At 35.6% G+C, this 72,089-nt stretch overlaps 1 long non-coding RNA gene across 2 annotated transcripts; it reads left to right on the top strand.

The window, feature by feature from the left end:
• The first annotated feature begins 16,270 nt into the window (after window positions 1-16,270).
• On the top strand, window positions 16,271-44,265 carry LOC144378969 (uncharacterized). Of its 2 annotated transcripts, none has more exons than XR_013440920.1 (2): window positions 16,271-16,720; window positions 43,767-44,265. It is a non-coding gene; the product is annotated as an uncharacterized LOC144378969 (long non-coding RNA). The 2 variants fall into 2 exon arrangements; XR_013440921.1 differs by lacking the exon at window positions 43,767-44,265 and adding an exon at window positions 25,292-25,500.
• The last annotated feature ends 27,824 nt before the right edge of the window (window positions 44,266-72,089 follow it).

The following is a 72,089-nucleotide window of genomic DNA, read 5'->3' as shown; positions in this document are numbered from 1 at the left end:
ATAAGATGGTAGAAGTGATTTAATATGAAAGGTTTTGATATAGGAAATATTGCATCAGATATATGTAAGTAATGCAAACTAATGTAGCAAAGATAAAACAACTCTTTTTTTTTTTTTAAAGATTTTATTTATTTATTTGACAGAGAGAGAGAAAGCAAGCACAAGCAGCGGGGAGCGGCAAGCAGATGGAGAGGGAGAGGGAGAAGCAGGCTCCCCATGGAGCAGGGAGCCCGACATGGGGCTCGATCCCAGGACTCCAGGATCATGACCTGAGCCGAAGGCAGATGCTTAACCAACTGAGCCACCCAGGAGCCCCAAAGATAAAACAACTCTTAATGAATATGTTCTATCATTGTGAAATGAGTAAACTAACTTCAGGCTAAGAAATGAAAACAACAAAAAATACAAAACTTTCTAAACTTTATACTATCGCCACACTTGGGAAAACACACACACATACACATGCACGCACGTTCGCATGTGTATCTCAATACATAAAAAAGAACTGCAAATAAGTGGGTAAGTTAATATTAGCTTCAGGAAATATTTACTGTCATGCTATAAAACTTAGAAAATAGGATTTTATAATGAAGTGCTAACTTTAATTATAGCAAAGAGATTAGCAGCATAATAATTAACATGTAAAGCATATGCAAATGGGCCATTATTATGTAAAAGTCAAGCTGAGGTTCAGCGTGAAAAATCTGCATGTTTAGTGAAAACAAATACAAAATTATGATTAAGTCGCTGTAGCCACAGAGTAGCTTCAGAGAATATTCTAGAGGATCATAGAAATGGAGGAAAAGGAATAGGCTTGATGATTTTAGTAATAGGAATAATTCTAGCTTCTGGATACAACATGTAAAACTGACCCAAGAAATAAAAAAAATGACTTCCCCAATTGATTAAACCCTTAAGCTGGGATCAATCTTCTAACTACATCATTATTTCTGGTTGATAAACGTTAGCCAATTGCATGAGAGAGTTTCCTGCCTATTTATTAAATTTGCTTTATTCCAAGTGACTTAGAAATTATTTGTGCTGAAAAGAAAAGGAAAATGTTAGGGGTCCCCAACCTGGGCCCTGCAGTGAGCCCTGGTCTTGGTACCATCTGAGGCTCTAGAGAAACCAACACCCAAGTCCAAACTGATGTGAGAGAGATGTGTGTTACCTATCTTGCTGTTCATTGAACAGTGTTCTGTCCGCACTTGCCAAAATATATGTGGGTGCCTGAGCAGGATTGATTTTTCTTTCCTGGATCTGAGATCAAGGTGCTATTTAGAGTGAAGTGCAAGTTAGTCAAAGAAAGCATTCAGAACAATTCTGATTCCTTTCATCCCTTGGGTCACTCTCTCTTTGGTCTCTATTATTGGTTTGGTTGCTATTTGAAGTAGGACAGTTTTCCTTCTTTTTTCTTTTTTTTTTCTTTTCTCTTCTTTCTCTCCTGTTCTTTCTTTCCTATTCTTTCTCTCCTGTTGTTTCTTTCTTTCTTTCTTTCTTTCTTTCTTTCTTTCTTTCTTTCTTTCTTTCTATCTTTCTTTCTTTCTTTCTGTCTGTCTGTCTCTCTAGTCAGGAATTCTTATTTATAATCTTTTCCAAACCCCATGTTAGGGAAACTTCCTGAGTCATTTCTATGGTCTGAATATTTGTGCCCCACCCACCCACCCACCCAAATTCATATGTTAAAAACCTAAAGCCCCAAAATAATGGCTTTAGGAAGTGGGGACACTGGGAGTTGCTTGGTCATGCAGGTAGAGCCCTCATGAACGGGATGGCATTCATATAAAAGAGTCCTCGGGGAGCTCCCTTGCCCTTTCCACCAAAGGAAGGCACAACAAGAAGTCTGTAATCTGGAAGAGGGCCCTCACCTGATCATGCTGGCACTAAATTTCTGTTGGTCAGCCCAAACTGACTAAGACAGTCATCATAATAGTGGTGATTATGATTAGATAGTAACAAGTCTGTTACTAGTCTCTTATTAGTGCCAGGCACTGAGCTTTGGGCATTATATGTATGGTGGAATTATATCCTGAAGTATTAATTAATAGAACTATTTTCCCTACTTCTCTACCCTTTTCTTTCACACTTGTAACCCAGGGGCTATTTTCCTTGTATCTTACACTAAAGGGAAAAGAAAGATTAAAAGGAATTGCCAATCTAAGGGGAAAAACATGGTTTTCTTTTCAGAAACAGGCTTCTTAGATGAAACAGCCTGTGGAAATGAGAGGGAAAAAATGATGTGACATCTATAACCTAAAGGAGAGACTGGATGGTTTGGAGAGACCTCTAAGATGGAACTGTAGTGGGGCATGAATCTCCCCTACTGCTACCAATCTATTAATGGTAAAAAACCTGATCTTCCATAGGTTGGATGCTTGTAAGCTCTCTCTTAAAGAGATGGTAGGAAATTCAAACATCCTGATGGAAACAGGCTGAGGAAAGAACCTCATCCCTGACCAAAGGCACACTAGATTAAACCAGCATATATCCCTGTGAGCATAGGTAACATTAGACTCATTATAATGTATGTAATTAACATACTATATTCATTAGGAAACTGAGATTAAATAACTTGTGCAAGATCAACTATTCAGTCATTTTTGGAACTGGGATACAAGCCCATGTACTCTGGCCTCAGAGCTTTCATTTATCATAATGTTCTACTGCTTCTAAACATCCACTGCGAAATAGTTCAGAATAAGGATTTATCAATATAGTGACACTCCCCTGCCTCTAAAAAGTATCCATCTTCTCAGAGGATAATTCTGGGCTTCATTTTTTTTCCCTATTACATACTTATTTTCCTCATAGAGAGATCTGGAAAAAGGGCATTTCTGACAATGAAAAATAACTCACCCATCCTTATGCAGCCGGGGCTTTAGAATGTCAATATCACTTGCAGGTGTTCACATTTCAGATTTGTGGGAAACCTAATATAATTTAGATAAATGGGCTTTTAATTAACAAAAGCTAAATTCCAACCTAAGGGAGAGTACTTGAACCTTAGAATTAGCTCTATAATAAATCTAGTTTTTAAAATGTCAGCCATGCCCACCCGCCTGCATTTCTGATAACTGTGTTATGGTTTCCAAAGAGTTGTCTATCAATCTGACCTCCTGGTATCAATTGCTGAAGTAAGATTTGCACAAGAACAAAGTAACTTTAGTTTATATAATCAAGTCAAGCTACTTTGTCTTTTCTTTACTATAAAACAATTTATAGGATTGAGCCTCAAACATGGCAACTAAGGATATAAGAGTATGCCATGTACAACCCACCACTTCCTTCTACCCTTCTTTTCCATGATACATTCTTAAAAATTCAACCTAAGATTTCAGGAGCCCTCAAGTTCACCCAAGACTCAGAGAAGATCTGCACCCAGAAACATGGAACATGAATAACAGACTAGAACTCTAGGGTCCCATAGCACCAAGGTGGAGCTTGGTCTTGGCAGCCAACAGAGCTATCACATCAAGGAAATATGTTGCCAGAGTTCTGGCCTATATAATTGAGGCCAGACCACTCCCAAAGACAACTTTTCTTTAATCCAGCTCAGTCCCTGGTGGCTGAGCAATTGACAAAAATGTCTTGGAATAGAAGATTCATCTTAACGAAAGTAACAAAAAAACCAAAAAGATATTTTAATTGATGTATATCTTACATAAAAAATGTATATCCCAAATGTAAAATGAAAAATTATAAAACTCCTAGAAGAAAATATATGAGAAAATCTAGGTGACCTTAAATCTGGTGATTAGTTTTTGATGCAACACTAAAAGCATAATCTATAAAAGACAAAACATGTAAGCTGGTCTTTAATAAAATGAAAAACTTTTTGCAAAAGATACTATTAAGAGAATGAAAGACAAGCCACAGACTAGGAGAGAATATTTGCAAAACACATGATAAAGAACATATCAAAAATATACAAAGAACTCTTTAAACACAAAAATAAGTTAAATCAGTAAATAAAGAGCATAAGAGCAGAACAAATACCTCATCAAAGAAGATATAGTGATAGCAAATGAGCACCTGCAAAGATGCTAAACATTTTATGTCATTAAGGCAATACAAACTAAAACTATAATGACCCATACCCCTATGCGTGTATTAGAATGGCTAAAATCCAAACAGCTGACATTTCCAAATGCTGGTGAGGATACCCAGCAACAGAAACCCTCATTCATTCCTGGAAGGAATGCAAGATGGTACAGCCACTTTGGAAGACACTTTGGCAGTTTCTCTCAAAGCCTAACATAAACTTAACTTGTGATTCAGCAATCGAACTCTTAGATTTTTCCCCAAATAATTTAAAAATGTATATCCACAAAAAACCCACACACAATTTTTTATAGCAGATTCTTTCATAATCACCAAAGACTGGAAGCACCAAGATGTTCTTCAATAGGTAAATTGATAAACAAGCTGTTTTATATCCATACAATGGAATACTACTCGGCAATAAAAAGGAACAAAGTATCAAGCCACACAAACACATGAATGGATCTAAAATGTATATTACTAAAGAAAAGAAGTCAGTCTCAAAGGCTACATATGTATACTTTCAGTTATATAACATTCTGGAAAGGGCAAAATTGTAAAGACAATAAGCAGATCAGTGGCTTCTAGGGGCTCAGTGGTTGTGAGGGAAGGATGAAAAATGGGATGGGAATTTAGGGGGAGGCAAAACTGTTCAGTATGATACTGTAATGAAGGATATACAAAACTGTGTATTTGTAATAACTCACAGAACTTTATAGCAAAAAGAATGAACCTTTATGTCTGTAAATTTTTCAAGTCATTTGAAATATTTAAAAAGATACCATATGACAGAGTGCAGAGTAAATGTATGAAACAACTTCACTGAAAGGGATGGAGTGAAAGGTGCTGACTGAAGTAATTTTGGAAATGTGTGGAGTCTGTGAGACTAAAGGCAAAAGAAACTGCATTTAAGTACTGTACCCTAGTTGATAAAACTGTTTCACACAGCATATCTGATTAACAATTCTGATAATGTTTCACATGTATACTGCAACTGACCAATTAAATTAATGGCTTGCATACAGTGGGAGCTAGGTTTCTTATTATTGGAGTGGGAGGTTACATACAGGAAAGTAAGAACAAGAGCTAGAAGACTTCATGAAGTAATGGAATAGAGTTTGCTTATATTTAATTTATATTCAGCTTATGTAGTTGATGAATTAATATGAATTGAGAAATTAATGAATTAGTTGATGTAGTTGTAGTTGAATTAATATAGAAATATTTAAGGATATTTAAACCTACGTTAGCTAGTATATACACACATATTTTCTTGATCTGTCAGCTGAGAAGGATTAGAATCAACAACATCCTAGTGACAGTGATCACACTTAGCACTCAGATCTTGGTTTTATCATTCTCCAATAAAAGAACCAGTTGCTCCTTGAAGAAATGGCTGATTCTAAGCCTGAAGCAGGGAATACAGAGGAGGAGCCTGGAGCATTTTGTAGTGCCAGGAAGGAAGGAATTGCTTACCAAAACAAATAAACAAACAAATACAACAAAAACAAAACAAAAAAGGCACAGTATGTGGATATATCAAAAGGGCACAGGAACCAACTAAAATGGTTCCCAGTGACTAAAGTTTGAGCAAATAATAAAGTAATATTAATTCAATCCAAAGTATAATATAAATATTTATGAGTTCATATTGATATAACAGATAGAATAAACAAATAAACAGGAGAAAATAGATAAAGCTCCTGTGCAGAAGAATTCCAAATAATTTATGTAGGTATCTTAACCTCAAGTAGTTAGAGCATAACTTCCCACTGACTGAGTGTGGGCTACACACAGTGATTTCCATCCATAGAGCACAGTATAGAAAGGGAAGAGAAAAAGGGACTTTGTAGTGGAGAAATCTGACAATAACTACCTTAGGCAGGTGATGAATGTTAATATCAATAGTGGTAAGTCATGTTGATAGTATGTACTCTTGATATGATGTGATGAGAATGGCACTTCCTCCCCCCAAAAACCCATAACCCCAATCTATAATGAGAAAAATATCAGACAAATCCTAATTGAGGGATAAAAATACCTGACCATATTCTCAAAATTGTCAAGGTCATCAAAACTAAACAAACAAACAAACAAACAAACAAAAAAACTTTGATAAATTGTAACAGGTAATGAGACATGATGTCTAAATGCAGTGTGAAATTCTGGATAGAATCCTGGAACAGAAAATCTGAATAAAGTATGACAAATGTAAGATGTTAATAATAGGGGAAATTGGGTGTGAGGTATATGGAAATTCTCAGTACTATCTTTACAATCTTTTTGTAAATCTAAAAGGATTCTAAAACAAAAAAAAAGTTATTTTATCTTACTTTATTTTACAAAAAGTTATTTTAAAAAGTACAGGTCCTATGTATATAGCTCAGTGTTTTTAAACCCTTGTGTATCTAGCTCCCAGATCATGAAGTAGAATATCACCAGCACCATCAAAACCTCCTCATTCTCCCCAAAACCTCCACCCCCAGTCCCTACCACCCCTTCGCCCAAGGGCAACCACAATCCTGACCTCTAACAGCCATAGATTAGTTTTGCCTGTCACTGAATGTAAAATACGGATGGAATCACACAATGGAAAGAAGATTCTTTTTTAAATGACAAATTGGCTCAAGTCACTTGAGGCTCCAGGGGGAACATATTTGCCCTTGATTATGCCCATTCATAGGTATAAAATTAAGGTACCTGTCAGCAGTTGGCACACCTTGTGTTTGACTTCAGGTATAATTTAAGCTATTTGGAAACGAAATAATTAGGAAAGGTAGAAGAATAAAATAATGAAATTTTGTCTTCATTTCTTTGTAAGATTTCATTTCCCTAAACTTTTTTAATTATACAGAGTTTGCATTCTCTAAAGTATTTCAACTTTTTCTGGTTATCCGTAAATACATCCAATATTAGTTATGACGTTTTTAAATTGTGAGCAGATGACATTTGTGTTTTCAGTGATTTACTCCCCTCTTTTCATACTATCTAAAATCTGGGCTTGTTATTCCCTTGTGGAATAAGCCCTGTGAAAGTGCCTTCTTAGTTTATTGGAACAACCAGTTTAACAAATCTTTAGTTTAGTCCTCATGCAGCCTGTCATATGATTGGTCATCTAAAGAGGGTTTTTTAAAACAGATTTCCAGGCCTGCCCCATCTTACTGAATCAGACTCTTCCGAAGTGAAGACTGCACATCTGTAGTTGTCCAACACCACCATGCAATTCTTTTGCCCATTCAAGTTTGAGGACCTTTTCCTTAGTGTCAGATATAGCATAATTGGTGAGATTTTTCATAGTATATTTTAAAAATATTCAAAATGAGTGTACATGTGTGCATCTGGAATTTCAAAATGTATACATTATAACTCAAATTCATAAAATCTGTAATCTTATTTCCTATTACTGATTTCATCTTGCTATCTAACTCTAGTTTCAAAAGACTGAAATAAAGAACAAAAAGCAAACTAAGTTTAGCTTATCCATTGTTTCTGGTTCAAAATAGTGTTTTTCATCTGTACACAGTCCCTTTTGGAAAATTATTCCATCTTTTCATGAGTTGATCTTAGGAAATGCTAGCATTTACCCACCTTGACCTTTCTTTCTGAGAATCTTTCATGTCATTATGTGTGGTACTCCATGAAGAACCATCACTACCTCCTAGACATTTTTCTTAGCTGTCTCTAAGTCACCCCATGATTGTGGCCAGTTTTTTTCAGGGGTCTTGCTGTTGGAAAAGTTTTAAATTTTCCCTTTCTGCATGAAGGGAACAAAGAATACCCACCACCACTCTCCTTTCCTCCAATTACTAGTATTCCTAATTTGAAAATGAGTGGTGGAGATACAGGCAGTTTCCATCTCTTTAAAGAAGGCCATGTTGCTCCCCACCCTGACAAATCTAATGTTCATCGAGTGCTTTTTATGCTGAGCTGTGTTCTAGGCATTTATTCTTCACAATAATGTTGGATTGTTTTTTCATCATTTCTATTTTACTGAGACATCATGAGACCAAGTAAATTGCTCATGGTGCATAGCTAGTGGACAGTGGGGCTGATATTCAAAACCAGGCAGCCTGACTCTAAGGCCCCATGCTCTTCCTACCATGCTATATATTGTTTCTCATTCATTCATTCAACAGAGAATTATTGAATACCACCTGCTGTGGGAAGATCACTGGGGATACAGCAAAAGACAAGGTCCCTGCTTTAATGGATCTGATGGAGGTAGAGAGAGACAAGGAAAACTGATAATAAACAAATAAACATGTAATTTAATGTTGGATTGTAAAAGGTGCTGTGAAAAAAATGGTTGAGTATGGTTTAATTAGATATGATTATTAGGGGAAAATTATCTTAAGAAGGTAACATTGAACTGATACTGAAGGACAGTAAGACGTGCAAAAAGATAGAAGAGCACTCCAGATAGAGGGAAGTAGGGTGAAGACCCCAACATGAGAAAAAAATTGGCATGTTACAGAATATTGGACTGTATGCCTGGCACCATAATCAAGAGTGAGAATGGTATGAAAGGTGGGAGAGACAAGTAAGAGTCTGATGATATAGGGCTACGTAATTCAAGGTAAGAGGTGGATTTTTCCTAAGATCCCCTGTCTTAAGCAGGATGATGACATGATCTGATAGGCGTTTTCAAAAATTTTTTGGCTGCTGTGTGTGGGAAATTAATTTTAAAAAAGTCAAATGGGAACAGGGAGAACAGTTATTCCTTATAACCCTTTAGAATGAAAGATGTTGACTTTGTGAAGATTTGAGAAAAAGATGAACCAAAATATAAGAAGGATATTTTGCTAGAAGTGTCCTTCATCACTGCAGAACATTATGAAATAAAGGCAAAGAGAAATGATAGGGCTGGTTTCTATGTTAATATAATGTTTTTCATTCTTATATTAATCTGGCTATTCTCTAAGCTATTTTCTTTTTTCTGATGTCATATAACACGCCTCAGATGATCCTCCTAAGATGCTTGGGCTTTATTAAGTCCTTAAAATCTCTGAAAGTTCCCCATAAATCTATAGCTATAATTTGCTAGAAGAGATGCCTTCCAAAATCCAAATTGCCAGAGTTTGCATCTGTTTTAAGAATATAAACAAGTTGAAATTGATATGTCTCACTGACTAAATGTTATAGTGCACATTTTACAAAGAAGTTTCTTATCTGGTTTTGTGGACAACATGCATATGTATTCACTATGTCACTTACTTTTAAGGAATTTAAAAGTTACGTTTTCATTCAAGAAGTGATTGAAAACCTATGATGTGAAAAACACTGGGATGGGCATCATGGCTGTGAAGATAAATAGCACACTGTTATCACTTTAAAAAATGTTACAGCCAAGTACAGGGAGGCATAACATAGAAGACCTACTGTGATAGAGAAGGAAGAAGTGATTGCTTTTCATTATCACCAAGTAGATTGTCTGCCTCAAGCTATAGACCTAGAAACAGAAGTAGAGAATAGGCAGGTAGTTTATTTTCAGAAATAGTTGCAGGGAAGAGGAGTGGCAGACCAGGCTGAGGGAAATAGGGAAGGAGGGAAAGCCAACTCCAGAGTACATTCTTGAATTGGTCACTACTGATAGCAACCTGGCTTGATTCTCTCTTGACATTCTGTGGAGCCCATGAAGGGTGTGACCCAGCATTGCCTGTCTGAAGGACAAAAGAGGACAGAACTTAGTAACAATGATTCTTTCTCTATTCAATCAATAGTGGCCCATTGGGACATTAATGCTCTCATATTCCCAGGTTGCACATAAGTGTCCAGATTGGTTCCCAAAGGTGTCCTGTGTCAGAGAAGCTTGGGACAGAAAGTAAAAGATCACTGGTACAGCCCATGGAAGGTGTTGTCAGGTCATATCTGTGTGAAGCTGGTTGCTATGCAACGGCTGAAGACTGAGAGAATTTAACAGGATGGGAAGGGCGGGTAAGATATTTTTTATACAGAAAACCTTAACATGAGGTAGCATTTGAGCTAGAATTCAGAGATATATTAAGATTTTATACAGAAAGATTAAGAATATATAAGATGAGGAAATTATTTAGAAATGTATTTCAGGCAGGAATCTGGTGGACAAATATATAGATTTGGGAGAGCAGAGAGTATGTTGGTAAGGGGATTATGATAGGTAAGTGTAGATAGATCTCTTGGGTTGAAGAGTGAAAGATCTTTAGTAGTATGCTCTGGAATGTACTATCATTGTCCATTGGATGGAAGTCGTTGGCCTGATCTGGTTACATGCTAACTCCTGGGTCCAGGAGAGCACTATGAAAGGCAGATGCATTATTATGGAAGAAAAGTAGTTCTCTGTAGGAGGGTGTTGTGGTTTCAAAATATATTCACAAATTATCTGATGCTCCTTCTTTTGAGAGGTAAAGCTTAATTCCCCTTTCCTTAAATTTGGGCTGGATTTAATCACTTGATTCTAAAAAATAGAATATGGTGAATGGAAAAGTCACAGCCAGTCACAGTTGTGAGACTAGATCATAAAAGGTATGCAGCTTTCTCCATGTCATGAGAACACTAGAGCTTTCCTGTGGCCCCTATGGAGGAATGGAGGCATCTGGCTAGCAGTCAGCAAGGAACTAAGGCTTCTTGCCAACAGCCATGTGAGTGAGATTGCAAGTACATCTTTCAGCTTCAGCAAATCCTCCAGATGACTGCAGCCTAGCTGGAATCTTGACGGCAACCTCATGAGAAACTCTGAGCCAGAAGCACTCCTAAGGGCTCCCGAGTTCTTGATACACAGAGTGGTATGACAATAAATCCCTTTTGTTTTAAGAACTAAATTGTTAATTTGTTAAGAACTAAATCGGTAATTTGTTATTCATCTATTGAAAACTAATACAGAAATGATGCCGAATGGACAAAAAAGATGTTTGATCAGTGCAGGTTATTAAGACCAAATTTAGGGTGAAGGTGATGGACAAAGAAAGAAATGAAGCCATATGAGAGATGAATGAAGGCTAGGTTTCTGTGAGAACAGTAACAAAGTCAGGTAGATAATTAATAGACATTAATAGAATCCTACCACACATGAAAAAATGGAGTATTAACATTTCGTTTTTTCATCAGGTAGTTAGTGGATAATCCCAGATTTACAGGTTCTCAAGGATAACGCATGTTACGTAAGGAGGTCAATTTCCGATTTGGCCTGAGGAATGCATAGATAATAAGGAAATGATAAAATATGAGCCCTACTTGCTTGGTTCTCTCAATTCAAAAGAAGTTAGTGGAAAGTCTGGAGGAAATTGGTAGATAATAGATTCCAAATTCAAATCAATTCCACCCTAAGTCTACAGTTTCCCTTTTAAGTGTAGTGGATCTGATATTTTGAAATATATTAAGGCACCATTTTTTTTTTTTTTTTCTGTAATGGGTTTGTGATTGTCTCACTAGTCTGTCAGAAGCAAGCACCCTTTTCAGTTTATATGTGAAGAGTAACAGTTGATGCAGTAGGAATTCAAAGGATTAACATTGATGCAGCAGGAATGCAAAGGATTAAAGAGTTAATGCTGTACTCGGTTTATAATATTCAAAATAGTATTTTGGTGATAAACCATTATCTAGATATCTAAGCTTTTCCATAGAGACATGATTTTCTAAATTTTTTTAGTATATGAAGCAATAAGCCTAATAAACTCTATTCATAGAGTTTCTTTCATATTGCAGAGAAGATATTCCCATCTGCTTATGATGATTGGGTCATAAGTCTTGCTCTCGTAAGGGAGAGTAGGTAGTTTCAAGGTCAAAACTCCTTTCTTCTTTATCACTCAGTACCAAAACTTAAAGGTGAGGGTTTTTTAAAAATCCATTCTTTTAGGTTAGATTTTGGAAACATTGTAGCAAGTGCATAATTCCATAGGGATTGTGATGGCAGCTGCAGATCCCTGATAAAATGCTCTGGATCCACCGTGTCAATGTGGTATGAAAGTACTGGCTAAATGGGGATGGCCAGAGGCATGTCAGTAGGCTTGAAGAGGTGCATGCACATGTTCTTCTAGGCCTTTATTTGTTGTACTAAGGCTCTGGGCCGTCAGACGCACCTTGAGAAGAAAAGCAGCTGTGCAAAGGGGGACAGATGTCCTGTCAAACTTGCGGTTTCATGACAGAGCTAGTACAGACTGGAAATTAGAGGCATAGGACAAGTATCTGTAGCCGGAAGTGGGTGCCAGCACAACACGCGTAGAGTGCTATATAATCGATTAGTCGTACTTCACTAGACCAGAGAGTTGACCAGTCATACTTCACTGGACCACAGCCAAGATCATAGAGGAGGCATGGGACATTGTTAGAAGGTGGAGAAGGGACAATAAAACATCCTCCAGACTGTGAAGTCACTTTGAGACCAAAAAACGAATCAAGCTACTCCATACCATTTACACAGAATTTTGTTCAGGGTAACTTACGGATGGGAGGTTGGGTGGATAACGATCAGGGCAATACACGGCTATTCTCCACAAAGTCTGGACCTAAATACCCAGATTGCATAGAGCAAGGGGCATTATGGTGAAGTGAAAGGGTAGTTATCTAAGGAGGCACCATCTGTGTGCCGGAGGGGAAGAAACCATGTTTCTCTACTAGTTATCCAAACTTTAGGGAAGATCAGAACAAGCCTTCCTGAACTCTGGTACAAGCATGCATTAACCTCCAGGGGGCCTGGAACACTTAGCCCCGAGGGAGATCATCACTGGGACATGAACAAGATGGAGTCGGTATTGTCAACACTCCTACATATAACATGTGGGTTCACAGCCTGAGTCTCTTCTGACATGAGAGTGCATAAATGGCCACCTTCTCTCAAAAGGAGAGACAGTCATCTGAAAGAAAACCTTTTTATCCAAAGAAATGGAATTACTTAGAGAGTCGTTTGACATTATTGATTTAAACTAAGATGACTGGACTAGGTAAATTTAGTTTTCTTTCTTTCAGCTGCCCAGTGCGGGTGGAGGCTTCTGAGGAAGAACAGATCAGATAGAAAGAATAAAAGGTCTATGCAACTCTTTTTCCCTTTGAACTGCAATGGAAGTGAATATGTTACCCTGCCAAATTTATCCCTTGTGAGTGTGATTATGTACCAAATTTTTCTGATCCTAGGAAACCATAGATAAAAAATCTGCTCATCTACTTCTGTTTTAGTTACATTATTTTGTACTAGAATGAGAACAGGCAACATGGGCATGATAGAATTTTTGAACCCGGATCCTAGTACTATATTTATGTAGATATGACCTCATGAGTTTTCAGACTTGCTGACTGTGTTGTGATTTTATACCATTTACTGTGTCTATATTATAAGAACATAAGAGACTTTCTTAATGGGAGATGTCTGTAATTTTTTCCAGTTTAAATGTGTTCTTATGAGTGAATAGCATTATTTACCACTTTCTGAATGCATATCCACTGAGATAATTTATTTTTATGACAACAATTTCCATGCATTGAGGCATGTTGTGTTTTCAGTTAGCTTGCATTTTCTGAGACATAGATAAATCAACTTTAATCCTTTTTTTAAGGCCTGTTTTTTTTCTTAGTTTTTGTAATAGCTATTAAAGAATTCCTTAGAAACAAATTAGCTTTCCTAAGGCTGTGTATATTCAGCCTATTAAAATTTGCAACAAAAGTTTATAATGAAAACCACCCAGATAATTCAAAGATGAGGCACTGTTACAGAATGAAAATAACCCCTTAGCTCCTAATGTGGTTTATTATATGAGCAGGGCCACTAAGACAGAAAAAAAAAAAAAAAATAAGTGATTACTTCTGTTAATGTCAGCTGTCTGATATTAGCTCATCTCTCACCCATTCTTTAGTGAAATTAAACTACTTTTCTTTATTTGCCAAATTCTCAAAACCCATAATGTTATCATTGTTTCTTCTGAAGAAGAACATTCTATTCCTATGATTTCTCCAGCATTCTACCAAACACGTCTTTAAATACAATTTCCTATCTTCAACCTCCCATTCATTCTTTCTTATTAAACCTTCTCAACACCAATATTACATTAACTTCTGTTCTCGCCATCACTCACTGTTTGTTTACATTACCAGTAAGCTAGAATTGTACCACTTTTATTTTTTTTATTATGGTAAGACCACTTAACATGAAATCTACCTCTTAAATTTTTAAATGTACAATACAGTATTATAACTATAGGTACCAAGTTGTATAGCAGATCTCTAGAATAAAATCATCTCATATAATGGCAACTTTATACCCAGTTGAACAGCAACTTCCCATTTCCCATTCCTCCAGCCTCTGACAACCATCATTCTACTCTCTGCTTCTTTGTGTTTGACCAGTTTGGACATCTCATACAAGTTGCTAAGTAAAATAAGCTAGTCAGAGAAAGACAAACACTTTTCATTGTTTTCAAGATGGCCTAGCAACGTATTTTAATGAAGGTTGAGACCAACTGGCATATTCAACTTCTCTCTCCCATGACTTAAAAAAAATATATTGCAAATTAAATCCCCTTAACCTCTTTTCTTTCTAATCCATTGCCTTCCAAAGTCCTTCACAATTTTTTCCATTAACCATATCTATTTTGTTGTGTATCATCAACTTCTTCCATTCACTGAAAATGCTCAGATCTTTGCATTTTAAAAAAAAATAGCCCTTCCAATCTCAAGCTGCGCCATCTGTGTCTTCATTGTCCATTCAACCACTCAATCCTAAACCCTTTTCATTCTGTCACACTATTCTCTTTATGAATTCCATAGTTTATGTTTTGTAATCCCTTTATCCTTGATCGCTCTACACTTAATTGTAGATATTCTTCAGTATGCCTTTCTTGAAATGCTTTTCTTTCTCCCTCACTGTTATGGGCTGATTGTGTTCCCTCAAAATTTGTTTGTTGAGTCTTAGACCCCAGTCCTCAGAATGTGCCTATATTTGAAGATAGGCCCTTTAAAGAAGTAATTACATAAAAATGAGGCTGTTAGGGTAGGCCCTAATCCAGTCTGACTGGTGTTCTGGGATATTAGGACATACAGAGATACATCAGGGATCTTCCTTCACAGAGAAAAGACCCTGAATGACACAGTGAAAAGGCAGTCACCTGCAAACCAAGGAGAGAGGCCTCAGAAGAATCCAAACTTACTGACATCTTGGTCTTAGACTTCTAGCCTCCAGAATGTTAAGAAAACAAGTTTCTGTTGTTTAAGCCACCCAGTCTATGGTATTTTGTTATAGCAGCCTAAGGGTACTATACCCAGTTATTTGTGTGTGTGTGTGTGTGTGTGTGTGTGTTTGTGTGTGTGTGTATTCCCCATACCACCACCAATTTTCTGACAACAGCTGGGTGTCCTACTCAACTCAGTAATACTATCTGCCTAGAGATAGCATCATATTCCAGGGCTTAGTCCTGCAAGATTGCCCTGCTCCCCCATGCTTACTTCAGATGCCAATTATAAGCCCATACTGTCATCTTAGTTTCTGACCCACAGGGCACAGATTGGAGAGTCCCATGACCCCCTCCTTGGGTGTGATTAATTTGCTAAAGCAGCTCACAGAATTTAGAAAAACACTTTACATGCTAGATAACCAGATCATTCCAAAAGCAATATAACTCAGGAACAGACAGATGAAAGAGATGCATAGATGCAGAGAACAAAGCATTGGGAAAGCATGTGGAGCTACCATACTTTGCTACTCTCCCCTAATCTCATATTCACCAACCTGAAAGGTCTCCAAACTCCATCCTTTTGGATTTTTATGGAGGCTTCATTACATAGACATTCTTGATTAAATCACTGGCCATTGGTAATTGAATACAATGTCCAGCCCCTTTCCCTTCCCAGGATGTTTTTTAGGGATTGGGACTGAAAGTTCCAATCTTCTAATCACATGCTGGTTCTCCTGGCAAACAGCCCTCTTCTTTAGGTGTGTTCCAAAAGTCACTTCATTACCATAACAAAAACACATTTATTGCTCCCATCACTTAGGGAAATCCTAGGGGCTTTAGGAGCTCTGTGCTGGAAGGATGTCAAAAAACAAATACATATTTCCCATTATAATCATGATATCACACAAGCTAATTTACCCACTGAACACTGGAAATCTCACTTCTTACCACCCTTCATCTATGTTGGCTAGCTCATCTTCCATTTCACTCATCTGAATGTCCGATTTACTTCAAATTTTATCCTAAACTTTATTTTATTTCCCTTAATGTCAACTTCTTCATTAATTACCTTCTAAATGTCTATGGTCACCTCTAAGCAGGTCACTTTAAATTCTATATATTCAATTCCAGCAACTCACATAAAATATGTCTCTTTATTCTGTTATCAGCTGCACAACTTTACCTCAGTGCTACACCAGCACTTCCAATACAGTATAGCAAAATTAGACTCATTTCCACATGTTCAAGACATGGCATACTTTTTTGTATCCTTGTCTATTGTATACATGTTCCATATACTATTAATGGTGTCACCATTTTCTTTTTTAATCTTTGAAACTCCAGCCTTTAATTTATCCCTCAGCAGCATCTCTCAATTTATTTCCTTTTTTTTCCATGTTGCCATCACTGGAGTTTCCATGATTACTAATGGAAAACTTCAGTTTTGCTAGCTGAATTCAAGCCCCCTGTATTCTACCTGCCAAGAAAAAGAAGCACTGATGGGAGTCATAATGAAGAACGTTATTAGGCCATGATGCTGAGAGGTAAGTGTTTGTCATGAGTGTTAAAATGGTTCAGAACTCTTGCTTTTATGAAATTTGTCCCTTTCCCTTTAGATTCATGCATATGTGTATCCTATATTTATTTTCTATCTCTATCCTTCTATTCCTCTTTTTCCTCTTGTAAGAAGACGGTCACATCTCCACTTCCCTTTTAGTAAAGTTTACCCCCATCCCCACATCTAACATTAGAAAACGAAGCAGGAACAAGAAGGGGGTCCATGAAGAGAAGCAATACAGGCTGAACTGCTTAAAGGTTTTTTACTATAAACTAGATTCTCTACTGAATGTTCAGTAAGATATTTCTGCTCTGGCTCATCAGAACTCAAATATATTCAATCCCTTTAAAAATTCCATTTGGTAATTTTTCAGTGAATAGCTCCCAGAAGTTGGCCTGCTCCAGTAATTGTTCTTTGATGGCCTCATAGAGTCTTATCACATGTGATAGTTCAAGACTTAAAGACCAATGGAACCCCTCTGTAAATTTTAGTGTTCTTTTTTTGTGTTGCTCCCTTGACTACAGTACTGCCCTAAAAATTCCGGCTGCCTTAGCTTCCCTGATCTCTGCTTGCTAACTCCTCAACTGAGCAAAAATGTCACCCTTAGCTAGATTCTCTCTCCCTGCTCCATAATCTGGAACATGCACCCAGCCAGAAAGCTGAAATGATTGTAGGTCTCAGCATGTTTCTTTTCCCTTCTTTAATGGCAAACAGTCAGCTCTGGGTATGGCCTAATGTCTGGAAAGAGTTGTTTCAAATATTTGTACATATTTATCTAGTTCTTTACATAGGAAGAGAGAGCGCATGTGCACAAGCAGGGAGAGGGGCAGAGGGAGAGGGAGAAGCAGATTCCCTGCTGAGCAGGGACCCCAATGCAGGCCTCAACCCCAGGACCCTGGGATCATGACCTGAGCCGAAGGCACCCCAGATACATTTTTTTTTAATTGAAACTCAGATACAATTTTTATTCCCACTTTACATATAAAGAAACTGAGGCACAGATAATTAAGATAATTTGCCTCAAATCACGTAGATATTGAATACTGAGCCAGAATTCAGATATGGATATCTATGACAAGGCCTATTATCAATTGATGGTACTATGCCTCCCCTCATGGACAAATAGGATCTTTGAGATTCCTTCAGGCTCTAGAAAATCCAAATATTAACTGTGGTAGTGGTACTAGCAGCAACAGCATCGATAATAATAGTCATGGGGAAAAGAATGGCAGTATTTATATATACATCGTAATATATAATTTACAAAGTGATTTCATGTTCCTCATTGATCCTTACAAGGCTTCCAGATTTCCTCACTTCTCTTTCATTATCATCTCCACTGCTCCACCTGTGCTGGGAGACAAAGCTGTAACTTTTGCTATGTTTCTAAGAGAAGGTGTGCATGTTCTCACTGATGTGATAGGTGATGGTCGGGTGAGATGAGAAAGGGATGCTCAGTTGGTGAAAAAGGATTTCTTACATTTTTTAAAACTACTCACTGGCATTACTTAAAAATCTTTAAAGAATTTTTGTAAGGGGTGCCTGGGTGACTCAGTCAGTAGAGAAAGCAACTCTTAATCTTTGGGTTGTGAGTTTGAGCCCCACGTCAGGTAGAGATTACTTAGAAATAATACCTTTAAAAAAATTAAAAAAAAAAAAACCTACTCCCTGGCAGAAGAGTGGCCTCCTATATTTCTCTGAGGGTAGAAATAGTCTAGATCAAAATGATCTGATTTAAGGTTATTTGATAGGTCTAAAATTTGGTCATTGGGTGGATTTTACAGATTAATAGAATTTTATGTTTTGAAAGCTTGCTCATTGTGCTTTTTTCCTAATTGTTTCAATAACCACATCTTTGAATCCAAACAAAAGGTAAAAATCAAATGAAATGGGAAAGTATCTAAGGCTTTGGACATCTGAGAGTATGCCCACAGGATCAAACATGTTGAACCAGAAATTCAGATTAGAATTGTAATAATAGGAGGATGTAACTAATATGAAAGTAACTGTGACATTATGTGTCTTAAATTGCAGTATTTAAAATTTTCTCAGTTATGTACATCATATTGTCTAAATGCACCCATGTTTAAATCCTTCTTTTGAGATTCCAGTTTCTAAAGGAGGAATGGGGGGGAAAGAATATTTTTAAAAATGTCAGTAATACAAGTAGTAAAGCAAAAGATTATCATACTAAACAGAAGATGATTATTTTAAAATGCAGGTCTTTGAAGGGAGGAGGTATATCAAACTATCTGTTCTAATCACAAAAGAGCACAATGATTCCTCCTGTTGTTCTGTTGTTGCTATCCTTGAGTTTATTATTTAGTCACTTAAAATCAACCTTACTTATCATCCTCTTCCTTTTTGTATACAACACCATGTTTTGAAAGCCTCCATTTTGATTCTTTATGAGAACGTCTAATTTTTGAACCCAGGGTTCATCCCAAAAATGTGGGGAACTGTCAATCCCCACATTGTATGGCATATTTTCATGAATAAAAATCACATGAATTATTCTAGAAAAAAAGCAATTTTACTACTTTATTACAATTTTGAGTGTCCTCAAAAAACAGGTTAATGGGAAAGGCTAATGGCTTAAAGGTTCTAATGGGAAGATATGGAGTAACAGGAAAGGTGCAAATTTGGGAGTCCTTACTTATTAAAAATTATATTAAAATCTAGGGCACAGGGTTGTAGAAGGGAAAATAACTGTTAATACAGATCAATTTCATCATCCCTCATGCTTCTGTAATTAGGGCCATACTTTATCCAACAGTTATACTTGCATTTTTACTTATTTATTTTTTAATTTTTTTAATTTTTTATTTTTTTTAAAGATTTTATTTATTTATTTGTCAGAGAGAGAGACAGAACACAAGCAGAGGGAGAGGCAGGCAGAGGGAGAAGCAGGCTCCCTGCCGAGCAAGGAGCCCAATGTGGGACTCGATCCCAGGACCCTGGGATCGTGACCTGAGCCGAAGGCAGCCACTTAACTGACTGAGCCACCCAGGCGTCCCTATACTTACATTTTTAGACCGTAGGTTGACACATCAGCTGAGCAGAGCTCACCATTGGAAAAATGCACATGTCACAGAGAGAGGGATTATCTTTAGTATGCAGAAATGGAATAGGAAAAGCATTATGGTTACAGTGTGGTCAATTGTTTGTTTTCTTCCAACATGGCTCTCCTCATGATCATAAACCTTTGAAGGGTTTATAAAATAAGAATACTTCCCAGGATGTACTGTGGGAAAGAAATTCCCTCACCATGGTAGGGGAGCCTGGCCACATCCTACCTGCCCTCATGACAACTTGCTTCATTCATGTGTGGGGGAAAAATAGAGCTGTAATCTCATTTACTGTATGCTCTCACTTGTCCCTAATATTTCCACCGAGCTTTTTACTAACTTAAAATTAAAACTGTCTATCCATGACATGCCAGAGGTCATTACTTGCAGTCCTAAAGGACTATTTTTGCTCATGTGAAGTCAGGAGGCCAATAAGCCTCTTTCTGGAAGTAATTCTTGTACTGGTTTTAAAAGACTAAGAAAATAAAATGATCTGGAAAACAATATGGAATGAGTATGACAAATGTGTGGGGAACTGGAGAAGGTAATAAGAAAATGAACCTAAATTTGTTATAGGACTCGAAGATAAAATCTGGCCCATCACCATTTTTCTTTTTTACTCCTTTGCTCATTTCAGTATTCTACAGCTTTATCCATACTGTCCTCCCCTTTCTCTGTCCTTTTTTTTTTTTTTATTTAAATTCAATTAGCCAAGGTATAGTACATCATTGGTTTTTCATACAATGTTCAATGATTCATCAGTTCAGTATAACACCCAGTGCTCATCACATCATATGCCCTCCTTAATGCCCATCACCCATCTAGCCCATCCCCCCACCCACCTCCCTTTCCACAACCCCCAGTTTGTTTCCTGGAGTCAAGAGTCTCTCATGGTTTTTCTCCCTCTCTGATTTCTTCCCATTCATTTTCCCTCCCTTCCCCTGTGGTCCTCTGCACTATTCCTTATGTTCCATATATGAGTGAAACCATATGATAATTGTCTTTCTCTGATCGACATGGTTGGAACTGGAGGGTATTATGCTAAGTGAAATAAGTCAATCTGTCCTTTTCTTCTAAGTCAAATTTTCTCTTCTTTCCAGTTTGCTCTTGAGTTCATCTTTCTTTTAAAGCAGTGCTGTCCAAGTTGAAGTATTATACATAACCAACTGGCATGTGGTTAGCGCATATTTTTTTTTTCTGCATTGGAGGTATATGGACATAAATCTCTGACCATCTCAGTGTGGAAAAGCCTCGGCATATAAATCTGTGTAAGATGCAATCACTGTGATTATTTGGGCAAGTGTGGCTGCCAGGGACTGGAATACATCTTTTCATGCACTATCAAAGGCCAATGTTGAAAAAACTTTTTAGAATGGAAATCACTGCCCATTTCACCCTAGATTGCTACGAAGAACACCACAGACCGTGGTGCATGGAAATTTCCATTGAATGATGCTGATTTTTCTCTCTTGCATTAATTTCAGTTCAAGTTGCCTGGACTGCTTCAGTAAAAGTAATAGAAAGCAAAAGCAATGCCAACCCATACCTTTTTCCAGGGCATAAAAATTACTATGCTCTTGAGACTATAATTCTAGAGTAGAATGACATCCTAAAACAAATTAATGAAAGGTGCCTTTGTATGAGGAATTAGTTTAATATTTTCAAAAACTTGATTCTAGATCTAAGGTTATTGGAGAATTAAGTAGTGGCTTTACCTAATACTTGGCCCAGTTTGTTCATTTAATAAAATTTCTGATGTTCCTGTCATTTATATGTATTTTTAACCACATATAGAAGAAGAATATTTGAATATAAAAGCTGAATTATTTTTCTTTGTATAATGTTAAGGTAATGAGTCAACCAAAAGTGTCTGTATTCCGGCTAATTCTAGTGATATATGAGGAAGTTACTTCAGTGGCACAGGTTGTAGCTGAATTAATTGGTGATCTATTGTATTCTGTTTTCTTAAAGTATTTGAGGATGTAAATTCCATTTTGAAACAGAATTCTTATGAAAATAATATCAAGTAATAGATTTATGTTTTGTTCTCTGCATATAATAGGGTCATTAACTATTCTTTTTCTTATCTAATATCTACTCCATAAGTTTATCTGAATAGGAGGAATTATCTGTTATGATGTGATAAGTAACAAGCATACTTCTCCTTGAAAAACTAATAAATAATTGGTTTTCATGATACTGAAGAACTATAATCAATGTTGGAAGAAATTCCAAAATTCCAACAATGTTGTCACTGTTGGAAGAAATTCAGTCTGCTCTTCAATCTATACAATCAATTCAATCTATACAGAAGGGGTATATATTAAAATGGTTGTAGAAATAAGTCAGATATCCAAATAATAATTAAAATATTAGTACATAAAACTTTTCTCATCCTCTCATCCATATATGCAAATGAGTTCCTTCCTATGAAATGTCAGAGATTTTCTCCAGGGTTATTTTAAGGGAATTATGTGACCTAGAACAGAAATTTCAAATGATAGTACCCCAAATTTTCATAGTTCTTGCTACTTGCTTTCTATCTTATAGACCTCTAATGAGAAAGAGATTCGATACCCTAGAACTCACAAGTGGCTTGTTAATATATGGCTCTGAGAGTTTTAGTGTAAGAATGTAACACTGCAACACTTTTTTAAGAAGAAGGTATATTAAGCTTATGTCCTTTTCCCCTTGTTTATGTGAAACAGTTGAAACAGCATGTAGTAATTAAATGGTAAATATTGTGCAAATTTAAAAACTACTTTGATCAATAATTTTTTTTGAGATTTCACTGTGTACTGCATTGTTCTTAGGGTTATAACTATGAATGTGAAGCTGCAGTTCCTACCCTCAAACAGCCTGCATATTAGTGCTAGGGGCAATCAAATACAAAGATCACTACAATATAGAGAGTACTCAGTGCTATGATAGAACTAAGAACAAAGTGATCCAGGAACAACACATGGTAGGTTCTTAGAAACAGGGCAAAAATTTGGGATGTGGCTGTCAAATGGAATCATAATATTAGAAAGGCCATGAACAATTTGTAAAAATCAATATATATTTAAAAAACAAGATAAATTCCAATAATTCTTATTTTGGATATGAAAATAAAACAGTATTAAGGGATAGGTAGTGATTGGAGAGGGGCTGGGAGCTCTTTTATTTAGGTCTGTGAGGTTGCATTTTTGACAGAGATCTGAATAATGAAAAGAAACCATAGGATCTGAAGGAAGGGCATACCAGATAAAGATAACAGCTAGTGCAAATGGCCGGAGGCAGGAAAAAGGTTGATATGTTCACAGACAAAGAGAAGGGCCATAGAACAGTGTGGCTTACAGGAGAATAAGCTCAGGGTATCTTGTATGACTTAAGCTCATAGATATAGAGGCTTGTGTACTGATTTAGCCTTGTAAGCAATGTAAGAATTTTTACTTTAATTATAATGGAGAACCTTAAGCTGGAGAATAAAACCTATGTCAATTGTTCATTTCTATACCATTGTACCTAGAAGTAGGCCAGCCACAAAGTAGTTGCTCAATAAATATTTACAGTGAATAAATTATGGCTATGGCTGTGTTTGAAGAATGGTGACTGAAGAATCATGAAAGGAGTACTCAGATTCATTACTTACATTCCTATATGTCATACTACATGATTTTAAAAAAGAGGACATTTTAAAAGAAAACACAGACATGATCATTTAAGCCGGCCAAAACAATCCAATTTCTTTTCTACAAGCATAGTTTATGGTTTCTATTTTTTTTAAGAGAGGGAGAGAGAGGTGGGGGAGGGGTAGAAGGAGAGAGAGAAATTCTTAAGCAGGCTCCACGCCCAGAGCAGACCCCTATGTGGGGCTTGATCTCACAACCCTGAGATCATGACATGAGCGGAAGTCAACAGTCAGATGCTTAACCAACTGAGCCACCCACGCACCCTTTTAGTTTCTATTTTTAAATGAGAATACTAACAGTGGCCCTGGGACAGCTCTAAAGGAGTATCTTCTTAGGAAGATGATACACCTAAAAACTTCAACTTTGTTGACATTTTATATGTTGTTGCAAAAAAGACAATTTAATGGGGAACCCACTGAAGGCTTTTTATGGGGGTCCCTTTTCAAATCAGGGCTCACATTAGCATATCATTTTACCAGTGTCAACTATGTAAAAAAATGACTTCAAAATAGTTTTAAATCTCAACAACTAATTTAGACATTCTTATCATGATTTAAGAAATAAAATATGCTACAACTTAAAAAAAAACTTAGATTCTTGGAATGGATAGAATATGATAACTCATTATTAAATTTTTCATTTTTGAAGCGATTGAAAGAGCACAAGGATAAAGCTGGTTCATCTTTACATAATATGTTTCAGTTAATCTTAGAAGAGAACCGCAAACAATAAAAAGCATTCAGAACATCCAAATCTTCTGAAACTTTCTAATCCTTGCATGCAGTGCTGATCAAAATTGGATTTCTTTGGAATTGTTCCATTGTATTTATTTCAAAACAGGTAATATTTTTCTGGTCCACTAAACTAAACCTTATTTCAACTTTGATGGACATAAAATAGCTCCATTTTATCTGGGAAGGATATAGCACATAATGCTTATGATTTTCTCTCAGAGAAGCTTATTTTGTTCATACTGTGGAACCAGTACATTGACTTTGCAAGCTTTTTACATGAAAATCTCATGTAGACTCTCTTCTTAGCTATACCAAATGGGATTATTAAGTGAAATATTAATAGGTGCAATTACCTGGACTGACAACAACAAAAAGTGAGAAATCAGAGGAAGGAAAAGCATATAATCAACGAGTATTTACTCCGGATACTCTTTGAAGAGTTTTTTTAAAGGCTTTTTTTTTAAGACGAATTTTAAGTTCACATCAAAACCTGTATTTTTTTTTTAAACAATAGGTACATAAGATGCAAGAGGGGAGTATATAGGCAAGAATAAATCAAAGGAAGTAGAAAAATATGTAAGAATATGCCAGTACTAATAGCAAGTATTTATTAAGTCTCTGTTCCAGATGCTATCCAAAGTACTCTATATATGTCATTTAACTTTCACAATAACGTTATAGTAGCTACCATTACTTTCTTCATGTTACAGATGAAGAAACCAAGGGCAGAGGGGTGAAGTACCTTATAGCCCCCAAGTTAGTAAGGGGAGGAGACATATTTGAATGAACACAGCATGAGAGGTATTGCTTGGATTTCCCTTCAAGAAAGTTTGCCGTTTGGCTACAAGAAACACAGTTGGCTGACAGTATCTAACTACGATGTCTAAATTTTTGAACCAAAGCTACACTCCTCCCAGGTCTCCCCCAGCCAGTGATGAGTGTAGCAAAAATGTTAGAGTCTGGTGTTCCTGCCTATTGCGAGTCTCCTCTACCGGGTAATTTTGCTCCGAAACTCCTTTGGCCAGATGAAAATGTGACAGATCTCTACCTTAGTCTAAGATTCTTGCTTCTCTTTTCACAGAAAACAGTTCTGGATTGCAGTCTGAAGGCTTTTCCTGCCCCCCTCACCCCCAAGTTAAACTCCTGCACTCCTAACTCCAGCTCATGGTCTGCTTCCCAGAGACACAACTCATACACAATCACTCTTAATCACTCTGTGATGATGACCCCCTAAAAAAACAGTGTAAATTGAACTTGTGACTTAATAAAATTAACAATTTGTTATGTAAAGTACATGCCAAACACTATGCTAAATATTTTATATTTACATTGCACGTTCTTTAAGTCCTTATCATAAATCTTGAGTGATTATACTTTTTCAGAATTACAGATGAAAAAAGCTTCTAAAAGTTAAGAAACTTGCCCATACTAATAAGCGAAACAAAATTAGGATTCACATCCCTGTCTTCTTGAATCCATTAAGTCATCGTATTTCAAAAGAAGAAAATCCATACTCTTCTAAAGTTTTACTTGAAGAGAGATGAGAAGAATAGACATACTGCTTAGTGAAAATTTATTATTACAAATGAAAGAAGGAAGAATATCCAAATATTCTTTGAATTCCATCTTTTCTAGCAAAGAAAATGACCTTTGAGCTAAAAAAAGAACAATACCAAAAAAAAGCTATTGCTGCTTGAGGTAATATGTAAATGGTCTGAGGCACTCCCTAGTTTCTTTAAATTAACCCAAGTCTCAAAACTGTGAAGATTTATATTCTAGGGAGCTGTAGAAATGTACAAATATGACCTCAGACTCATTTCCAGAAGTATTTTAATTATTCAGGAAGGGAAAAATGCAAGACAACCAGAAAGGAGCAAATGTCTCCATTTTCAAAAAGAGGAAATATGTGACTACATTAGATATTGACCTCTGGATGAAAAAAAACATGGAATGACTATCAATTAGACGTAATTTTTATTTTTTAAAAAGATTTTATTGATTTATTTGAGAGAGAGAGTAAGAGAGAGAGCATGAGAAATGGGCATAGGGAAGAGAAACAACCTCCCCACTTAGCAGGGAACCCTACGCAGGGCTCAATCCCAGGACCTCAGGATCATGACCTGAGCCAAAGGCAGATGCTTAACTGACTGACACACCCAGGCATTCTTGTATATATTTTTTAATTTATATAAAGTCCAAGTAAAAAGATCAAGAAAAATACATGAAAGCATATAGAAGCTATAAATACCCTACAACACATGTATACATACACAGATATATTAAGAGAGAAATTTGGTTTTCCTCCCAAACTGTTTTATAATTTTCCAAAATCTACACAGTGAATGGTGGCTTAGAGACATCAGTCTGGGTATTAGCAAGAATTCACACAGGCAGGGCCTCTTTTTACCATTTTGTGTTGCTTCCTTGATTTGTCACGAGGAGGTTGACTGTTCAGGCTACTGTAACAAGATACCACAGACTGGGTAGCCTATAAACAACAGAAACTTATTTCTCACAGTTTTGGAGGATGGAAGTTTGAGATCAAGACGTCAGCATGGTCATATTTTGATAAAGGTTCTCTTTCTGGTTCACAGCCAGCGCCTTCTCTGTGTCCTTATATAGCAAAAGGGGCTAGGGAGCTTTTTTTTTTTTTAAGTTCTTATTTAAATTCCAATTAGTTAACATACAGTATAATATTAGTTTCAGGTGTCAGGTGTACAATGTGGTTCAACACTTCCATACAACACTCAGTGCTCATCACAGCTAGTGCACTCCTTAATCCCCACCACCTACTTTCCCATCCCCCACCTCCCCTCTTTAATTGCATTCAAGAGGGCTCTACCCGCATGACTTAAGAACCTCCCAAAGGTCCCACCTCTTAATACCATCATGTTTGGGGGCTGGGATTTCAACATATGAATTTTGGGGCGACACAAACATTCAGACCATAACAGGGGTCCTCAGGAGACTGGCAGAGGGCTTCCATTGTCTCAAACTCAAAATCCAGAGACCCACTGATCTCCAATCATATGGAGCGCAAAGACGCTAGTAAAATTATATGTTTGTTGAATTGCCAGGTTTTTAAAAATGATTAGGTGAGTGAGATTTTTCTTTTATTGTTTTTATTTTATTTTTTAAGATTTTGTTTATTTATTTGAGAGAGAGAATGAGATAGAGACAGCATGAGAACGGGGAGGGTCAGAGGGAGAAGCAGACTCCCTGCCGAGCAGGGAGCCTGATGCGGGACTCGATCCCGGGACTCCAGGATCATGACCTGAGCCGAAGGCAGTGGTTTAACCAACTGAGCCACCCAGTCGCCCCTTTCTTTTATTGTTTTTAAAAAATATAAGAGTCTCTAAGAAAATAAGCCTCAAGATTTCTGGATTTAAATTCTGGCCTCTTTCTCTAACCAGAACTGTGACAAGTCACTTCATTTTTCTGGGTCTAAAATTTTCTTATATTAAAATAAATATATTTCTAAGGTTACCTGGAGCTAGAAATTTCTCTGTATGTGTTAAGAGGTCACTACAGTGAGTAGAGATACCTCTGAGCAGAAGTACACCTTTTACTTCATTTATTTTTTAAGTATTTGTCATTTGCACATGGCAAGAAAGCTTAATAAAAATCAGATTACCCAAGGAATTATCATTACTGCTTTTCACTAAGTTGAATAAAGAAATAAGAGGTTAATAAAATATTTTAACTCCAGAAAAAGAAAAAGCCATTTCAAATGCAGATGTTCATAGTGGGCACTTATTATACATCATGTGATTTTTTCAACTTTAAAGTTTGCCTAGAATTTATGAGAAAGGTGGTACTACTATATTACAGTGGGTAAAAGATGAACTTTTCAATATAGGAGCTGGGACCAACTGGGTATCTGTAAGAAAAATGTGTCTGGACAACTTATCACAGAAAAATAATCAGTTCAAAAATGCATATCTAAAAGTTAAAGGTAAAATAATAAAGTTTTTTTTTAAAGAAATCTTTATTAATTTGGATTATGTCAAGATTTCTTAAATGGGACCCCAAGGTAGGATTCACAAAAGAAAAACTCAATAAACTGTATTAGATTAAAATTAAGAATTTCTGTTATCAAAAAACACCTTTAGTAGAGGGATAAAACAATCTGCAAATAAAAAAACATTCTCACAAAACATATATTCAACAAAAGATTATATAAAGAATCCCTGTCAATAAGAAAAAAGAGACAATTCAATAGAAAAATTGGGGGCACCTGGGTGGCTCAGTAAGTTAAGCATCTGCCTTTGGCTCAGGTCATGATCCCAGGGTCCTAGGATAGAGTTCCGTGTCAGGCTCTCTGCTTCTCATTCTCCCCCTGCCCCTGCCTCCTGCTTATGCTCTCTCTCTCTCTAATAAATAAGTAAATCTTAAAAAAACTAGAAAAATTGGTAAAAGACATTAACACTTACTAAAAGAGCATATCCAAAAGGTTAATACATATGCTAAAAGATGCTCAACTTTGTTAATTACTAGGGGCTTGATAATTAAACCCTAATAAAAACCCATTGCATACCCATCAGAGGGCTAGGTAATGGCAAAAATATAAAATAACCAGAACCCCAACACACAAATGGTGGTAGTGTCAACTAGTAAAACACTTTGGAGAACTATATGCTCATACTACTAAAACTAATACCTATACTATGACTATATTTATAACTATGACGATATAACTATATAAAATTATATAACACATGCACACAGACACTATGATCTAGTAATTATACCTCTAAGAATATATTTAACAGAAATAAGCAAATATATTACCCCCAAACATCTATGCTAATTGTCATAGCAAAAATATTTATATGCTCCAAATTGAAAACTACTCAAATGAATCTTAATAGAATAGATAAATTGTATAAACACCATATAGCACTGAGAATGAATAAATTACAACCACATACAACAATATGAATGAAGATTACAAAAATAATGTTGAAAGAAGCCAGACACCGAAGACTATATACTTAGGACCCTATTTATATAAAGTACATAAACAATAAAAAGTGGGCTGCTGTTAGCACATATAACACTGTTGTGCAAACAGCCAAAAGGCACTCTTTCTCCAGGCTGATGAAGAGCATATGGCTTAGTTGATGGAAAGGGATGAATTTCAGGTCCTGCCAGTGCTCTTCACTGGCCATCTTTATGCAGGGCGCAACAGTATGTAAAGGTTCTGCAGCTCCCTCCTACTCATAAGAAAATACTCTGTGAGAAGAAATACTGCTTTCTTTGCCCTATAGATACCACTGATCTTTCCTCTTTTCTTCTACTCCTTCCATACTACCTTCTTAAAACCAAGAGATGGGGCACCTGGGTGACTCAGTTGATTAAGCGGCTGCGTTCGGCTCAGGTCATGATCCCAGGGTCCTGGGATCGAGCCCCGCATCGGGCTCCCTGCTCTGCGGGAAGCCTGCTTCTCCCTCTCCCACTCCCCTTGCTTGTGTTCCCTCTCTCGCTGTGTGTGTCTCTCTCTGTCAATTAAATAATTTTTTTTTTAAGATTTTATTTATTTATTTGACAGAGAGAGAGATAGCGAGAGCAGGAACACAAGCAGGGGGAGTGGGAGAGGGAGAAGCAGACTCCCCACTAAGCAGGGAGCCCGATGCGGGGCTCGATCCCAGGACCCTGGGATCATGACCTGAGCCGAACGCAGCCGCTTAATCAACTGAGCCACCCAGGTGCCCCTATTAAATAAAATCTTAAAAAAAAAAAAAAAACAACCCTAAGAGATACTTCATATTTACAGATAAAATGGTCAACAACAATCAATGAGAACTTTTGATGGCAAAGTACAACTGGACAGCTGTCATCCCCAAAAGCAGGATTCTAGAGTGGAGGAGGGGAAAGTAATTCATGAGAACCCTGAATCTTAGGAGCCAAAGAGCAGATGACCATAAAGAGAGGATGAGGCAAACAGGTGAATACCTGTATGTAGAGGAAAAGAGCAAAGTAATGAATGCGATAAAAATAAGCTGATAAGATTGGAGGATAGACAACAATAGGATAGATATTGTAATTGATTTTATTGTTTACTACAGGTGTTCCCTGCCCTGTAAGAAGATGATATATTTTTACCCAATTCAACATGGCTTGCAATGCCTCCCTGAAGGTGGAGTATGTTTCTCAGTTTTTAAATCCGATCATGGATTGCTTGGACCAAGAAAATGTGGTGGAAATAATAGTATGTCATGTCTAAGAAGAATTCCTTGAAAACATTCCATGTTCCTACCATCTCCCTTACCATTCCCTCTGCCACCAGGGTGCAAACTCCGAAAAGGAGCTGCTCTATTAGCCTTGATCAAAGGATAAAAAAATATGTGAAGGGTAACATAAGTGACATATCATAAGCAAGATATAAATACTTGTTGTGCAAATTACTGTGGTTAGGGTCAAACAAAAATAAACATTACTTTAGAAAGAAGATCCAGAGTGACTACAACAGGAAAAATAGACAAGGATATAATAGGACATTTCTTCAAAAGAGAACTGGACATACATGTAAGTTTAAAGGATTCATTCTTTTCTAGATAAAAATCGATTAGTGGAAATACTCTCTACTCAATACTTGAGGAAATTTTTTTAAATGCATTTATAAAAGAAAACAATTTACATACATCCAGGTAGAAAAACATACAGCTTACTTAAATGAATACAAACGGAATTGATATTAACTTCTCTTTTACAAAACTATGTGCAAGAAAAGCACAATCCGTGGACTATTGAAGAAATTAAGTAGTGACGATATTATACATGGTTAAGTTGTTGTTTGTAAGTGAGGCCACAGAAAGGCGTTCTAAGATGGGTATACATTCAGAAAATATATTAATGGCATTTCTCAAGCTTTTTTATTGCAAGAGTCAAAAACATTACATAAATTAGAAATAATGACATTTATTGGTTCTCAGAGTTCTATTGATAAATCCAACTGCAGAAAGGGCAAGGACACATTGCGACTCAGAAACAAGAATCTGGGAACAGAACCCTACCAGGGTTCTCATTTCTCCCTGCCTCTTTCCATATGTCACCTTGTTTCCCATGTGAAAGAAGTTGTATGTCACAGCTTAGAAAGCCCGGTAAAAACTCCCAAAACCAGTGAGGACAACAACAGCAGCAACAACAAAAAAAGAGAATGAGGGAGGTAATTTGTTTTAAATCTTGTTATAAAACATAATTTTAAAGTTAAAATTTTCAGAGGAGAAGCTCTTCAATAGTAAAATAATGTAATAATATCTGGATTAAAAATTCCAAATCAAGTCCTTAGAGGTAGGAACATGGATTAGAGAAAGGAACTGAAGTAAAAGTTTATTAAAGTCTTTGAATAAATAGGACAAAGCACAGGACAGAGACAGGAAAAGAAATAATCCATAGAGAATAAGTTTGAATAATTTTACTTTTTATTTTATTACTAAATTATAAATAGTGAAAATATTTTAAGCATTTTCTTCATGAAAGAGAACAGTAACCTAAGCTAAACTGTTAAGAAATTAAGACTTAGTAAGATAAAGTCAGGAATAAGAGAGGAAAAAATAAATATTATAATTTATAAATAAATCCAAGAGGTAACTTTTTTAAAAGGTGATGTGGACAAACCTCTAGGAAAATAGAGAAATAACACAATGCATTAAATATGAAAAAAAGATAAATTAAGAGAAAAACATGTTTGATATTCAGTAAATATTTGAATTTTTCTAAGAAATAGTTTTTGAGGAAAATATAAATTATGGAGACATATTCAAACAGATGTGAAGAACCCCAAAAAGACCAATAGTGATAGAAGAAATGAAAAAAGGAATTGTCAAAAACCAACACAAAGTTAATCATATATGCTTCTAGAATACACAAAAGGTGGAGTTAATTTTTATGTAGACAGTACGATCAAATTGAAACCTAAAGAAAATATATCCTTATAGTCCTCAAAATAAATTCTAGGACTATAGATATAAATCTACATAGTAAAAATTAAGAAAACAAAAGAGAACAAATGAATACTCAAAGGTGAAATGGACTTTGTAAAGGTGACCTAAATGGATGAAAATAAGAGAAAGTAATACCTAATTTTACTATATAAACATGAAAAAAAGCAAGATTACAAAGTAAGTAACCGACCAGGAAATGCTTTGCCAAGTATTATTATGGAAAAAAAAAACCACATTGTTTTCTTAGAATCTAAATTATCCTGGCAGATTTATCAAAAAAACATGAATTTAAAATGAAAATTTACATTGTGATATGAATGGTTAATTCACAACAGAGAAATTTTAAATAACCAATGAAAAGTTGTAGGTACATTCGACCTTGCTAGTATTCAAAGAAATGCAAATTGAAGCTACATTGAAATACCATGTTTTCATTTATAAAAATTGGTGAAAGATCTAATAACTTGGGTGTGAGAAAGCCCTTTTAATAGACTTTCTCACACATTGTTATATAGAGTATATATTGGTACAGTTTTTCTAGAAGGAATTTGGTAATATGTGTAGAAAGCCACAAAACCTGCAAAATATTTATGCTAGCAATAACATTTTAGAAATTTATCCTAAGGCTATAATCTGAGATGGGCATTAAAATTTATGTATGAGTGTTTCTACAAAAATATTGTTTCAAATAATGATGAAAATTGGAATAAATTAAAATGTCCATTAATAAGAGTGTGGTTAAATTAGGAGACAACACATGATAGAATATGATTTAACCTAGTATTGATAATAAAAATATTCATGTGAAAAGATATTTTTAAATTTTCAAATGTTTCTACCATTTTTTTAAAGATTCATTTTATTTATGACGGGGGGGTTGTGAGTGGGGTGAGGAGCAGAGGGAGAGAATCTTCAAGCAGATGCCCTGCTGTGCACAGAGCCCCACGCAGGGCTCAATCCCCGACCCACGAGATCATGACCTGAACCAAAACCAAGAGTCCGACGCTCAACCAACTGAGCCACCCAGGCACCCCTCTACTACCATTTTTAAATAAAAAATTGAAAATGTGTTTACAGCAAACTATAACCATTGTTAACATTGGATGTGTAACCTGACTTTTCTATGCATATTTATGTAATTAGAAGATAATAGCTATTTCAAAAAGACTATTTTAAGGATTGGCTTTAAAAATTATATTCATGTATATAAAAATGTAGCTTAGATGATACACATCGACATGGATTCACAGCTGTTTAAACAATTGCATTTAAGAAGTGTTGAATAAAATCTCTGTGTCACCCTAATGGATTCAAATCCTTGTCCTTTTCCTCGGTAACAATTTTATCACTGTCTTAGAACAAGTTAATGGAGGTGTGACAGATGAGACAAAAGTGTAGAGTGCAGAATGTAAGGAAACCAGTAGCAATAAGGGCTATGTAAATGTGAAAGGTGTGTGCCCTTTCTGAATGTATTCTAACTCAGTTTTTGCTCTTCTCTATGCTCTGCAAGCCAAACCAAACTATCTCCAGGACCAGCAAGGCTAAAGAACAAGTTTGTGACCATGATGGGGTAATACTTCAGCTCAATCCATCATGCATCGATGTTGATCTGTAGTTGATCTGTTCTGTGCATTTCACAGATATTAATACATTTCATCCCTATACCGGGGAATAGAAAGCAGGTAGTATATCCATTTTACAGAAGAGATACCTGAGACATGGGAAGATTAATTTGTCTAAGGTCATACAGACAGTAAGTGGTGAAGCAGAAACTGGAAACCAGAGCTGGCCCCGGAGCCGGGCTCTTACCTATCACACTACCAACAGTTTTTGAGGTCCTGCTTCAAGCCCTATGCAACATACTTTTGACACAAGTGAGTGAAAAAGCCTCTTAGCAAACACATCATGTGATGATTGGCAAATATAACCCAATGTGGAATGTGTTCTAGTGGAAGAGCAAGAAGTACATTTGTAGCAGGGAGGCTGAAACCCGTTCTGCCTCCCAGAGGCTAGTTTGTCATGTGTGGTTCTTTCCCCTAAACAATGACTCCTCCTCCAGCCACTCAGCCCCTTACGCCCATGGACTTCCTTTAGGCTCACTTACCAGTGTACAGACACTGCCAGGTATGCATGAATCCCAGCAATAATCATAGGTCGGGCTCTAAAAAAGGGTAGAAGTAGTAGGGGGCAGTGTCCTCACTACATATGTACATTTATATAGCATTTTCCATAACCAGGTGGTAAATTTTTAAGGTCTTGGATAAGGTTAGATACATCTTCTCAACATTCTTTATAATTTTTCATCTAGTTGTCCTTGAAATCCAGTGGGGTATTGTGGAAAGAGCGGTGGTTCTGTGATCACCTGGGTCTGAGCAGAAATCTCAGCTTGGTCAGGGACAAGGCAAAGGATCGTGCAGAAGAAATTTAACTTCCTTAACACCGTGTTAAGTGAGAATAATGAAAACTACTATAAGGCAGTAGGTATTAGAATGAAACCTACTTTTCTTCCACCTTTGAAATAAATTAATGAACTCATATATTCACAGCTCAGAGTGAAAGCAAACCTAATAAAAAGTATTAAAAAAATCTTGCAAGTATTCTTTATATGCATGAAATTAAAGCCCAAGATACATAAAAGATACAAAAAAGAAAAATATTATATTAGATTCCATTTTCTTGGCTAAAGGGAGGACCAAATTGTGTTTTATTCAACCCCCAAGACTAAGAAAGCAGCAGAGTTCCCAACTTAAAACCAAATTAACAGCCTGTGGTTTCTGGAATAAATTACCCCAAAAGGACAGGAGATATCCCAGACCAGGAACCCAGAGGGGTGCTCAGACTTTATGCACTATAAAGTTAGATCTATGCAAATACATGGTCATTTGTGAGAAAGAAGCTTCCAGAAACTCCTGTCCCAGGAATCCTAGGAGCACAGAGTGGGAAACTGAGGCACTCGCTAAGTCTAATAGCCATATTTTACCGAGTTGTTTTAGTCGCATAAAACTCCACATTATTTCTAAGAGCAGATACCAGTACTAGGCTGGCCCATTACCCAATTTGGGTAATTGCATTCTGTCATATTTCAGATCTTTTAATTAGCCATAATTTATATTCTTCCCAGTTTAGAATCAAAACTGCCTTGTATTGCAGTTGTGGGGTCACACAGAAACAGCAGCTAAATTAACAAACAACCAGTAAATTGTTGCTATTTTTCATTTCTCTTTTGCTTTACATTTCTATGGACTGCTAAAGGTCAGGGATTACTAGTTCCATTTTATAAGACCACTGAAGTTTCACCGAAACCTAATATTAACATCTATGATTAGATTAGAAATTAAAAAAATAAATTCCCATTTGGGGATATACCTATATCTTAGGACAGAGATAAATAAAATAATGAATCTTTTCCAAAAGAAAAAAATCACCTCAGTATAAATAAAGAGTATAGTGTGCTCACTTTTCTTTTCTTTTTTTCCAATATTTATTAGATTTCCGCTTGTACCAAGTACTGTTCCAGGTGTTGAGTCCAGGGATGAACAAGAGATGGCATTTCTCAGATCTTTAAAATTCACTAGTCCTTGTTTAACTCATTTAATATTTGCAAGAGTTTTATGAGGTAAATACTAATGTAACCCCTATTTTATAGGTAAGAAACTGAGGCAAAGTATGTTTTAATAACTTTCCAGAGATATGAACAGTTACAACCACACCTTCAAGGTTTGGCCACTGATACCAACAACTGTGCCCTCCACCACGGTGACCATCACTCTCACGGACAGAACAGTCCTGGGCTTTAATATTACATAGAGGAAGGTGGACAGTAAACAAATAGACAAACAAGCAAGAGACCTCTCTGCAAGTGATTACATACAGCTGCTGTGATGAGAATTAAAATATGCTAGCTGAATAAAAAATAATGAGGTAGTTGCTTTAGGCTGGGTGATAAAGAAACTTTTCTGTTTAAGCTGAGAGATCTGGAACACAAGGAGCCAGTTAAGCAAACATGAGGGGAACGATGTTCAAAGGAGACAGAAGAGCTGATGCCAGGACCATGAGGTGGAATAGACGTGGCACGTTTGAGAAATCAGAATAAGCCCAGAATGGCTGAAGCACAAAGGCTAGAGGGGAAGAGGCTGAATTTTGATTGGAAGCAGGCACAGGATTATGAAGGACTCGAACAGTTTAAGGTGTTTAGCTTTTATGTGTAATGTGGAACTTTGGAGGATTTTGAAAAGGTAAACAGCACATTCTGTTATAACCCTGGGTGATGGACATTAAGCAGGGCACTTGATATAATGAGCACTGGGTGTTATATGCAACTGATGAATCACTGACTTCTACCTCTGAAACCAATAATACACTATATGCTAATTAATTGAATTTATATTAAAATAAAATAAAATAAACTGGGAGTAGTAGCTAAACTCCCTGACTTTTTTTAAAAAAAGAAAAATAATTTTAAAGGGAAAATCTATTTAAGGGGTGGGCAAGAGTGGAAGGAAAGAGAATTTGATGCCTCACATAAGAGATGACTTTTATTTGGACTAGGGTGCATTTAGAGATTATGAAAAAGAATAAGAAAAATTTAGAATATGTTTTTGTTGACTTTGCTGATGAACATCTGAGGGGAAGCAGGTGAGGAAAAAGAATCAAGTAAAAGCCAGAAATAGTCATTATTTAGGAAAACCTAAGTCTATTCTATCAAAGGGTTTCTATAGTTTCTTCTGAAAATTCATATTTAGACCAAAACGAGGATTAAATGTGATATAAATTTTACTTTTTAGGGGCAGTGGGGTAGGATGGGTGAAATAGATGAAGGGGATTGAGAGTACACTCGCCATGATGAGCACTAAATAATGTATAGAATTGTTGGATCATTATATTGTCCACCTGAAACTAATATAATACTGTATATTAATTATACTTCAATAAAAATATAAATTTTACTTTTTTAACTTCATTATCTGTGTCAACAGACCTTTATGTTTAATTCTTCATATTTTAAGAAATGACTTAAGGCACATATGAGCACTCTCAACCTTGTTTAATTTATTTATTAATTTGCATAACATATTTATGATTTGACAAGACTGCCTAGAAATCTACTCATTTGAAATCATTACCTAATATCACAGAAATAGCTACGCAGAAGGGTGTCTTGAACATATTTTTGGTGAACAACACACAAGACGACACTATTTTTAGCCACTGAATAGAACACTGAATTATCATGCTGAGCTCATATCTCCATAAACAGAAGACAGTATATTTGCTTTCTAAATTAAGGTGTGAGAGAATACATCATGGTCCTTAGGTTGTGTGAATTGTGTGAATAAAAGATGTCTAAAATAATTTAAATTGGATGTATTTGGCAGAAAATTGTTTAAAGATTTTGGAAAAATTGAAAGTATTTGCCATAGGTATTAATGGGATCTGAGATAATGGTAATACATTTTGATCACTAAAACTTGAATTTTACAAAGATTCTAAATAAAAAATTCTAATATGCAATGGGTCTGCATATGTTTGGGCTGGTGCTTTGACAGATTATCTCCTGAGGCCCTTTTCCAGAACTGTTTTGCAGTTTAAAAAAAAATACCCTGATCTCAGATGGTTTTGGTTAATTTTGGGTGGTCAAGAGGTCAGAGGGAAGAAGACATGGGTGTACAATGGTAGAACATTTATAGTAAGAGATTGCTATAGATGATCTATGATAAACTTCACATGCTATAGCCCCCAGTCTCTCCTGGGCTCCAAACTTACTAGAAGAGTGTTTCCACCTGGACATCCAGCAGGCTGACCCAACCTGGCTAAAAATTACAATAATTTAGTTTCTGCATTCCCTACTCCCATTAATAAAATTATCATTTACCCAGTTCTTCAAGCTCTTGTGTTTAGAGCCTTCTGTAGCAATTTCATTACCCTTATGGGCAATCTGTCACTAAGTCTGATTAATTTTACCTTTCAAATATCTGTCCAGTTTATCCCTTCTGCTCCTTTACTATCATTGCTGCCTTAATGCCTTTCTTTCTTCATCTCTTAGCTGGACTGTTGCAGAGTTCCCCGACTCCTCTCCGGCTCGTCCCCACCCCAACTCAGCATCCACACTGGTACCAGTTAGTTTTCAAAAACACAAACTTGATTACCATTTATAAAATACTTATCTTTCTCCTCATCACCGTTGAATTAAATCCACACAACTGAAGACGTGGTAAACACCTCTTCACAAAGTGGCTTTACTTAATTTTACCATCATCTTCCATCTTCCGGTATTTCCCAACAGAACTTAACTGTCTTCCAAAGAACTGAGTTACACTGTACCTCTCACTGAGCCTCCTGAGCTTTTTGATACCTTGATTCAGCTTGCTTCAATAACTCTGCTCTCTTTTCATTTGTGTATATTTATCACGAAACTGGATTTTTACTTGTTTCCTATAAGGAATCTTATCTTTAAAAGCCTCAAAAGTATAAGCAGAGTATGAGCACAATCCCGAGTGGGAAGCCAACAACAATCCCAGCTCCTCCAAATGTCCCTCTTCCAGGATTTTTGCTTGTTTTTGTTTCTTGTCAATTCCTGCCTAACATTTCTCAGATTCCTAGCTGAACTTAGCTACTAGCAGCACCATGAACTCTGATTTATCCATATTCTTTTATACCAGGTTCAATTTTTTGAAGGAATTTCACTAGGACATTAGGACTGTAACTTCCGATTCAGTAAGTCTGGGTTTGAAGACTTGCATGTGTGTTTCATTTGCTACTAGACTTGAGAATAAAAGCACAAATGCATAAAAATTTAGGCATAAAATCTGGACATCTTGCTTTGCTGTCACCAAATCCCAGTCATAAATGCTATTGCTGGATCAAAGCCCCTTTCTACTCCTTTGGGGTCTCCTTGCTCCAAGTTTTGTTTAGAAAATCTCATCCCTAAAACATACCTCTTTCACTACCCCAAATCCTTCCTTGCCCTCCCCCCCACCCCCAGCAACAAGTTTGGACCAGGAGTCTTCTGGTGAGGAATGACTACTAAATGAATGTTCACATTCTCCTACATGAGCACACCAGACACTACAGACAGTCTGGTATTTTCTTCTTCTGCCTGATGAGGGACAAAGATTATTTCTTAATTTTTTCAATGAAATTTGGTTCCCAGAATATATGATAAATTCTAAGGACGCTGCTATGTCTAAATAATGGGACAGATGCAGATAGATGACAGATTGTTATTCAGTATAATAGCCTAAAATATGCAGAATGAAAGCTTTTAATTTTGATTGTAATTACTTGCTCTGGTTGTATAATTGCTTGTCATCTAAGTTTTTTGTCCTAATAATAATAGGGATTTTTTTTCTTCTCTGCAATTTCTCACTCAAGGGAGAATAAAATCTGACAAACATATTGCAAACAATATATTAAAAATTATGCGGATATGGAATCATGATATATGTATAAAATTCCTTTTAAAATGATGTGATGATAATATTATCATTCAGTCTAGTCCTTTATTGTTCTCATGAAGAATCAAATCTAGGAGATTAAATGACTCTTTAAAGGTTATATAAAGGGGGCGCCTGGGTGGCTCAGTCGTTAAGCGTCTGCCTTCGGCTCAGGTCATGATCCCAAGGTCCTGGGATCGAGTCCCACATCGGGCTCCCTGCTCGGCGGGAAGCCTGCTTCTCCCTCTCTCACTCCCCCTGCTTGTGTTTCCTCTCTCGCTGTCTCTCTCTCTGTCAAAAAATAAATAAAATCTTTAAAAAAAAAAAAAAATAAAAAAATAAAGGTTATATAAATATCTGATCTCTTGGTTCCTAGGAATCTTGACACTGAGTCTAGTGTCTCTTTCATCTATCACACTGCTTCAATACTCTTTAAAGACTTAGTAAAATCCTTTTATATTGACATGGCTAGTTACTTCTTCAGCAATCATCTACAAAACCCCTTGTCACTGAATCTACCTGGAGTACAGAGAGGTTCAACTGAACAGGCATAGTGAGAATGGCCTAGAACAGATCTCATCCTCTAAATCTGGCTTGCCTTTGTGACTATCAGTTCTCCTCAGGTTTTGATGTGTATTGTCATATAAAAGTTAAGAAAGAAAGACTTGAGATGTTATTAATAACATAGTGCTATAGATAAAACAAGATTTGTTCCTTTTTAATTTTTCCTAAAGAATGCCATGTTCCTAGATATAGGGCCAGGTCCTGGCAGGGGGGCTACTAATGCCACCCCATGCTTCTTCCAGATGTGATGACTCCTCTGCAGAAGTCTGAATTGTCCTAGTAGTCTGGAGTGTGTTGTCCATGGTGATGAGGAACTGGTGCTAAATATAGCTCTGCTATAAAATCCTCTCCCCAAGTGCTTAGATGGGGCAGCATCTAACTTTGTGTTGCAGGGTCCTGGAGATAGCTATGAAAGACATGCAACCATTTAAAAAATGTAACAGCTCGGGGCGCCTGGGTGGCTCAGTCGTTAAGCGTCTGCCTTCGGCTCAGGTCATGATCCCAGGGTCCTGGGATCGAGCCCCGCATCGGGCTCTCTGCTCAGCAGGAGGCCTGCTTCTCCCTCTCCCACTCCCCCTACTTTGTGTTCCCTCTCTCGCTGTCAAAAAAAAAAAAAAAAAAAAAGTAACAGCTCAAAAAGGTAGCTTTGAGAAAATCTTATTTATAACCACAACTGAAGTTAAAATGAAAATTTCACATCAGTAGGAGAAACAGATTTAAATTTATTTGTAATTATTCTGCTTTTCCTAAAAGTAATACTCCTCATATGCTTTAAAAATTAGAGCAAGAGGGGCACCTGGGTGCTCAGTTGGTTAAACGTCTGCCTTCAGCTCAGGTCATGATCCCAGGGTCCTGGGATCAAGCCCCACATCAGGCTCCCTGTTCAGTGGGGAGTCTGCTTCTCCCTCTCCCTCTTCCCCTTCCCCCCTGCTCCTGCTCTCTCTCTCTCTCCCTCTCTCTCAAATAAATATATAAAATCTTTTTTAAAAAGTAGAGCAAGAGCTTTGGTTGCTGTGCTCCTAGTTATATTTCCTTCCAAAAATTTAAAGTAGTTTAGTGTGATATAGAATAACTGTCAACCAAAAGAATAAAGTTATCCAGAGAAAATTAGGCACAATTCACCCTGTGGATATAGGAAAACTAGATAGGTGTTACAATTCAGCTTTAAGCTGAGGTCTATGTGAAATGACAAAGCAGGAGCACTGGTGGACAAAGAAAGCTAGAAGTACCTCTTAACTGTGTAAGTTACTGCATATTTAGAAGACAGCCTCCATCTGCAGCCCCTCCATGTACAAATATCTCTTCATTCAACTGCTATACACTTGAAAATGGATATGCATAGGATATATGCACCTAATTATTCCAAATGTCTTTGGTTACTTTGCTGTTCATTTTTCTGGAGTAGGTACACTGTATTCTAATTGGAGATATTCTCTATGATGCACATAGAATCAAGATTGCAAACTACAGTTGCATCCATGGCCCCTCTCAGAGTGGCAGTGCACAATTTTTATTGGCATCCAAGCCTACTGACCTTGGTCTCTGCTAGTTCTATGTGAGGTCTCCCAAGAATTCCCTGAAATGTGAAGTTATGTGCCTAGAGGAAATTAGAGTCTCCATCTCATATATTTTATTTACAATTACTTCCCACCTCACTCAAAGTAGAAGGCTGTCCTAATATGAATTCCTAAGAGCTAGTTCTAAGATGCGCTTTGGAGTACCCCAACCATTCTAATATCACAATCATTGTACCTAATCTCTCTGAGTTTCAAACTGTCTAGAGCATGAAGGAAGACAATTGAGAGTGGTAGGGTCACAAAAGCAATAACAATGATAAATGTCACTGCAAGCTAGGTGCTCAAACGCACTGTCTGTGCTACTTGTTAAGAACTGATGTCTCTGTAAACACTTTTCTCTACACTTTTCTCCACTTCCTCATGTTTTGGGCATTGTTGATACTTTCTAGGAAGTGGGTCCATTTTTATAAATATTTACTGTAGTCACTGTTGAAGACATTACTTTTCTCATCATTCACATTGTTTTTGTTATTTCCCTGTTGCTGAGCATTTTTCCACTAGAGTTACAAACACTTTGTTAGGCACCAGTGACCCCATCATTACTAAATCCAAAAGACAATTCTAATTCTTATTTAAATTCCTTTCTTCCGAAAGCACACTCTCACTGTGGCTTTATGAAACCACACTATTCTTTTCTTCCACCACTTCATATATATGACCCTTAAATGATAGTTTCCCTCAGCTTTCTATACCAGGTTCTCTTCTCTTTCCGTTCTACATTGCCTATGTCGTTTTGTCTGTTCTCAAGTCCCGTGATGACCTATTCCAACTACTTTCCAAAACTCAAGTCCCAAATGTCCAACTGTCTTTTCAACATTTCAGCCCTAGTGTCTTGCTGGTCCTGCAAATCAACATATCCAAAACTGAACCCATCACTGTACCCCCAACACACACACACACACACGCACACACACACCTCTTTATTGTCATTTCAATGTTCACTCTCAAAGAATTAAGCTAACATCCATAGTTATCCACATCAAACCTCTGGCAGTCATCCTTCATGCCATCAACAAGACATTTTCCTCCCATACTCATTCACAGAAACTATTTCCTGCCCTTGGATGCTTCTAAATAGCTACTGGATGTTTTCACTTCTTTTTACCTTCAGTACCATGAACTCAGTGCAGCCACTGTCAGCTCTTTCCCGCATTGCTACAACAGCCTTGTTTTTACTGATACCCAGTACTACATTCCCCCACTGATTCTTCACAAAGAAGCCATAATAATTTTTTAAAACATTTTATTACATTGATTTTCTTAAACTCTTGAGTGTCTTTTCATTGCCATTAGGATGAAAACCAAACCTGCCAGATCTGACACCTCACTATTTCTCTGCCTTTCTCTCTCCTGTTACTTCCCTACCTCCCTTTGTTCTATGTTCCAATTATATTGACTTTTTAAAATTCATTGAATAGGCCATGTTCTCTCTTGACTTCTGATCTTTACTTGCTTTTTCTCCTACCTGGATATTCTAGTCTCTTCTCTTTATGTGGCTAACTTGTATTCATCAGTCAGCTCTCAGTTTAAAAGTCACTTTCTCTAAGAAACCATTATTGTAGCTCCCTCATTCCCTCTGCACAGATTGAGATACTTTGTTCTCCTTGCTCCTTGCATTTCCACCATATCACTTATGAGCATTTCTTTCTTCCTCTTTATCTCTAATGTCTAGCACAATACTTGTCACAGATGGACACTTAGTGTTTACTGGAGGGTGAACGAAAAGTACAAAGTGCATTTTTTTTCCATTGAGTTAATATGTATTCTTGTTCTGTCTACAATAACACAATGCTGCCCTACATGCAAATTACACACTCATATATATGTTTAGTGTATCTGCAGAGAAACAGAGAGGGAAAAGAATTGAGGGTGAGGTCAGGAGAAATAGGGAACAGAGAGTGGTTTCAGGCCAGATACAGTTCTTCAAGGCTTCAAGTCAATTAAAACTGATAAAATTAAAAAAAAAAAAAGGTAACTGGATTTTTTTTTATCATGAATAAGCTGTTTATTTTGAATTTCTAATTTTTGCCTTTCAGCATTTTGGGAATACTTATTTAAGAAGAATGAAAGAATTAAGAAGACCAGAACTCTGCAGATTTCAATTGAATTCTTGCTGAATAAAATAAAACTTTCATGTTTTCTTTTTATTTAGTTTCAGGAGAAAATAGATAAGCTATAAATGACATCTTGAGATACTCCAAACAAAATTATTTCTATCTGGGTTTAGAATTGAGAGTATGACCTTTTATAGGAATCAGAAAATGTATGCTGCTAATTATGATTTACTTAAAGATCAAGTAGGCTTTGTATTACCTTTACACATATCTGCCAGAAAGGCTCTGGACAGTTTGAGAAACATACATGGGCTTAGGAATTTTAACAACAAACCTGGAATTTTTTATAACAAAAATGAATAGTGTGTAAATAATCTAAAATTGTTTACAAATGAGTTACTGCACTTCTGTAGTAAATGTAAATGTATATACACTGAAATTTTTGTGCACTGATTGATATAATAAAAACAAAATACAACAATAGGCTAAACTATATTTTTGGTTCTACTAGTTTATGTTTCCCTAGCTGACAATAAGATGACCAGATTTTTTTTTCCCAATCAGGAATCATATATATAAATGGTCATTTTAAAAAGACATGCCTGCCTGCCAGCCCCTCCCAACCTCCCTTCCCCCACTCCCCCACTCCCTCCTTCCCTCCCTCCCTCCCTGTGTGTGTGTGTGTGTGTGTGTGCGTGTGTGTGTGTGTGTGTGTGTGTGTGTGTGTGTGTGTGAAGTCAGTGAGAATCACATCTGGCTTGGTTTGGAGATCCTACTCAGAACTAAGCTGAATTAGCTTAGTTTATGGATCATGATACCATTTGTTTCATGTAATGATATCATTACAATAATATATAATAATACAATATAGTCAATATAATGATATTCAGAGCTCTGCTCCTTCTCAAGTCCTACCAAACAAGCTATGTTTACATGCATTTATGCATATTACACACTTTATATAAGGTATTTAGAAGATGAGAATTTACACAGAGCTCCAACTTTTTACCATTCTGCTCCCTTCTTTTCTGCCATTCCCCAAACCCTTGTTTTCCTCATGAAGAGAAGTTCCACCATCTTTTTGCTTGCTGTGTGCTAACTTATGTCTTTTGCCTTTCAGGGTCTTCTCTCCCTTTCCCCATAAGGAGCTTATCAAGCTATTTCATTAAACAAAAATTAGTCTCTCACTAAAAGCATTCTGTCCTCAGCTTTTTTTAAAAAAAGCAAAACCCAAAGAACTTTACCATGTTACAATAAAGTTGTGTCTTTTAAAAACTAATAAGCCTATTAGTTTATACTTCTACCATTTTCTAATAAAGTAATAAGGTTATGATGATTTATAATAATAAATTTGTGGGAAAGAAAGTAGTACCAGTGGTCTTTTAATGGTAATGGAAACATAATTAACCAATCCAAATTCCAAAATCTAAAATAAACTGATTATTTTTTTGCATTTTAGAATAATGGAACTATTATAAACAGTGGTTAGCAAAATTTTTAAGATTGTAAGTAAGTTAATAAATGAACATTTGGATGACCAAATTTGTGTGATTGGCATGCATATTATGCAAAAATTATAATAACTTAAGAGCAATTACTCTAAGTCATACTTCATTAACTATTTAAGTACCTATTTATGACTAAATACATAATAGTTTCCCTTTTATTACTATTAAAATGAATACTATTTTACCTTCTTAGAGTGGTAATTCAGAATTAACATCACTTTACTGAATAAATTAGGTAAGCTTGAAATAAAAGTGATGTATTGAACTCATCCTTTACAACAACTAGGGAAGAAAATCCATTGCTTTCTGCAATGAACACAGTAGAGATGATGGAAACAATATAAGACTAGAAAATTTGGTTCTGGCATTTTAATTGGGCAAGTATTGAACACAAAATCTGAATTCATTTCAATTCTGCCTTATTTGAAAAAGATTATTATACAAGTTCCTTTTTACTTTTTTTCTTTTCTTTTTTTTTTTTTACTACCATCTCTTTCAAAGTAAAAGGGGAAATTAGAGGGCCGCCTGGGTCATTCAGCATCTATCTTCGGCTCAGGTCATGATCCCAGGGTTCTGGGATTGAGCCCCACATCTAGCCCGCATCGAACCCGCATGGAGCCCTCTCTCTCCCACTCCCCCTGCTTGTGTTCCCTGTCTCGCTGTGTCTCTCTCTGTCAAATAAATAAATAAATAAAATCTTTAAAAAGGGGGGGATTAGAATAAAGAAAACTAACAAAAATCAAAATGAGGAGCCATTTGAGGAACAATTGGCAGCATAAAATGTTAGCTATTAACCTTTGAAACTTTTCTGTCCTAGTTATTGAGAGAGTCTTTTATATGAGAGATATGGTTAATCATCCATTCAATCAATAAATCGCCTTCATGGAAGTTGCGTTGTTGCCCAAGATTTGATAAGGCCAACTAATGTCCCCTAGATCCTAAAAAGCTGTTAAGGTCTGCAAGATAATGCTATTCTTTAAGACTTCCTGGGATAAAGCAAAGAATATAAAATTACTACCATTAAATTGAATAAAAAGGCAAAGCTTACCAACCCTACTCTGTAATCTTGGAACTGGAGTTAGTTAAACCCCCACATTACTGCCCTTATGTGTTTTGAGTCTCAGTGTGAAGCTTGTGTTGGCAGAAATGATTGAATCTCACCTCTGAGTCACTTAGAATGGCCTGGAAGGATGGCAGATGCAACCAGAATGATCAGAAGTGTATTCTAAAATAAATTAATGAGACTGTTTGTATTATCCACTAAGTACCTAATGCAAGACCTTGGTCAATATTATTTAATGGAAAGAAAATTCACAGGCACCAATTTTGCTTTATGGAGTTATAAGAGGTATACCAAAGAACCAAAGATCACAGACCAGCTACTCAGAGACTTTTTCCCTTATTTCCATCATTCTGTTTTTTATGTCCAGTGGTGAAACTTACACACTGACTTTTTTTTTTGACGTTTAAGGACAAGAACAAGAAAAAATAAATGATGACAATATCAGAATCACTTTAAGGTTTTTTTTTTTTTTTTTGAAGATTTCATTTATTTATTTGAGAGGGAGAGAGACAGAGACAGAGAGAGTGAGCATGAGCAGGGGGAGGGACAGAGGGAGCAGCAGACTCTCCATTGAGCAGGGAGCTCACTGTAGGCTCCATCCCAGGACCCCAGGATCATGACCTGAGCTGGAAGCTGATGCTTAACCGACTGAGCCACCCAGGCAACCCCCCTTACTTCAAGTTTTTGATTCAGTAAATATTCTTACATACATACAAAACAATTGCATACAACTTGATTCCATGTGTTTAAACATATCTGTAGGTTATATTTCCTACCCATAAATTGAACCAATTTTCATTATTGGAAAGCCTAAGTTACAGAGAAATATTAATGTAAAAGAAAATCTACTTAAAAATATGTGTATTCTGTATTAACGGGAATACACAGATTTTCTTCCCTCATAATTCATGGTTATTTTGAGAGTTTCCTAGAAGAGCAACCAAGATTATTAAGGATTCATATTAGTTGAGTAGTAAAAACTTTTCTCTTTTTCTCTGTGACTGTTTTATAAGGAGAGGTTGATAAAAGAAAAAAAAGTGGATTGGTCATTCAGCTCCTCCCACATAAGTTAACTAAAGCAAAATTTGAAAGTTCTGGATTTCTACTTCATCTTTAGAAATACACACAAAATATTCAATTATTTTTCTCAAAATTTCTTCCTACAGTCTGATGGCTTTCTAGTAATTTGGGTTTTAGAAAGAAACTCAGTTGGGCTGCAAATTAACTTTCTATAACTTACATACAAATAAAACCATAACTATTTCCTTCATTTTTCATTGGTTTCTCTGGTCTCTTTCATAAGAAACCACCCACTGGAAAGAAAAAAAATCAAATTTCCTATCCAGTTCAAAACCTGGACTGCTTATACTATTAAACCATCCTTCAGATAGCCTCTAAGGTAACTTCTCCACACCTTGGTTCTTAGCATAAGACAAGCATATGGTTGTAGGGAGGGCTGTGTGTATTGGGGGGCCTTATGCTAGCCCTGGACTGTGCACTAGCTGATACCTGCTTGCTATAGGGTGAATCCTATGTCTGTTTTGCCTTTAGGTATCCCTGGCTTTTAATGCTTAAGTCTGTGTCCATTAAACCTTTTTTCTACTCTCAGATCTACAAACAGCCCTAGTGGCAGTCCCTGATGAGCCTCACCTACCATGAACTAATCAGGGATCTGAGTGCAACTGTAAGAGATCTTAGTCAGAATGGTCTTCTCTTGTATGCTCCTTGTACTACCACAGGGATTCTAGCAAGCCTTTCACTTGCTCCTGGTTCTGTAATATGGGAAACAAAGGTTCCTCTGGGGAAATAAAACTCAACTGCTCCCTCTGCTGGACAGTGGCACCACCAAGGTTACTTTTTTTTTTCCAAATGTTTAAAATTCTTTTTTTTAAATTTTATTTTATTATGTTAATCACCATACATTACATCATTAGTTTTTGATGTAGTGTTCCATGATTCATTGTTTGTGTATAACACCCAGTGCTCCATTCAATACGTGCCCTCTTTAATACCCATCACCAGGCTAACCCATCCCCCCACCTCCCTCCACTCTTTGATGAGTCTGTTGCCAGGTCATTGATTCTAGGCTCCTGAGAATCCCAAATGAGCAGTGCCCTAATATGTTCCATCCTAACATAAATGCCACTTTCTAGAAAAACATCTAGAAGAAGAAAGTCAGGACACCCATTTATAGTCATCTCCATTACCCCTGCTTCTAATCCATCCCTCCTCTGATTTCTCTGGGGTCAGAAAAAAAACTGGCTTTCCTGCTTGCTTTCTTTATTTGGACCTTCCTGGTGTAGCCCACACATCTGAGCTCTTGATATGCTAAAAAGAGACATAAAGAAGTTCGACAATCTTTCCTCATGACAATATCCTAGTTCTCAAGGTTATTGACTTCCTTCCAGATATTATTTTTAAATGTCAGAGGCTGAATCTTTTCCTTTGATTCCTTCTGTAACAAATCCGAATCCTCTTCAAGCAGGACAGAGTTGGGTAAAGAGGATGTGATACAAAGGAAAGTTTCAAAGGTTAAAAGGAAAAGCACATAAATAACCTTAGACCATCACACTCAGTACAGATTTTTTTCTTTTTATGCTTCTAAAAGCAGACCATGAATATAAAGTATATATGAAATTCAAAAGACAGTGTCTTAAAAGTAATAAATTCCAGAGTCAGAAAACATGTAACACTGGAAAGCTTATGACATAAAAAATTAAACATTTATATAATAAAAATAGTGATCAAAAAATTAATTTATTAGAGAAAACACTCAATTATTGAAGCATTGAAACTAATAATTCTTAGAAGCTTATACAAATAAATAAGGAAAATATAGACATTCTATTCATAAATAAGCAGTGTGTTAAAGTAGAAATGCAAATGGCCAGGCAGCATTAAAATAAATGTTCAGGAGATTTCTGATTTCTAGTTTTGCATGTAAAAAGTGTGGAAGTTGTCATTTTAATGATAAACAAAAAGCTGAATAGACTAAACAATCAACAACTTTTCTTGAATCCATAAGAGATAAGAGGACACAGAGCAAACTGCTGCTCCCACTATTTGTGGGACAGAAAGGTAAATATAGAGAGTCACAGCCTACTGATACAGAGACTGTCCTGGAAACAAGTGCCTAGGTAGGAAAACCTAAACTGTAATTGGTGAATTGCTGAGGCTTTGTGTGGACAACTCTGAGAGTCAAATCTCCAGTTAGAGTTAGTCACATGAGACCACAACAATTTGGAGGGATTTATCTCCAGGAGCCCAACCAGGTTCCCACAATAAATACTGGAAAATAATCCTCCCCTGATTCCAGCAAGGATAGTAGAAAGGGAACTATTTTGAAATATATGAGAGCACTGTTTTTCTTAATAAGACCTAAGCTTAGAAGAAACCAATTAACCAAAGCCTAACCTCCTGGGGCTTTATCAGAGTCTAACTAACCGAGAGAAAGGAAATACCCAAGTCCAGCTAGCTCTAGTAGTCCTGTCTGACCTAAGGGGGAAAGAAAAAAAAAATAAAAAAAACTAAGAAAGACTTGTGAAGTTCACAGTCCAGACTCAGGTTCACTAGAAGACTGAGACTAGTCATGGGACCATAGAATGCTTCCCCTTCTCCCACAACTTACCACCACATTACTAAAGGCCTATTTACAGCAATTGCTTTTACCAGGCACATTATGTCTGGCTACCAAGAAAGAAATTATTATAAGATAAGCCAAAAGGCAAAAAACACATTTTAAAAGAAACAGAACAGGCATCAGAACCAGACAGGGTAAAAATGTTGGAATCATCAGGTTCAGAATTTAAAACACCTATGATTAATATGCTAAGGGCTCTAGTGGATAAAGTAAACAGCATGCAAGAAATGGTGGCTAATGTAAGCAGAGAGATGGAAATCCTAAGACCCAAAAAGAAATTCTAGTATAAAAACAAAACAAAACATTGTAATAAAAATAAAGAATACCTTTGATTAGCTTATCAGTAGACTAGATATAACTGAGGAAAAGATATCTGAACTGGAAGATATAGCAATAAAATCCTCAAAAACTGAAAAAAAAAAGAGGGAAAAAAAGATTTTAAAAAAACCCTTAACATAATATCCAAGGACAACTACAAAATGTATAATATATGCCTAATGGGAATAGAGAATAAAAGGAAAGGAACAAGAATATATGAAACAATAATGACTGAGAATTTCACTCAAATTAATGTCAGACAGTAAATCACAGATCTAGGAAGCCGAAAGAATGCCAACCAGGAAAAAGGTCCAAAATGCTACACCAAAGCTTTTATTTTTTAAACTACAAAAGATTAAGAATAAAGAAAAAGTCCTGAAAGAAGCCAGAGGGGGGAAAACACCTTACCTATAGAGGAATGAATATAAGAATTACATCCAACATCTCAGAAAGCATGCAATCAACAAGAGCATGGAGTGAAATATTTCAGTATTGAGAGAAACCCCCCCCCAACCTAGAATTCTGTGCTTTGTGAAATTATCCTCAAAACTGAAGGAGAAATAAAGACTTTATTGGACAAGCAAAAAGTGAAGGAATTTGTTGCCAGTAAACCTACCTTGCAAGAAATGTCAAAAGAAGAGCTTTACAGAGAAGGAAAATAATATAGGTCAGAAAGTCAATCTACATGAAGTAAGAAGAACATTAAAGAAAGAGTTAAGTGAATATAAAATTTAAAAAGTATATTTTATTATAATTGATCTAATAAATGAATATAAACTTTAAAAATATTTTTCTTTTTCTAATTGATCTCACACACAAATTTGTTCAAAATATTAATAGCAACAAGGTGTTTGATTTTATGCACACACACGTATGTATATATGTGAAATGAATGACAGCAATGACACAAGGGATAGGAGGAGGGAATTAGGATTATTTTGTCAGTATAAGGATCTCTCAGTACCTGTGAGTGGTAGTGAGTGGTACTTTCTTATTACTACCTGTGAAATGGTATTGTGTTATTTGAAAGCAAACTTGGATTACCTATAAATGTATATTGTGAACTCTGGAGCAATCACTAAAAATAATGAAAAAAAAAAGTATAACCAACATATTAAGGAAAGAAAATAGAATCATAAAAAATGCCCAATTAAAACCATGAAAGGCAGATAAACAGTGGCAGACAAAAATAGGAACAAAGAATAAGGGCAACAAATAAAAGACAGTAACAAATATGCCAGATATTGATCTTACTATAATAATAATCACTTTGAATGTTAATGGTCTAAATGTACCCATTAAAAGATAGGGATTGTCAGAATGGATAAAAAAGAAAGAACATCCAAATATACATGTGTATAAGAAGCCTACTTTAATTATAAATACATATAGATTAAAAGTAAATGGATGGAGAAAAGTATAACATGTTAGCACTAACAAAATAAAGTAGGAGTAGTTGTAGTTGTTTTGAACTGAGCGAGCAGCATCAGAGAGATAAAGAGGGGCATTACATAATGATAAAGGGGTCAATTCTCAAAGAAGACATTACTACCCTTAACATATATGCACTGAACAACAGAACAAACTATGTGAGGCAAAACTAACAGAATGGCAAGAACAATAGATGAATCCATTATCATAGTTGGAGTCTTCAACACCTATCGGGAATACACAAATCCAACAGGCAGAAAATCAGAAAGGACATGGTTGAACTCAAAAATACCATCAGTAACTGGTTATAATTGACATTTATAGACCGCATTATCCAACAATAGCAGAATACATATTCTTCTCAAGCTCACATGGAACATTCACAAAAATAAACTATCTGGACCATAAAACACACCTAAAATTTTTAAAAAGAATAAAAATTATACAATATCTGCTCTGAGACCACAATGGAATTTAACTAGAAAGCAATAACAGAAAATAACTAGAAAAATCCCAAAATACGTGATTGAAAAACACACTTCTAAACACATGGGTCAAAGAGGAAATCTCAAGAGAAATGAGAAAATACTTTAATAAAAATGAGAACACAACCTATCAAAATATGTGAGATGCAGTGAAAGCAGTGCTTGGAGTAAAATGTATAGTATTAAGTACATATATTAGAAAAGATATAAAATAGATAATCTAAGTTTTTACTTTAGGAAACTAGAAAAAGAAAGAAAATTGAATACAAAGTAAAGAGAAGAAAAATATTAAGAATTAGAACAGAAATCAATGGAATTGAACATGGGAAAATATTAGAGGAAGTCAATGAAACCATAAGCCAGTTCTTTGATAAAATCAAAATGACTTATAAGCTTCTAGCCATGTTAAGAAAAAAAAAAAAGAGAGAGAGAGAGAGAATACAAATTTCTAATATGAGAAACAAAAGAGGAGATATCACTATGATTACATGGACATTACAAGGACAATAATGAAATACTATGAATAACAAATTTGATAACCTAGATGATATAGACCAATTCCCTGAAAAATGCAATTTTGCAAAATCCACACAAAAAGAAATAGACAATCTGAATAGGTCAATACCTATTTTAAAAATTGAATCGGTAATTACTAAACTTTGACAGAAAGCATCAAACCAAGATAAGTTCATTGGTGAATTCTAACAAACATCTAAGGACAAAATTATATCAATTTTTTACAGTCTCTTTGGAAGACAGAGTCGAGGGAATAGTTCCAGACTCATCCTATGAAGTAAGAATTAGCCCAATATCAAAACCAAACAAAGACATTATAAGAAAAGAAAACTACAGATCAATCTCTCTCATAAACATAGATGCAAAAATTCTCAACGAAATATTAGGAAATCAAATCCAATGAGTTATGAAAGAATTATACACCACAACCAAATGAGATTTATTCAAGGTACGTGAGTTTGGTTCAACATTTAGAAATCAATTAATATAATCAATCATATCAATAAGCTAAAACAGAAAAACCACACAGTCATATCAATAGATGTGGAAAAATCATTTGACAAAATTCAACACACATTCATAATAAAAGTTCTCAGTTAATTTGAAAGGGGAAATTCCTCAACTTGATAAAGAATATCTACAAAAAATCTATAGCCATCATACTTAATAGCGGGAAATTTGAAGCTTTACCATGAAGATCAGATACAAGGTTCAGAATGTCCCCTCTCCCCACCCCTTTGCAACGTTATAATAGAAGTTCTAGGTAATGCAATAAAACAACAACAAGAAAGAAAAGTTTTACAGTTTGGGGATGGAATAAATAAAGCTATCTTTGTTTACAGATGATATAATTGTCTAGGTAGAAAATCTGAAAGAATTAACAACAATTCTGGAATAGGAAATTGTGGCAAGGTTGCAGGATATAAGGTTAATATATAAAAGTCCATTGCTTTCCCATATACCACCAATGGACAAATATAATTTGAAATTAAAAATACAAGACCATTTCATTAGCACTTCCACAAATGAAATACTTAGGCATAAATCTAATAAAGTAGGTATACATTCTATATGAGGAAAATTACAAAACTCTGATACATGAAATAAAAAGAACTAAATAAATGGAGAGATAATCCATGTTTATAAATAGGAATACCCAATATTACCAAGCTGATAGTTCTTACCAACTTGATCTATAGATTCAACACAATCCCAGTCAAAATCCCATTAAGTTCTCCTACGGGTATCAATAAATTGATTCTAAAGCATATATGGAGGGGTCCCTAGGTGGCTCAGTCAGTTAAGTGTCTGCCTTTGGCTCAGGTCATGATCCCGGAGTCCCAGGATTGAGCTCCGCTTTGGGCTCCCTGCTCGGTGGAGAGCCTGCTTCTCTCTCTTTCTCTGCCCCTCCCCCCACTCATGCTCTCTCTGGCTCTCACTCACTTTCTCTCTCAAATAAATAATAAATCTTTTAAAAAAGGTTTATATGGAGAGGCAAAAGATCCAAAAGAGTGCACACAACATTGAAGGAGGAGAACAAAGTTGGAAGACTGATGCTACACAACTTTAGAACTATTATAAAGCTATGTAATCAACACAGTAAGGTATTAGATAAAGAACAGACAGATTATTGGAAAAGACTAAAAAGCCCAGAAATAGACACACAACTGTAGTCAACTGATCTTCAACAAAAGGCCAAAGGTAGTAAAACGGAACAAAGATAGTTTTTCAGTAAGTAGTTACTGGAACTGGACATCCACATATAAGAAAAATAGGACAAAAACAGAGAGGGAGACAAACCATAAGAGACTGTAAACTATAGGAAACAAACTGAGGGTTGCTGGAGGGGGTATGGGGGAGGATGGGGTAACTGGGTGATGGGAATTAAGGAGGGCACTTGATGTAATGAGCACTGGATGTTATATGCAACAGATGAATCACTAAATTACCTCTGAAACTAATAATACACTATATGTTAATTAAATTGAATTTAAATAAAAAAAGAAAAGAAAATGAATCTAGGCACAGACCTTACATCCTTCACAGAATTATAGATCACTGACCTAAATGTAAAATACAAAACTATAAAACTCCTAGAAGATATAGAAAACAATTTACATGACTTTGGGTATGGTGATGCCTTTTTTTTTTTTTAAAGATTTTATTTATTTATTTGACAGAGAGACACAGCGAGAGAGGGAACACAAGCAGGGGGAGTGGGAGAGGGAGAAGCAGGCTTCCCGTGGAGCAGGGAGCCCAATGCGGGGCTCGATCCCAGGACCCTGGGATCATGACCCAAGCCGAAGGCAGACGCTTAACGACTGAGCCACCCAGGTGCCCCTGGTGATGCCTTTTTGATACAACACAGACACCTCCCATGAAGGAAATAATTGATTAGCTAGACTTTATTAAAATTAGAGACTTCTGGGGTGCTTGGGTGGCTCAGTCAGTTAAGCATCTGACTCTTGATTTCTGCTCAGGTCATGATCTCCGGGTCATGAGACTGAGCCCCACATCAGGCTCCATACTGGGCATGGAGCCTGCTTCAGATTCTCCCTTTCCCTCTCCCTCTGCCCATCCCCCACTCTTTCTCTCTCTCTCAAAAAAAAATTAAAAGCTTCTGAGAAAAACAATTTCAAGAAAATGAGAATATAAGCCACAGATTGGCAGAAAATATTTGCAAAAGACACATGTGATAAAAGAGCATTATCCAAAATACACAAAGAACTCTTAAAACCCAGCAATAAGAAAACGATTATATTTTATAAATGGGCCAACAACTTAATAGACACTTAACAAAGAAGATATACAGGTGGCAAAAAGTATATTAAAAGATGCTCTACATAATATCATCAGGGAAATACAAGTTAAAATGTGATACCACTACACGCCTATTAAAAATAGCCAAAATTCAGAACACTAACAACACCAAATGCTGATGAATAGGTGGAGTAACAAGAATTCTCTTTCCTTGCTGGTGGGAATAAAAAATGCAGATCCACTTTGGAAGTCAGTTTGGCAGTTTTTATTTGTTTTACAAAAAACAAACAAACAAATGAAGCCATGATCCAACAATCACACTCTTTAGTATTTACCCAAAGAAGTTGAAAACTTGTATCCACACAAAAACCTGCCCCATGCATGCTTACAGCAACTTTACTCACAATTGCCAAATTTTAGAAGCAAACAAGATATCCTTCAGTAGGCAAATGGATAAACAGTGGTAGCTTCATACATTGGAATATTATTCATCACTAAATGAAATGAGCTATCAAGTCATAACAAGACATAAAGGAAACTTAAATGCATATTACTAAGTGAAAAAAGCCAACCTGAAAATGCTCCAAACTGTATGATTCCAACTATATGGATTCTGGAAAATGCAAAACTATGGAGAGAATAAAAGGATCAGTGGCTACTGGGAGGGGTAGGAGGTAGGGCGGTTTGGAAGAATAGGGTGAGTAGGAAGAGCATAGAAGGTTTTTAAGGCAGTGAAAATACTCTGTATGATACCATGATGATGGATATATGTTATTATACATTTTTTCAAGCACTTAGAATATAAAATATCAAGAGTAAACTGTAATGTTAACTATGGACTCTGGGTGACAATGATGTTTCAATGTAGGTTCATCAGTTGTAACAAATGTACCACCCTAGTGGGAGATGGTGTTAATGGGGAGGCTATTCATGTGTGGGGAAGGGGTATATGGGAAATCTCTGTGCCTTCCCCTCAATTTACTGTGAACCTAAAACTCCTCTAAAAGCATAGTCTTAATAAACAAAAAACATACCGGGTGCCTGGGTGGCTCAGTCGGTTAAGCGACTGCCTTCGGCTCAGGTCATGATCCTGGAGTCCTGGGATCGAGTCCCGCATCGGGCTCCCTGCTCAGCGGGGAGTCTGCTTCTCCCTCTGACCCTCCTCCCTCTCGTGCTCTCTGTCTCTCATTCTCTCTCTCGCAAATAAATAAATAAAATCTTTAAAAAAAATAAAAATAAACAAAAAACATGAATTAAAAAAAATGTTCAACCTTTACCAGTTATCAAAGAAATGTGAGTTAGAATGAGATACCATTTCTCCCTATAGATTGGCAAAGACTTAAAAGCATGGTAAAGGCTGATAAGGAAAAACAGAGAGAAACCGGCACTCTTCTCCACAGTGACATTAGAAGTATATAGTGATTAAGATAATTGGTTTTGGAAATCAGATAATTTCTGGATTGAAATTACTCTATTGCTAGTTATCAACTTTATAAATTTGTCAACTTTATTCCTGCGATCCTTGGCTTTTTACTCTTGTAACTAGAAATCATATATATAAACCTCAAAAAGTTCTTGGAACATTTGTATGCTATAATATATACAGTGTCAATAAAGAGTGGTTGTCCCTATTGGAATGTAAATTAATTAAGCCAGTTTGAATGGGAATTGGTAATATGTAGATGAAACCTTAAAAATGTATTGTCATATGCCAAAACTTTTAGAATTTTTCCAAAAGAAATAATCAGATATATATGTAAAACGTGTAAAAAGTAGTTTAATTACAGCTGACTTGTAATAGTGAAAAAATTGGACACAAAAGTCCAAAAATGGGAACTTATTAAAATCTTGATACACCTACCACTGAAATAAAACATTTGTTGAATTGTCTTCGTTTGCTGTCTTTGATTTTGTTCCTACAAGATCAGCTATATGTTTTAAAGATACTGTTATATTTTAATCTATCATTTGGACCTGGACATTTTTCTGATGTTTTTAATCTGTGATTTTATTTAACAAGAAATATATGTGTGATTTTTGATATTGGGACAAATTCACTATATGTTTAATTTGAAAGCAGTAATCTTTGAAACAGTATATAATTATTTTTAATGTAAAAAATAGAACAAATATTAAAACATTACTGTTAGGTTGTTGGATTATTAAGGATTGTGTGTGTGCTTACTTTCCTATATTTTGAAAAATATAATTTTTTGGAGCATATATTAATGTTATAATTAGAAACACTTATTTAATAAGCTAATAAAATGCATATTCCTTTTGGTGTGTGAAAATGTATATACATTTTACAAAGAAAAAAATCAAGAATTACATTTTGATTTTCTTTAGTACATTTTCTGCATACACAAAGATTTTTTAATTATTTTATAAAGTTATGATAGTATACTGTTTTGTTGCTTGTTTTTAAAATTAACATCTTATGATAATAATATTAAATAAACACACAATAGATTTTTCTGGCATTCAATACCCAACTCATTCTGATTCTGATCTATCTAGCTTTATTTTCTCTGACTCTACAGCACATTCTCTGCCTGGTGTCCAGCTGGTATGCTGAGTGTTTCTCAAGCATAGATTGCTGTCTCCCATCACCCTTCCTATTCCTCTATCTATAGATTGTATTGGCCATAATCTATTGAAACATACTCATTATTCAAGTCCCCACAGAAGCATTTTGTTCTCCATAAAATCTCTACCTTCTTTAATCCTCTTAGGATGAAAAAGTATCTTTATCTTAGAATTTCTATACATTCCTAATTTATGATTCATAACACTAGTCACATAGAATCATACATGGTAGCTTATGTGAACAACACTTTTTCCCCATTATGTTAAATCTTTCTTGACAGGGATTATTTTGTATTTATTTAGCATCTATCATCTTCCTGACAAATAATAGATGCTCAAGAATGTTGACAGAATGAATGAGTTTTTCTCCAAGTTTGAGATTCTTAGCTGGAGATTAACAAAAATAAAAGTATATAATTAAAGTAAAAGTAATAAAAATATATAATTAAAAGTAAATAATTGTATTTGGTGAATCAGTTATGAATTATAAAAATGCAAGCCCATATATAATTTAAAATAATAATTACAATAAGTAATTAAAATAAACCCAAATGCTTATACTGATCAACTCATTTCACTCTGTCAGATAAATTTGGTATTTAATAAATCTGATTATTTCTTTCCCCTTATTAAGAAAAAAATCAATGTATCCTGAATCAGGTTTGAGTGCAGCACTTTTATCCTACATGATTTTCAAAGTCATGAAGGACCTTAAGGGATTCCTTAACATGTTCTCTCTGGATTGATCTTTCTGAGGAGTTTGAATTTTAATTAGCATGAGTGTACTAAGGAAAAGAACTACCTAAAATCTAAGACTAAACAGGTCTTGCAAGATGACAATGTTAGGTTATTTTCTTTGTATGGTTTATTATTGTTTTGGTCAGTTGTATAGCATTATCATGTCATTGTATCTGAATTCTGATTTCACTTTGCAAACTAGGAAAGGCATTTGTCAACTGACCTACAAGAGTTCTGTTACACAGCTATAGACAGGGTTCCCTTTATATTAAAAAAAATTTAAGCGCTCACTACAAAATAGAATGAAATATAGTTTAAAACTAGGATCCAAATGTCAGTCATAGAAAGAGACTGGTCCATCAGAAGAATCATAATTGAGTGTTTCAGACAGGGAAGAAAAGAAACCCCCTAGGAACATGATAAAATTAGATCTGATTTGTGTGCACTGTTGATCTATATATTGAGGTTAGAAACTGGTTGAACCGCACCATTTATGAGCTGCTGTTCTTTGTCTCAGAAGTAATCTGAAACACTGCAGCAGAGGCTGCATAACATTATTTAATTGGGTTATCTTGTGTAGAACTTTCTAAGGGAAAAGAAGAACACAGTAAATTCACTGGAGGTCTAATTAGCCGCAGCTTTTGTTTTGACATCAATTAGCATATATTCTCATAGCTCTTGATATGTAGAAATAGTTTGCCTGTTTTGTATAGTATCCACAATATCTTCTCTATCAGAATCTTCAATGTTACCAAGGGTAAAAAAAAAAAGTTATTAAAGAAGATAGAAGGGGTTTTTATGTCTTTCTGAGTGATTTTTAAAAAAATATTTTGAGAACGTGTGTGTGTGTTAAGTTATGTATGTCTTATATAATACTAAACCACACAATAGTACATTACTAGTGTTTTATGATCTTGAGATCTGACAGCACATCAAGATGTTTGGATGGAAGAACAAAGTAAAAGAAGACAAAATACAAACAAAACTAAAAAAACCCTTTGGAAACAAAACTACAAATTATATTTTCTATTTTTGGATCTTCAATTTTTTTCTTCCCCATATTCAGAGGCAAATATGAGATTTTTTCCTTCATAATTTCTGTCTTGAAACCCTCTGTCTTAAATGCCTTATGTGATTTTCAACCAGAGCTAACTGAAGTCTTGGGTAAAGTGTTTAAATTATTAAGCACAAAGAATACTTATATATTTTTCACCCATATTCAATTACTCTTACCCATGCATCCCTATACCCTGCTGGGATATAGGGAAGTGGGTCTTAATTTTCAAACTTGACTTTGAATTTCCAAAGTATTACAGTTAGATATAAAAGTCTTTAGGGAGTGAACACAGGGGGTTGATTATTTCTATGGGATATAATGTTTGCATTAAGATAAACACAATTGTAGGTTAATAGTTCTCATGTACACAATGACATATTATGAATACCTCAACAAACCTGTGTTCTCTCTGGTATCTGGCCACAGAAAGAGCTATGACTCAAACTGACAATATTTAGCTTCCATGTGGTTATCTGGACCTGAAATTTGGAAGTCATCTTTGCACTTTGCACATCTTTGCACTGCCATCCCCACTGAATATTAAGGCGTGTCAATTCTGTCTTCTTCACATCTCTTGAGGCAGTGCAAATTTTATCCTGTACTCTTCTCCTCATAGGAACATCAATTTGAACAACTCTCCATGCACAAAAATACCTTCACAAAGGCTAAAAATATTGAGGGATTATATCACCTGAGTGGAAAACAGAAATATGAAAAGATGCACTGAAGAGAATATGGAAGACAGTTGTGCACTGTACCTGTCACCCCTCCTCCAAGCCCAGGCAGCTCAGTGTGGACAGAGACACCCTCCATTTGGGGAAAGGAAAATGACATAAATTCTCAACTTCACCATGGACCACAGCACTAGGATTGCACCAGTGCCAGGCCAGCCTCCATGGCCCCAGCCTCCTGACAGGATCCCAAGGATCCAGGCTCATGATCCACTCCAGCATCAGGATGAATTCAATAGATGCAGGTTCCATGGTGGCTCCTGAGGATCCAGCTTCAGGCCATCTTGATACCAGATTGGCTCCCATGAACCTGGGTTCTAGTCTCACCCCGGTGCCAGACTGGCTGCTGAGGCAGTCTGGCCCCCATAGCCCCAGCATGCAGTCCAGTTCCCAAAGACCAAGGCTCATGGCCTGCCCCAGTGCAAGGCTGAACCCTGTTGACCCCAAATCCAAGGCAGTACCCACAGACCAAATCCCACGGATCCAGAATCTATATCCTACACCTGTTCAGATCCCAGGCCTGCTACTGAAACTGAACATCAGATCTGCACTGTGGACCCAATGATCAGGTCTACTCCTATGGATCCAAGCACTGGTCTCACTCACCTGCTGACCCATCCACAAGACCTTCCCACTCAGAGACTCCAGCAGGAAGCCCACCTGAGATCTGTACCAGATGGGTCACCCAGAATATCTGAATGAGCTGACTGGTGAAGGGCATTCCCTGCCAAAGACAGTCTATAAAGACTGGAAGAAGTGTCTACTTCTTCAAATGTGCAGATGTCAATTCAGGGCCACAAAGATCATAAACAATCAAGGAAACATCATACTGCAAAAGGAAACTAATAGAGCCTCAATAACTGACCCCAAACAAATGGAGATTTATGATCTCTCTGACAAAGAACTGAGGATAATCTTAGAAAAGAAATTCAGTGAACTACAAGAAAAGAGCAACAGAGAACTAAGCACAATTTTTAAAAAATGTATAAGCAAAGTGAGAAGTTCAACACAGAAATAGAAACCATTAAAAAATCCTAGAGTTAAGGAACATAATACTGAATTGAAGAATTCAACAGAGAGCTTTAATAACAAACTTGATCAATAGGAAGAATAAATCAATGAACTTAAGACATTTGAAATTATCCAGTCAGAAGAGCAATAAAAAAAGAGTAAAGAAGGTCTACATGAACTATAGTATACCATTAAGGACACAATTATGAATTACTGGAGTTCCAGAAGGAGAAGAGAGGGAGAAAGGGGCAGAGAGCTTATTTAAAAAAATAATGGCTGAGAAATTCAAAATGGGAAAGAGATTTAGACATTCAAGTACATGAAGCTCATAGGTCCCCCAAAAATTTCAACTCAAAAAGATCTTCTCCAAGACACATTATAATAAGACTATCTAAAATCAAGGACAAAGAGTACATTTTAAAAGCAGCAATAGAAAAAAAAAAGCTCACATACATAGGAACCTCTATAAGGCCATCAGGAAAATTATCAGCAGAAACCTGGAAAGCCAGGAAAAAGTGGAGGGATATATATAAAGTACTGAAAGAAAAAAAAATCTGTTAACCAAGAATATTCTACCCAGCAAAATTTCCCTCCAGAAATGAAAAAGAGATAAAGACTTTTCTCAATTAAAAAAAAAAAAAAAAGCTTTGGGAGTTCATCACACTCCCACACAGAGAAAGGACACACACACACACACACAGAAAGGAATCAAAACATGCCACTGGGAAAATAATAAACAAAAATCAAATTACAAAAGAATACAGCAAGAGAGGGAAAAAAGGAACAAAGTACTACTTAATAGTTAGAAAACATTAATAAAATGGCAATAATACATTCATTTCTATAAATAATTATTTTAAAGGTAAATAGATTAAATTCTTCAATCAAAAGACATACAGAGTTGTTGAATGGATTAAAAAATACCCACAATATCCAACAATATACAGCCTACAAGAGACCCACTGGCTTTAAGGACACATAGCTAAAAGTGGAGGGTTGTAAAAATATATTCCATGCAAATGGAAACTGAAAGAAAGCAGAGGTAGCTATATTATATCATACAAAATAGACTAAGATGAAAACTGTAACAAGAGAAAAAGAAGGTCACTATATATTGATAAAGAGGTCAAATCATAAAGAGGACATAACAGTTGTAAATATATATGTACCCAACACCAAAGGGAGACATAAGCAGTATGATAATATGGGGCGACCTCAATATCCCACTTTCAACAATGGATATATCATCCAGACAGGCAATCAATAAGGAAACATTGGAACTGAACAACACTAAAACCAAATGGACCTAATACACATATACAGAACATTCCATGCAACAACAGATTATTTTCAAGTACACATAGAACATTGTCCAGGATAGATCATAGGTTGGATGACAAAACAAGTCTTAACAAATTTCAGAAAATTAAAATCATAGCAAAAATAATTTCTGACAAAAATGGTATGAAATTACTACCTCAAGAAACAAGAAAAATTGCCCATGCTAGGCGTGGAGCCTACTTAGAAAAAGAAAAAAAAAAAAAAAGAAACAAGAAAAATCTCAAATAACCAACCTAACATTACACCTAAAATAGGTAGGAATAAAACAAGTCAAAAACTAGTAGAAGAAAGGAAACAATAAAGATTAGGTCATAAATAAATGAACTAGAGACTAAAAGAACAGTAGAAAAGATAATGAAGCCAGGAGCTGATTCCTTGAAGAGACAAACAAAATTAATAAACCTCTAGTGAGACCCATCAAGAAAAAAGAGAACTATGGATGAAAAATAACAGTTGACACCACAAAAATACAAAGTATTTTAAGAGATTATTAATTAATATACAAAATACAAAATATTTAAAAGATTATTAATAAATATTAATAATAAGAGATTATTATGAAAAATATACACCAACAAATTGGATAACCTAGAATTGATAAATTTCTAAAACTATATAATCTTCCAAAAATGAACCACAAAGAAATAAAAATTGTGAACATAATCATTACTACTAATGAAATTGAATTAGTGATCAAAAACTCCCAAACCAAACTCCAGGACCAGATGACTTCACAGGTGAATTCTACCAAATATTTAAAGAAAAGTTAGTATTTATTCTTCTCAAACCATTCCAAAAAAATAGAAGAGGAAGGAAAGTTTCCAAAGTCATTCTATGAGACCAGCATTACCCTGATACCAAAATAAGACAAAGACATCATAAAACAAACAAACAAACACTACAGGCCAATATGAACATGGATGCAAAAATCCTCAACAAAATATTAATAAACTGAATTCAACAATACATGAAAAACAATCATTCATCACAATGATGTAAGACTTATTCCACGGATGAAAGAGTGGTTCAATATTAACAAATCAATCTGATACATCACATGAGTAAGAGAAAGAATAAAAACCATATAATTATGTCAATAGATGCAGAAAAAGCAGTTTACAAAATACAACATCCATTCACAATAAAAACTCTTAACAAAGTAGGTTTAGAGGGAACATACTTCAACATGATAAAGGCCATATATGAAAAAATAACAGCTATCATCATAATCGAGGGTGAAAAACAGACTTTTTCCTCTGAGACCTGGAAGAAGACAAAGATGTCCACTCTCACCACTTTTATTCAAAATAGTACTGAAAGTTTTAGCTGCAGCAATTGGACAAGAAAAAGAAATAAAAAGCATCCACATTGGTAAGGAAAAAGTAAAACTGTGACTACTTACAGATGACGTGATACTATACATAAAAGCCCTAAAGGTTCCACCAAAAAATTATTAGAACTGATAAGTTAATTCAGCAAAGGCACAGCATAAAAAATTAATATACAGAAATCTGTTGCATTTCTATACTTTAATAACAAAGTAGTGGAAAGAGAAATTAAGAAAACAATCCCATTTGCAATTCACCAAAAAGAATAAAACACCCAGGAATAAATTTAAGCAAGAAGGTGAAAGACCTGTACTCTGAAAATTATAACACATTAATAAATGAAATTGAAGATGATACAAACAAATGAAAAGATATTGCATGCTCAAGAATTAATATTGTTTAAATTTCCATACTAACCAATCTACAGATTTAATGCAATTTCTATCAATACCAATAGCATTTTTAACATAACTAGAAAACAATGTTAATATTTGTATGGAACCACAAAAGACCCTGAGTAACCAAAGCAATCTTGAGAAAAAAGAACAAAGCTGGAGATATCACAACCCCATATTTTAAGATATACTACAAAGCTGTAGTAATCAAAACAGTATAGTACTGGCACAAAAATTTCTTTCATCAATATTTATAGTTTTCAGAGTACAGATCTTTCAACTCCTTGGTTAAGTTTATTCCCAGGTATTTTTATTGTTTTTGATGCAATTATAAATGAGATTTTTTTCCCCTAAATTTCTCTTTCAAAACAGTATGGTACTGGCACAAAAATGGACACATAGATCAATGGAACCGAACAGAGAGCCCAGAAACAAACCTATACTTACATGGTCATTTAATCTGCAACAAAAGAGGCAAGAATATACAATGGGAAAAAGTCTCTTCAATAAGTGGTACTGGGAAAACTGGACATCTACACACAAAAGAATGAAACTGGACCACTTTCTTGTACCATATGCCAAAACAAACTGAAAGTGGATTAAAGACCTAAATGTGAAAGCTAAAACCATAAAACTCCTATAAGAAAATATAGGCAGGAATATATTTGATGTTGACTATAGAAAAAGTTTCCTAGATATGTCTCCTCAAGCAAGGGAAACAAAAGTAAAAATAAACTAGTGGGACTACACCAAAAAACAAAAAACAAAAAAACTTTTGCACAATGAAGGAAACTACCAACACAATGATAAGGCAACCTACTGAGTGGGAGAAAATACTAGCAAATAATATATCCAATAAAGGGTTAATATCCAAACTGTATGAAGAACTTACAAACTCAATACTGAAAGATTATCTAATTAAAATTGGCAGGAACGTGAATATACATTTTTCCAAAAAAGACACACATATGGCCAACAGACACATGTAAAGATGCTCAACATCACCAATCATCAGGGAAATGCAAATCAAAATCATAAGGAAATACCACCTTACACCTGTAAGAATAGCTAGTATCAAAAAAATAAGAAATAAATGTTGATGAGGATGTGGAATAAAAGGAGCCCTAGTGCACTTTTAGTGGGAATATAAATTGGTATAGCCCCTGTGGAACACAGTATAGAAGTTTCTCAAAAACAAAACCAAAAACAAAAAAACATATGATCCAACAATTCTACTACTGGGTATTTACCCAAACAAAACAAAACACTAATTCAAAAAGACATATATACCCTATGTTTACTGAAGCACCATTTACAATAGCCAAGATATGGAAGCAACCCATGTCCGTTGATAGATGAATGGATAAAAAAGGTGTACACACACAAACACACATAAATATGGAATATTATTACTCAGCCATAAAAGAGAATGAAATCCTGCCATTTATAACAACATGGATATACCTATAGGGCATTATGCTAAGTGAAATAAATCAGACAGAGAGACAAATGCCACATGATTTCACTTATATGTGGAATTTAAAAAACCAAACAAAAAAAGATGCAAACAAACAAAAAAGACAGACTCTTAAATACAGAGAACAAACTGATGGTTGTAAGGGGAGGAGAGTAGGGAGATGAAATTATTAAAAAGATCAAAGCATACATAAATGAAATAGAGATTAGAAAAACAATAGAGAATATTAATAAAACTAGTTGATATTTTGAAATGATAAACAAAACTGACAGACACATCCTTAGCTAGATTAAAAAAGTACAAATAAAATTATAAATGAAAGAGGTAATGTTATAATTGTACAGAAATGCAAAGGATTATAAGAGATATTATGAATATTTATCTGCCAATTAATTGGAAAATCCAGAAGAAATGGATATTATTAGAAATATACAGCCTAATTCAAGGTTAAATCAGGAAGAAATAAAAAATCTAAACAGACCAGTAATGAGTAAGGAGATTAAGTCAGTAATCAGAAACCTCCCAACAACAGCAAAAGAAGCCCAGGACCTTATGGCTTCACTAATGAATTCTACCAAACAAATAATTAATACCAATCCATCTCAAACTCTTCCAAAATATTGAAGAGGAGGGAATACTCCCAAACTCATTTTATACGGCCAACATTACTGTGGTATCAGAGCCAGACAAAGATACTATAAGAAATTACAGGCCAATATTCCTAATGTATGTAGTTGTAAGAATCTTTAACAAAATACTAGTAAAGTGAATCCAACAATATATTAAATGGATCATACACCATGATCAAACAGTAACAATCCCTGGGATGCAAGGATGGTTCAATACTGTACAAATCAATAAATGTGATACATCACATTAACAGAGTAAAAAATAAAAATCACATGATTCTCTCAATAACATCATGATCGAGCAATAACAATCCCTGGGATGCAAGGATGGTTCAATATTGTGCAAATCAATAAATGTGATACACCACATTAACAGAATAAAAAATTAAAATCAGGGCGCCTGGGTGGCTCAGTCGTTAAGCGTCTGCCTTCGGCTTAGGTCATGATCCCAGGGTCCTGGGATCGAGTCCCACATCGGGCACCCTGCCTGGCGGGAAGCCTATTTCTCCCTCTCCCACTCCCCCTGCTTGTGTTCCTGCTCTCGCTATCTCTGTCTCTATCAAATAAATAAATAAAATCTTTAAAAAAAAAAAATTAAAATCACATGATTCTCTCAATAGCTGCTTAGAAAGCAGTTGACAAAATTCAACACTTTCATAACAAAAACTCTGAACAAATTAGGTATATAAGAAATGTACCTCAACATAATAAAGACCATACATGATATACCCCAGCTAACATCATACTCAATGGCAAAAAGCTTTTCCTCTAACATGAGGAACAAGACAAAGATGGCCACCACTTCCATTCAACATAGTATTGGAAGTCCTAGTGAGGGCAATTAGGCAAGAAAATGAGATTAAAAAAAAATTCCAACAAACAAAAAACTATAATTTTTCCCTATTTGCAGATGATGAGATTTTATAGATGAAAAACCCTAATGACTCCACCATAAAAATGTTATAACTATTAAATTAATTCATCAAATTTGTAGGATACAAAATCAACATACAAAAATCATTTGTATTTCATGGGCGCCTGGGTGGCTCAGTCGTTAAGCATCTGCCCTTGGCTCAGGTCATGATCCTAGGGTCCTGGGATCAAGCCCCACATCAGGCTCCCTGCTTGGCGGGAAGCTTGCTTCTCCCTCTCTCTCTCCCCCTGCTTGTGTTCCCTCTCTTGCTGTGTCTCTCTCTGTCAAATAAATAAAAAAATCTTTAAAAAAAAATCAATTGTATTTCTTTTTTTAAAAAAGATTATTTATTTATTTATTTATTTATTTATTTATTTATTTGACAGAGAGATAGCACAAGTAGGCAGAGCAGCAGGCAGAGGGAGAGGGAGAAGCAGGCTCTCAGCTGAGCAGGGAGCCTGACGTGGGACTTGATCCCAGGACCCTGAGATCATGACTTGAGCTGAAGGCAGCCGCTTAACCGACTGAGCCACCCAGGCGCCCCATTAGTTGTATTTCTACACACTAACAGTGAACTATTTGAAAATGTAATAAAGAAAACACATGACCAGTTCAAGGTAACAATGTAGGAACATCCTGAACTCACCTCCTCCCATAGACCTACTGAGTCTACCACCACTACATGTGGAATAATCTTCTCTTAAAGAAAACCAAAGGCTTGCTGAATGAAGACAATACATGAAGCAAAAAGAAGGAAATTACATCAAAGCAGGTAGGAGTGGCTGAGATACAATCTCACCATAAATGCCATTCCTGGTATGGTGACCCACAAGTGGGAGGGAACTTAAAATCTAGAACTTCTCCCTGAAGAAAAAATGTCTTTAACCCCAGATTAGGCATCTCAACTTTGAAGACATGTATTTCAGAGACAAGACCCTAAAACATCTAACTTTGAAAACCAATGGGACTCACATCCCAACATGCGCAAAAATGTAATGTTCTGAAAACCACTCTTAAAAGACTTGCATGCTCAAATTTGCCCTTCTCAGGACCAATCTCTGAGGTACATCCAGACTAATAGCGGAGGAGGCTCATCCATTTATATTCAAGTGTCAACATGAGGGGCAGGTATCTAATTTAATACACACATCTAGGAGACTGCTAAAACACTCCTGAGGTGCCACCTTTGCACTTTCTTTTGTACATCCAGATCCAGAACACAGAGAACCTCCAACAAAATCAATCCAAGGAGGTATACATCAAGGCATGCAGTAATTAAAGTGCCAAAAAGTAGTGATACAGACTGAATTTTAAAAACAGTAAGAGAAAAATAACTTTTTACATACAAGGGAACCCCCATAAGACCAATAGACGTTTTAGCAGAAACTTTGCAGGCTAGAAGAGAGTAGCGCAATATATTCAGAGTGTTGAAAGAAAAATCTTTCAACCAAGAATACTGTATCCTGTGAAGTTATCATTTAAATGTTAGAGATAAAGTGTTTTCCAAATAAGCAAATACTAAAGGATTTTATTACCACTAAACTGGCCTTATAAGAAATGTTAAAGGGACTTTAAGCTTGAAGGTGCTAATTAGTAACAAAAGATATATGAAAGAATAAATCTCACAGGAAAGGTAAATATATAGAAAAGGTAGTGGATTAATCATTTATAAAGCTAGTATGAGGGTTAAGAGGGTTAGATTACAAAAGTAAAAATAACTATAAATAATTATTTAAGGGATACATGAGCTAAAATGATATAAAAATGTGTGAAGAGTAATAATGTTTACAATGGGATCAAAATTAAGTTGTTATTAACTTAAAATAGACTGTTATAGATATATTATATGTATCCTCATGGCAACCACAAAGCAAAAACCTATATTAAATACACAAAAGTAAGGAATATAAGCATACCACTAAAGAAAATCACCAAATTATAAAAGAAAGCAAGACAAAAGGCTAGGAATAGAGAGGAACTACAAAAACAGCCAGAAAAGAATGGACAAAATGGGAATAACTATATACTATACCTATCAATAATAATTATTATTTTTTAAAAGATTTTATTTATTTGAGAGAGCAAGAGAGCAGAGAGGGGCAAAGGGAGAAAGAATATGAAGCAGACTCCACATTGAACAGGGAGCCCAATACAGGGCTCCATCTCACAATGGCAGGATCATGACCTAAGCTGAAGCCAGGAATTGGATGCTTAATCCACTGAGCCACCCAGGCACCACCCTATCAATAATTATTCTAAATGTAAATGGACTAAGTTTTCTAATCAAAAGACATAGAGTGACTGGATTAAAAAAATCTATATGCTGTCAAGTGCTGTGATGAACACTTGCAACTTATGAATAACTGAACTTTACATCTGAAACTAATGATGTACTATATATTGGCTAATTGATTTTAAATTTTAAAAAAATTTAAAAATCTATATGCTACCTACAAGAGATTCACTTTAGATATGAAGACACACACAGACTGAAAGTAAGGGATGGAAAAAAGATACCCAATGCAAATGCAAACCAAAAGAAAGCTGGAGTAGCTATGCTTATATCAGACAAAATAGACTTTAAAAAAGACTGTAGTAGGGCGCCTGGGTGGCTCAGTTGGTTAAGCGACTGCCTTCGGCTCAGGTCATGGTCCCGGAGTCCTGGAATCGAGTCCCACATCGGGCTCCCGGCTCAGCGGGGAGCCTGCTTCTCCCTCTGACCCTCTCCCCTCTCATGCTGTTTCTCTCTCTCTCTCTCAAATAAATAAATAAATAAAATCTTTAAAAAAAAAAAAAAAAGGACTGTAGTAAGAGACAAGGAAGGGTATTATATAATGATAAAGTGGTCAGTCCAACAAGAAGATATAACAACTATAAATATTTATGAACTCAACATATAGCACCTACATATGTAAGCACCTACATATATAAAGCAAATATTAACAGACCTAAAAGGAGAAATAGAAGGCAATTAAATAATAGCAGGGGATTTTAATACCCCACTTACATTAATAGATATATTATCCAGATAGAAAATCAATAAGGAGACATCAGCCTTAAACAACATGTTAGAAGGGATGGACTTAAGAGATATTTACAGAACATTCTATCTAAAAGCAACAGAATGCATATTCTGCTCAAGTGCACATGGAACATTTTCCAAGGTAGATCATATGTTAGGCCACAAAAGTAGTCTTAATAAATTTAAGAAGATTAATTCATATAAAGTATCTTTTCTGACCAAATGACATGAAACTAGAAATTAATTACATAAAGAAAACTGAAAAATCCACATGATTATGGAGTTTAAACAACATGCTACCAAATAACCAGAGTCAAAGAAGAAATCAAAGAGAAATAAAAAACTATATTGAGACAAATAAAAATGGAAATGTAACATACCAAAATTTATGGGATTCAGCAAAAAAAGAGTTTTAAAAGGAAAATTTATAGCAATAAATGCTTACCTCAAGAAACAAGAAGAATCTAGAATAAACAACTTAACCTTATACCTCAAAGAGGTAGAAAAAAAGAACAAAAAAAGACTAAAGTTACTAGAAGGAAAAAAAAATACAGAGCAGAAATAATTGAAAGAGATACTAAAAAGATGATAGACACTAATGCAACTAAGATCTGGGTTTCTGAAAAGATAAAATTGAAAGACCTTTTTTTTTTTTTTTTTTTTGGTAGTTCTAGCTTAAAAGAGATGACTCAAAATCAGAAATGAAAGATAAGATGGTAAAAATGATATCACAGAAATACAAATAATCATGAGACTACTTATAAACAATTATATGTCAACAAATTGGACAATGTAGGAAAAATGGATACATTCCTAGAAACATACAAACTAGCAAGACTAAATCATGATGAAATAGAAAATCTGATCACTAGTAAAAATATTGAATCAGTAGTCAAAATTCTCCCAAGAAACAAAAGTCTAGAATCAAATGGCTTTACTGTGAATTCTACCAAACATTCAAAGAATACCAATCCTTCTCAAACACTTCAAAGAGGAGAGAACTTTTCTAAACTCATTTTATGAGGTCAGCAATACCCCGATACCAAAACCAGATGACGGTACCACAAGAAAAGAAAATTACAGGCAAATATCTCTGATGGACATATGTGCAAAAATGCTCAACAGAAGATTAGCAAACCAAATTTAACAATACACTGAAAACATTATGTATCATGATCAAATGGGGTTTATTCCAGTGATGCAAGAAAAGTTTAGCATCCACAAATCAATGTGATATACTGCATTAACAAAATGAAGGATTAAAATCATATGATCATTTCAATAGATGCAGAAAAAGCATATGATGAAAGTCAACATCCATGTGTGATAAAAATTCTCAACAAAGCGAGTATA

Source organism: Halichoerus grypus, chromosome 9, assembly GCF_964656455.1.
Source record: "Halichoerus grypus chromosome 9, mHalGry1.hap1.1, whole genome shotgun sequence".
Taxonomy (NCBI): Eukaryota; Metazoa; Chordata; class Mammalia; order Carnivora; family Phocidae; genus Halichoerus; species Halichoerus grypus.
The sequence above is the reverse complement of the archived record's forward strand: the minus strand, read 5'-3'. Positions and strand labels throughout refer to the sequence as shown.